The sequence below is a fragment of the Dromiciops gliroides genome, chromosome 2, assembly GCF_019393635.1.
Source record: "Dromiciops gliroides isolate mDroGli1 chromosome 2, mDroGli1.pri, whole genome shotgun sequence".
Classification (NCBI taxonomy): Eukaryota; Metazoa; Chordata; class Mammalia; order Microbiotheria; family Microbiotheriidae; genus Dromiciops; species Dromiciops gliroides.
This window is the reverse complement of record NC_057862.1, coordinates 471607766-471676734: the sequence shown is the minus strand read 5'-3', so window position 1 is coordinate 471676734 and position 68969 is coordinate 471607766. Positions and strand designations below refer to the sequence as shown.

The 68969-nt window shown below is 44.0% G+C and overlaps 4 protein-coding genes across 6 annotated transcripts; 3 read left to right on the top strand and 1 right to left on the bottom strand.

Moving 5' to 3' along the window:
* The first annotated feature begins 10455 nt into the window (after positions 1 to 10455).
* Positions 10456 to 44856, top strand: PPM1G (protein phosphatase, Mg2+/Mn2+ dependent 1G). The gene is made up of 10 exons (XM_043988686.1): positions 10456 to 10845; positions 38072 to 38141; positions 38991 to 39076; positions 40452 to 40584; positions 41382 to 41797; positions 42360 to 42503; positions 42866 to 43100; positions 43466 to 43595; positions 43906 to 44008; positions 44200 to 44856. The coding sequence occupies exons 1-10, from the start codon at positions 10702 to 10704 to the stop codon at positions 44404 to 44406; spliced, it is 1668 nt and encodes a 555-aa protein (XP_043844621.1). The 5' UTR covers positions 10456 to 10701; the 3' UTR covers positions 44407 to 44856.
* Positions 44857 to 45979: 1123 nt separating this feature from the next.
* On the top strand, positions 45980 to 49600 carry ZNF513 (zinc finger protein 513). Of its 2 annotated transcripts, none has more exons than XM_043982633.1 (4): positions 45980 to 46137; positions 46488 to 46676; positions 47817 to 48404; positions 48516 to 49600. In XM_043982633.1, the coding sequence occupies exons 1-4, from the start codon at positions 46098 to 46100 to the stop codon at positions 49337 to 49339; spliced, it is 1641 nt and encodes a 546-aa protein (XP_043838568.1). In that variant the 5' UTR covers positions 45980 to 46097; the 3' UTR covers positions 49340 to 49600. The 2 variants fall into 2 exon arrangements, with proteins under 2 accessions (XP_043838568.1, XP_043838569.1); XM_043982634.1 differs by lacking the exon at positions 45980 to 46137 and adding an exon at positions 47133 to 47200 and having other exon boundaries at positions 46539 to 46676.
* A 135-nt stretch (positions 49601 to 49735) lies between these two features.
* On the bottom strand, positions 49736 to 55643 carry SNX17 (sorting nexin 17). 2 transcript variants are annotated; one of them, XM_043982638.1, is made up of 16 exons: positions 55445 to 55509; positions 54889 to 54963; positions 54621 to 54732; positions 53600 to 53717; positions 52945 to 53009; positions 52546 to 52656; positions 52356 to 52446; positions 52116 to 52203; positions 51829 to 51898; positions 51560 to 51652; positions 51236 to 51439; positions 50952 to 51077; positions 50658 to 50735; positions 50435 to 50509; positions 50310 to 50351; positions 49736 to 50225 (listed from the first exon to the last, which is right to left on the bottom strand). In XM_043982638.1, the coding sequence occupies exons 3-16, from the start codon at positions 54669 to 54671 to the stop codon at positions 50112 to 50114; spliced, it is 1326 nt and encodes a 441-aa protein (XP_043838573.1). In that variant the 5' UTR covers positions 54672 to 54732; positions 54889 to 54963; positions 55445 to 55509; the 3' UTR covers positions 49736 to 50111. The 2 variants fall into 2 exon arrangements, with proteins under 2 accessions (XP_043838573.1, XP_043838572.1); XM_043982637.1 differs by lacking the exon at positions 54621 to 54732 and having other exon boundaries at positions 55445 to 55643.
* A 162-nt stretch (positions 55644 to 55805) lies between these two features.
* EIF2B4 (eukaryotic translation initiation factor 2B subunit delta) lies at positions 55806 to 60926 on the top strand. The gene is made up of 13 exons (XM_043982636.1): positions 55806 to 55985; positions 56348 to 56391; positions 57029 to 57164; positions 57353 to 57559; positions 57785 to 57867; positions 58040 to 58131; positions 58353 to 58467; positions 58668 to 58744; positions 59068 to 59170; positions 59416 to 59543; positions 59745 to 59922; positions 60332 to 60512; positions 60677 to 60926. Exons 1-13 carry the CDS (start codon positions 55961 to 55963, stop codon positions 60874 to 60876), a joined length of 1569 nt encoding a protein of 522 aa, XP_043838571.1. The 5' UTR covers positions 55806 to 55960; the 3' UTR covers positions 60877 to 60926.
* Positions 60927 to 68969: the final 8043 nt, after the last annotated feature.

Sequence of the window (68969 nt, the reverse complement as noted above, 5' to 3'; positions counted from 1 at the left end):
AAGAAAAATTAGGACAAATCTAAATATTTAAAAAATAGAAGAAAATATAAGATCTTTTATCAAAAATAACTGACCTGGAAAATAGGTCAAGGAGAGTCACTGGACTCCATGAAAGCCATGATTTTTTTTAAAAGTCTGACCTCTATATATCAAGAAATCGTAGATTAAAATTGCCTAGATCTATTAGAAGCAGAGGCCAAAATGGATAGAAAGAATTCACCAGTCACATCTTGAAAGACACCCCAAAAGGAAAAGTCACAGGAATATCATAGCCAAAATCAAGAGCTTCCACATTAAATAAAAAATAATGCAAGAAAAAAAAATGATGCAAGCATCCAGAAGGAAAGTACCTTAAGTACCTAGGAACCATAACTTTCTTTTTTTTTTTTTTTTTAGTGAGGCAATCGGGGTTAAGTGACTTGCCCACGGTCACACAGCTAGTAAGTGTTAAGTGTCTGAGGCCGGATTTGAACTCAGGTCCTCCTGAATCCAGGGCCAGTGCTTTATCCACTGTGCCACCTAGCTGCCCCAGAACCATACCTTTCTTAATAGGGAGGAATGAGGATATAGGGGAGAGAATTTAGAATTGAAAAAAAATATATAAAAACAAAGCAAAACAACCAAGAAGTAGCATGGCTTCATTCAGAATAAGCCATGGCAGATTAATCTCATTTAACTTTTTTGACAGGATTACCTACCTAACAGATGAAGAAATGCTGAGGATATGATTTTACTGAGGCTTTTGATAAAGTTGAGGCAGGCATGGTTAAACACCAGTTCACCAGTTTTTCTGAAAACGATCTGGATTGTAAGCTGTCAGTGTCATGCAACGGCCTAAAAATCAAAAGCAATCTTGGGTTGCATTAAGAGGGGCATAGCTTCAGGAAGAGGGAGGTGATAGCCCCATTTTATTCTTTCTTCTCTTCAGATCTCATCTGGAATATTAAATAAGCTCTGAGATTCATAGTTTAAAGATATTGATAAGTTGGAGAATACTTATTATTATTGTTATTATTATAGTTAGCAATGCTTTAAGGTTTGAAAAGCTTTATATATGTTATCTCATTTGATCCTCACAACAGCCCTGGGAAGTAGGCTCTATTATTATCCTCCATCTTACAGATGAGGAAACTAAGGCAGACACAGGTGAAATGACAGGGTCACATATCTAGCAAATGTCTGAGACAAGATTTGAACTCAGATCTTCCTGACACCAAGTTTAGAGGAAGCCAATCAAGGTGATAAAATGCCTCGAGTCCATGACATGAGGATTGGTTAAAGGAACAGAAAATGTTTAGCCTGGACAAGAAAAGACTAAGGGGCAAACATAATAGATATCTTCTATTTGAAGGACTCTCATGTGAAAGAGAGATTAGATCAGAGCAATAAGTGAAACTGCAAAGAGGCAAATTTTGTCTTGATGTCAGGACTAAACATCAGAATTACCCCAGAGGAGAATAGCTGTCTTTGACAGGGTGGGCCAAAAGTCACAAAGGGGGCTGATGTTTTAATAACTTTTTGGAAATTATTTTTCTCTATTTTTCACCATTTATGAGATTTGATTTTTTAAAACTTATTATTTTCGGTGAGGCAATTGGGGTTAAGTGACTTGCCCAGGGTCGAACAGCTAGTAATTGTTAAGTGTCTGAGGTCGGATTTGAACTCGGGTCCTCCTGACTCCAGGGCCGTTGCTCTATCTACTGCACCACCTAGCTGCCCTTGAGATTTGATTTTTCAATGAAAAGTCATTTCCTATGTATACTGTATATGATGCTATGGTATTGTAAATTAAAAACAAAAAATAAAGGAGTTATTAAATATTTGTGACTTTTGGTTCACCTTGTAGAAGTGGTTGGTTCTCTCTCTTCAGAGGTCTTTAAGCAAATTTTATAACTCAGTCAGGGACATTATAGTAGGAATTTCTTTCTGGTTTGGGTTGGACTAAATTGCTGCTGAGGTCCTATTTCTCAAATTTATGGTGCCATAACTCTTTTACTTACATTTGTGGAGACCTAGATTTTAATTATATTCTTAGATTTCACCAAGTAAATTGGAGGTGGGTGGCATTATTATTGTTGAGGTGTTCAGTCATGTCCAACTCTTTGGACCAAAGCATGCCAGACTCCTCTATTCTCCACTCTCTCCCAAAATCTGTCCAAACTCATGTTTGTTGCTTCTATGAAACTATCTATCCATCTTATCTTCTGCTATCTCTTTCTCTTTTTGCTTTCAGTCTTTCCCAGCCATCAGAATCATTTCTGAATCCCTTCTTCTCATTAAGTTGCCAAAGTATTTAAGCTTCAGTTTCAATATTTGTCCTTCCAATGAACAGAGTTAGTTTCTTTAAGTATTGATTGATTTGATTTCCTTGATATACAAGGGACTCTTGAAAGTCTTCTCCAGCACCACAATTTTTAAGCATCAATTCTGTGGCACTCAGCTTTCTTCCAAGTCCAATTCTCACTGCCATATATTACAACTGGAAAAAACATAGCTTTGACTATACAGACCTTTGTCAGCAAGGTGATGTCTCTACTTTAGTATACTGTCCAGATTTGCCATAGTTTCCTTCCAAGGAACAAGCATCTTTTAATTTCATGACAACAGTCACCATCTGCAGTGATCTTTGAGCCCAAGAATATAAAATCTGACAATTTCCACTTCTCTCTCAATTTGCCAGAAAGTAATGGGGCCAGATGCCATGATCTTATGGTTTTTTGTTGTTGTTGTTGTTGTTGTTGTTTTTCAGGTCAATGAGGATTAAGTGACTTGCCCAGGGTCATTCAGCTAGTAAGTTAAGTGTCTGAGGTCGGATTTGAACTCAGGTTCTCCTGAATCCAGAGCTGGTGCTTTATCCACTGCACCACCTAGCTGCCCCCATCTTAGTTTTTTTAATGTTAAGCTTCAAGAAAGCTTTTACATTTTCTTCCTTTACCCTCTCAAGAGACTTCTTAATTCTTCACTTTCTGCCATCAGAGTGGTATCATCTGCATAACTAAGATGGGTGATATTTCTCACCATAACCTTAATTCCAGCTTTTGATTCATCCAGTCTGACATTTTACATGATATACTACTCTGCATATAAATTAAATAAATAAGGTGACAACTTACAGCCTTGTCATACTTTCCCTACTTTGACCAATCAGTTATTCCATGTCTGATTCTGTTGCTTTTTGACCTGAGTACAAGTTCCTCAGGAGAAAAAATCAAATTATTTGGTACTCCCATCTCTTTGAGGACTTGCCACGTTTTATTGTGATCTACACAGTCAAAGGCTTTTAGTATAGTCAATGAAGGAAAAGTTGATTTTTTTTTTTCTGGAATGTCATTGCTTTCTTGATAATCCAGCCAATGTTGGCAATTTGATCTCTAGTTCCTCTACCTTTTCAAAAACCAGTCTCCTCTTCTGGTAATTCTCAGTTCACATTTTGCTGAAGCCTAACTTTCAGAATATTAAGCACAATATTGCTATGAAAGGAGCACAAGTGTTCAGTAATCTGAACATTCTTGGCATTGCCCTTCTTTAGGACTGGGATATAAAATGACCTTTTCCAAACCAGTGGCCACTGTTGAGTTTTCCAAATTTTCTGGCACATTGAGTGCAACACTTAAACACCATCATCTTTTTTTTTTTTTTTGGAGGGGCAATGAGGGTTAAGTGACTTGCCCAGGGTCACACAGCTAGTGAGTGTTAAGTGTCTGAGGCTGGATTTGAACTCAGGTTCTCCTGAATCCAGGGCCAGTGCTCTATCCACTGTGCCACCTAGCTGCCCCAACACCATCATCTTTTAAGATTTTAAATAGCTCAGCTGGAATTCCATGAACCAAAAAAGTTGATATTTTGAAGGTTATCCCTAAGATTGAACCTAGTACTAGTCTATGAATAAGGGAAAACTGGCCATGAATGCTGTGCTGTTGATTCAATTCCCCATGTGGAAGAGGCTAGGATACTTACTTCTTAGAGAATTTTGGTGATATGTAATGGAAGTGACTTGGAGAGACTATAGGATGTATAGATGTTCTGTAACTGGTTCTGGTCTGATAACCATGTCAAAAGAAAATTCTCTTGTTTGGCTGTGACTGCAGAGCCAAAACTAGGATGGGGGAGGGAAAACACCGTCATTCAAAAGGCATTAGTCAGCCTAGTCCTTTCTTGTTCTTTTTTTGACCTCTTCTCTTTGGTTGACTTCTTCTTGTCTATTGGTGTCCCAGTGAGAGAAGAGAAACAAGGCCCTCTCTCTTTGAGGTGCCATTTCATTTTAAGTGAATGTGTGGGATAGGATATAGTGGACTTGAGTCAGTTCAGACTGTGAGGCTGGAGTCTGGAAAGTACCTAGCCCCCAGTCCCTGTTATTGTTAGACCATTCTGTCCATATTCCATCCTGTTGCTAAAACACACCTCTTACCCCCTTGTTCTGTGGTCAAGCAGGAGAGCTGTCTCCTGTTAGCGCAGACCCAACCTGCTACTACCTTTCCCTTCTTACATTCCTAAGCCCTAGTTCTTGGTACCATCTCTCCCTTCTTCCCCCTTACCTCTTCCTTACACAGGTGGAGTGGTTTCCCCCTTTCCCCCTTTCCTTCCCTCCAGCTCTCAAACCTAGTTGAGCATGCCTCCATACCATGATCACACACTGAACACAAATACTAGCTGAGACAGAATTGGATGTTAGATTGTGAACTCACCCTGTGTATGAGGGGACTGCCCCCTCAAACTTCCATAAAAAACCCAACTCATGAGCTCATTCCTTATTCCTTGTATGAGTTCGCCCATTCTCATGAGAATAAAATAAATATGTCTCTGCTGGACTTGATGGTCTTCTCTAATTATTTGGGTAAACCGAGACAATTGTCCCATACAGTGAAGAAGATTAATTCTGAATTTAAATGAAGACCATTAATCAATTAATGTGAACTCAACATTCTGAGTTTCAAAAGGTCAGGAGAGTGAACCACCCAAGATCTAGAAGTTTGGGAGTTGAGTCTATTGTGAGTTTTGCAGCCAGCCTGGAAAGGACTGAGGAATGACATTCAGAATCATAACTCCACACCCTCTTTGCCCCTTGAGTTAGTTGAAATGAAGCCTCATTTTGGCAGTGATGCAACATTTCATGTGACCAATGCTATGTAGAAATTGCTCTAAGTCTGAACCCATTTTCCCCAGAGACCAAACTGGTATAAGAGAGACTATGTGTTCTTCCCTCTCCCTTCATGTTTGGGAAGTAAGGATATTTATACTTCCAAATAAAGATCCCTTTGTAAAAGGAAATTGATGTTAATTGGTTAAATGAAAGTAGAGTGCTAACAACTCAGTGGTGGGGAACCACTTGGAATAGGGATTCAAGCTTCTAGGTAGCTCTACCTATTTCCAAAAACTGGCAGAGAGGTAGGGCTAAGAAGGTGAAGGGAACCTATAAACCCACAGGGGTGCCCCTAGAATATATATATTTTTTAAGTGAGGCAATTGAGGTTAAGTGACTTGCCCAGGGTCACATAGCTAGTAAATGTTAAGTGTCTGAGTCTAGATTTGAACTCAGGTACTCCTGACTCCAGGGCCGGTGCTCTATCCACTGTAACACCTAGCTGCCCCACCCCTAGAATCTTGAGGGGGCGAGGTAGCTGGTCTGGTTCTGGGATAGCAAGCCTCAGAATACTAAGTACACACACATGAGGATCCTTAGTTGTCCCCGTCCTTGGATTCCAACCCTCCAAAATACTGTCATTTCAATACTAAGTCTACTCAAGGTAGACTGAAAGGCCTCAAGGCAAGCAATTACACCCACCAGTAGTCCTCTGAAGCCATTATCTCCCAGAGATATTTAAGATTCTGCTAGACCTAGATAAAACAAGGCATATAACAGGGACCTTCAAGAATGTCTGTACTTTAGCCCAGTTCCAGAAACACTTCATATGGACAACCCTATGACTTCCCAACCTGTGAGTATTGCTACTTAAAACTGCTGTTCCCCTTTCCACGTTCCTTTCTTTCTTTCTTTTTAGTGAGGCAATTGGAGTTAAGTGACTTGCCCAGGGTCACACAGCTAGTAAGTATTAAGTGTCTGAGGCTAGATTTGAACTCAGGACTCCAGGGCCAGTGCTCTATTCACTGCGCCACCTAGCTGCTCCCACATGCCTTTCTCTCCAGCTTCTACTGGTACCCAAATCTAAACCTTGTGGTTTCAGGACTGTTTTATACTCTTAAAAATTATTGAGTACCCCAAAGTACCCAAATGTGGGTTATGTCCACCATGATTTACCAAAATTGAAATGAAAATGGATAAAGTGTTTGTTCGAAAATTCATTAATTCATTTTAAAATAATAAACCCATTACTTTTTTTTTTTTTTTGCAGGGCAGTGGGGGTTAAGTGACTTGCCCAGGGTCACACAGCTAGTATGTGTCAAGTGTCTGAGGCCAGATTTGAACTCAGGTACTCCTGAATCCAGGGCCACCTAGCTGCCCCAACCCATTGCATTTTAATGCACACAATAACTATTTTCCAAAGCAAAAAAAAAAATGAAGAATAGCATTGTTTTACATATTTTTGGACATTTAATGTCTGGCTTAACAGAAGACAACTAGATTCTCATATTTGCTTTTGCATTCAGTGTTTTGTAATATGTTGTTTTGGTTGAAGTATATGAAGGAAAACTAGCCTCACAAAAATATGTAGTTGGAAAAAGGAGGAATATTATTTTTGTTTTTACTCTTAATAGTATTTTATTTTTTTCCACTTACATGTAAAGATAGTTTTCAACATTTGTCTGTTTTTAAAGCATTTTATTATTTTCCAGTTACATATAAGGATAGGTTTCAACATTTGTTTTCACAGGATTTTTAGTTCCAAATTTTTTTCTCCCACCCTCCCTTTCCTCTCTCCTCCCCAAGATGGAAAGCAGTCTGATATAGGTTGTTTATCAACATTTGTTTTTATAAGATTTTGAGTTCCAAAATTTTCTCCCTCCCTCCCTTCCTTCCCTCCCCAAGACAGAAAGCAATCTGATATAGGTTACATATGTACAATCATATTAAACACATTTCCACATTAGTCATGTTGTGAAAGAAGAATCAGAAAAGGGAAAAACCTCAAAAAATAAAAAAATAAAAAAGAAATAAAAATAGTGTGGTTCAATCTGCATTCAGATTCCGCAGTTCTTTTTTCTGGATGGGGAGAGCATTTTCCATCATAAGTCCTTTGGAATTGTCTTGGATCATTGTATTTCTGGGAAGAGCTAAGTCTGGGGGCAGCTAGGTGGTGAAGTGGATAAAGCACCAGCCCTGGATTCGGGTGGACCTGAGTTCAAATACAGCCTCAGACATTTGGCACTTACTAGCTGTGTGACCCTGGGCAAGTCACTTAATCCCCATTGTCCCACAAAAAAGAGAGAGAGAGAGAGAGAGAGAGAGAGAGAGAGAGAAGAGCTAAGTCTATCACAGTTGATCATCACACAATGCTGTTGCTACTGTGTACAATGTTCAGGGAGGAATATTTTAATAGTAGTATTTTGTAAATAGTTTTGACCTTGAAGACCTCCTGGAAGGGAATTAGAGATCCCTATAAGGTCTACATTTTGAGAACTGCTGCCTTAGAATGTTATCAAATTCAAATAGATAAGGATCCCTGAGGGCATCATATTGACTTAGAAAAACACAAATTAACCTCGTCTGTGTTGCATTTTAATTTTTATTATTTTTTTTATTAAACATTTCCCAACTACATTTTGTGAGGGCCAAAATTTGATATATGGAGCATTATTTGGGTGACTTGCCTTAATATTGAGGTCCCGGAAATATGAGGGACTCTTTTGGGTTTAATCTCCCCTTTGAACTTTCCTTTTTATATATTCCTCCCAGGCCAATAAGAAAAGGAGCCTCTGAGCTTTAGTTCATAAAAGATCATATTTTATTTATTTTTTTATTTTATTATATTTTTAGTGAGGCAATTGGGGTTAAGTGACTTGCCCAGGGTCACACAGCTAGTAAGTGTTAAGTGTCTGAGGCCAGATTTGAACTCAGGTACTCCTGAATCCAGGGCCGGTGCTCTATCCACTGCGCCATCTAGCTGCCCCAGGATCATATTTTTTTACTTGGGAATTAATTAAACCACAAAGGTGAAACCAATTAACAAAATAAGTAGAAATACAGATAGATGGTCTTAACTCTAAGCTTAGTCTATGTAATCCCAGAGCATTCCCAATTAAGCTAGTTCAAAGGAATTTAGGGTTTTTCATAATTAAACTCACCAACCCCGGTCAGTCTACAGTTGTCAGAACATCAGTCGCCCGAAACAGAGCAAAACAGGAGCCACTGCCAGATCCAGGATGCCACCAGACTGCTTGCCAGGCCCAAAGAGAGTGAACTTTTGAACACGCCCTGCCTACCAGAAGCTGTCTCCCTTCTGGTAGCATTCAGTTTTTCCTCCCCCAAAAGGGGAGACCCTTCAAAAGCTGCTCAGTAGCATGCGCATGATTCAGCTAAAAACTTGCGATGTTAATCTATACCATAAATAATTTTTACCACAATTTTAATGTGGTTTTGGTAGGACTTGGATGGCCACTTGAGTTTTGACACTTCAATTAAACTATAAGTGTTGCCTAGCACTGAGGAAAGCCTTCAGTTAACGGCAGCTACTTCCTTAGCCAGGGAAAGAGTTCTAGGAACAACCTGCCTTTCTACTATACACCTGAGCTGGGAATAAGGAGCTCACATCCTGCTCCTGGAATTTACTCTCTCCCACCCACTTATCATGGGAAGGACACTTAACCTATCAGCCCAGAGCTTAAAGTTCATAATAATAGATAGGATTTATATTGCAAGTTTTTTATTATCTTCATTTTCAGATGAGGAAACTGAGGTAGGACAGAGGTTAAATTATTTGTCCAGGGTCATTCTTCTCTTCAGTTTTCCATGACCCTATTTGGGGTTTCTTTGGCAAAGATGCTTTTCCTTCTCCAGCTCATTTTACCTGTGAGAAACTGAGGCAAATAGGGTAAGTGACTTCCCAGGATCACACAGCTAGTTAAGTATCTGAGACCAGATTTGAACTCAGGGAGATGAGTCTTTCTGACTTCCAGCCCATCACAGATATTAAATGTCTGAGCTAGAATTTGAACTCAGGTCTTCTCGATTTCAGGTCCAGCCCTAGAACCAGTACACCACCTAGCTGCTTCATAAAACACAGCTGATTCACTATAATAGTGCTCCTGACTTCAAGGATCCTCCAGTGAGTCAAGCATATCACAATTCTTTCCCATCATTATATCTTTCTTTCCATAGTCTCTCCTCATTGTCTCCATTTCCATTATCTGTGTTATCATTTCTAACTTTCCTTCTTTTTTCATTAAATCACTTTCCAGATCTACTTCTCCCTGGTCTGTTTGGTTTCAGCTTTTCCGTACTCCTGTTCCACCCCTCCCTCTGAGCTACTCTAGGGCTGCATCTCCCCCATTCATTGTGTCTGAATTGTTGCATATGTGCAGTGTCCCGGGCTTGAGATTGCATTAATTCGGGGAATTCCAAGAGGAAACTCTCTCCACTAAAGCACATCTGCAATTGTTCTGAAATTTATAATCTTAAAGCAGGAGTGCTTCACTTTTTTTTTTTTTGGTATCGTGGATACCTGTGGCGGTCTGGTGAAGCCTAGGCACCCCTTCTCTGAATGTTTTTCAAGTGCCTAAAATAAAATATAAAGGATTTCAAAAGAAAACAAAGGTTAGTGAAAAAAAAATTGTTCCTCCATGGAAGTTCAAGGAGCTACTGAAATCTATCCATGGATCTCTTTGACTGTGGATCTTAGGTTAAAGACCCCCATCTTAGTGGGTTCCCCGGAGCCTTAAGTTACTTGTCCAGGGTCACAAGGCCAGTGAATGTGAGGACTTGAACTCAGATCTTCTGGACTTCTCCTTTAGGTGAATGCAAGTGGCTTAATATAAGATTTTCGATTACTTGACTTCCTAGGCCTGTTACGTGCTTAGCACTGTGCTAGAGGCAAGACAGGGGGGTAAGGGGGGAAGAGAAAATGACAACCCCTCCCTCCAAAATAAAAAAAGGAAGAAACTGCCTTGAGGGAGCTTCCATTCTATTTGTCTAAACGCAAATCTAGTAGAGTTAAGCGGAAGTTGAGTCTAGCGAACAGACAGGCTATAGTCCCACTGGGAGGGGGGGGGGGGGAAAGGGAAGGAAAAGGAAGGCAGGAGAGAAGCGCCCGGTGCGACCGCGGCGGAAGTAGCCCCAGCCCACGGCTCCGCCCAGCAGGGCCTCGTCAGCCGGACCTTGGGGCCTAACCCCGCCTCGGCCCCGCCTCTTGGGACCCAGCGGCCGTTAGAGGGCGTGGTCGGCAGTCTGAGTCTCGCGGGAAATTCCGTTGGCGGAGCAGTTGTCCCTGGCCGGGGAGAGGGGGACAGTTGCTAAGGAAATGACTCTTAAGCACCGCCCCGTCTGGCCGGGCGGGGTCTCCTCCCGGCGCTATTTCCGGTTCCGCTCCCCCTTAGATCCCTTGGTCCCGTTACCGCGGCCGCCGCCTCCCCCAGTCCCCGGCCGTCGTCCTCACTCGCAGGCTTCGCGCCTCTTGCCGGCACGTCGCCTTGGCCACGCCTTCTTTTCTGTCCGCTCCCTGTGGCGCGTGCCCCCGGAGCTCTTGCGCCGGGAAGGGTCACGGCTTCTCTCGCCCGCTCTGCCCATCTGCCGGGCCTTCAGACGTCGCGATGGGCGCGTATCTCTCCCAGCCCAACACGGTGAAGAGCTCTGGGGATGGGGAGGGCACAGCGGGCCCGGTGGGACACGGAGCCCCGCGCCTGCCGCTGCCCTACGGTTTCTCAGCCATGCAAGGCTGGCGCGTCTCGATGGAGGTAATTGCGGGAGGGAGTCAGACCCCGCCGGCCGGGCAACCGCTGGGAGATGGGAGGCGGAGTGCGGGTGCTGACCTCACGTGGAGTAGAAGAGGCACATCGTAGGGCCCCCGAGTTCGGGGCGGGCAGGCCTTGGGGCTCCATGGAAGCGTACCTCAGCCACCTCCCCCCTCCCCCGGTTTTGCCGGGCCGGCCGACCGCGCTTTGGGCGTCAGTCGAGTGAACTCGGTTTTATCAGCCTTTCTCTCCGACCTGGCCTTCCTCGAGGAGTAAAGGGAAGGGAGGAAAAGGTGACTTTTTACCCCCCCCCCCGACGGTGTTTACAAATATATATATATATATATATATATATATATATATATACACACACACACACACACACACATATTTATTTATTTATTGTGTGTATGTGTGTGTTTAGACGTACATACATACATAATGGGAAAGCCTAATTTGGGTGGGGAGGCCGCCTAAATAGAATGCTGAGCAAGCATTCTGTTTTGGATTTTTCAAACTCCAAGTTGCTGTTGCTTGGCGCTGTACGCTGTGAATTCCAAGGCCCCAACCTTGCCTTCCAGAGTCTGTCATTAAGAGTGAGAGATCATTTCCAGGGGTTTTCTGTCTTTTTACACAGTCAAGTTAACTTGTCTTGATCCCTTTCGTTCCAGCTCAGTGTTAATTCTTTCTTAAACTCCTCAAAAATTAGCTTTGTCGTTGTCAACTAACTTTGAAGTGGTCCACTGCTTATAGTTCATTTACTTGTCATCTGTGCCTTTCTTAACAAACTTTCACTGCTTTCATCAGCTTTCTTTTCTGTGACTTTTACCTTGCCCATTTTTTTCCTCTTGTATTTTTGTAAACCCTTTTTACTCCCTTTAGGGAGATGGACAGCAAAGAAAAGTTGAATTGAAGTTCTTTTTGAAAATATGAAGGAGGGTATTCGATAATGGTACTAAAGAAAGGAAGAAAATAAAGATAGATGTTCTTTAGCACTTGAATGACTTATCTTCTAGGTCAAAGTCAAAAGAGAGAGGTGTGTGTAGTGTGGGTGGATGGGGGAAGAGGGGAGGAGTGTGTCCAGAAGAAAGACTGGAGACAATGGATTAAGGCTATTGGGGTTAAAACTGGTGTTTTTTTCTGTCTAGGCATGGCCAGGTATTACTCTTGGGCATTCCCCTCCCTGCCCCTAACTCTTTCCCCTGATTTGGCTCTAAAATGGCAGCATGGAGTTAAACAGTTTTGTTTTCAGGTTCAAATTCTGTAGTTGAATAGTCTCATTTGGCTCATAACCAACAGTCTTGATAAATTGTGTGACCAGGTGGCTGAAGGGGACTGGAATCTATCTTTGTACTGTTTCTCTCCCCCAATAATATTATAAGTCTCTTAAGGTCAGGGACAGTGTCTCCATTTTTGTGTGATTCCCCCCAATGCACAGAGTGTAGTGGGTATAGCGGGTGCACAAGTTGGAACTTTGGGATGGTTTAAAGGTCAGCTCTGCCCTTAAAGGAGGTGTGGGTTGGGTGATTTGGGGAGGTTCCTTTTATTTCTACAATTTTTCCATTTAGAGTCTTTTTTATGGTCTTATAAGTTGTTTGGGATGTATATGCAATATGGCTAGACTTTTCCTCCAGGGTTCCTCATTCCATACATTTTCTCTCTGTGAAGTGGTCTTTTTCTTCAGCTTTTCTTTCTATTTTAGTTGCTACCATTCTTTGGCAATAATATTTCTAGTTTCTTATTTTAACTTAATTGTCTAGATCTAGATCCACTTCCTCCATTTCTATTTATCCCATTAAGACAACATTGTTTCTACTAGATCTTTTCATTTTGCCCATAAGTTCTAGTATAGCCAGAGGCTGGTCAACAAAGATCTGTGTATCATGCAGTGATTTTTAGCTAAGATGCCCGTGATCTAAATTTTCTCCCTGAAAGATGGACTGTTGAAGGTTTTTTGAATTTTCTAATGTGCTTTAAAAACAAAATAATCTCTCCCTCCCTCCTCCCTCCTCCCTCCTCCCTCCCCCTTCACATGCTTGGATATCCTTAATGAAACTCTTCCTAAATTATATTTTGTATTGGATTTATACTCTGTAAGACCTTTAGTACATTATTTGGGGGTTTTTTTTTACATTTTTTCATACTCTAAGGTTTACCTCCAATTAATAAAAGTCCCCTACTTTGCCTGTTTGGTCCTATTGGTTTAGATTTGGGAAGTTTATTATCCTAATAAACCTTACAGCATTTAGTAAAGCCTTGTTGCATAGGTCCAGCATAACAAGATATGCTATTGTGCTCTTTTCCCCTTGAGTCAGGGGTGGCAGCAGTCACACTCACCTTCACATTTTATTCTCCCTGCCTTTCTCTAGCCTCTTTCACTGTGGTACCAAGGTGCCTTGACTGAGGAGGTGTAATCCAGACACAGCAAACAGGGAGTTCCTCCTCCCTTGTCTCATCATGCTTTGGAGGGACCCTGAGACCAAGCTGGTTGAGGTGTGTGAGAGCAAAGTGTGAATTTGATGGTGGTGGTTGGGGAGAGGGGTGGCCGTTTGGGAGGTAGGGAATGGATGGATGAGTAGCCTAGATTTTGCAACTTCTGATGGACTAAAGATCATTGGATAGGTACTGCTTTCAAAGACATCTTTGAATGTCTTGACCTTTGGTGTTAAAAGTTAGTTTTAATGGTGAGTCTGTTTCTTAGGTTCTTTTACATTCTTATTCTTCTAGTGATTCTTGGCCCAGGAATCCTTATCTTTCTAAAATCTCTGTAGATATCCATGACATTTGTGATACAGTGATTGTAAAACAGATTTGAGGCCTTCTAAAAGAAAAGCTGAAGAAAAGTTTTCCAAAGGACTTGTGGAGAAGGAACTGCAGAGCTTTGGATAGGTATGGGCTGTGTAATTGAACTGGCTTTCCTCCCCAGCCTTTAAGATCTGCAAAACAAAGAGAGGAAACAGCTATGAAGCTCTAAATCTGTTTTTTAATTGATAAGATCTTGAAGGACTTTTTATATTTTGGAGGGAGATGTGATGGAGTTGGAGAAGGCATTTGTTACAAGATGAAGTTTAGAACTGTTGGATAGAATGGATGTCTTGAGGAAAGGTATGTCAGGGCCTACTGGCAGATGAATAGAAAGTGTTAAAAATGGTTGACTTGCCTGAGGCCTTAAAAAGCATGGCCCCCCAGAAAGCATTGGACTTAATTTTGGGGGGGCGATAGTGACATGTTAGAACATTGCCCTGGGAGTTAGGAGGCCTCTGCATTCTAGTGCAGTGTACTTCACTGTCCAGAACCTCAAATTCATCATCTGTAAAATGAAATATTTGAACAAAATGAAGAAAGGGGAGGTACATTTCTAAACTTGGGGAATGATGGTTCTGGTCTTGAGGTTCATATTTCTGCCTTTTCTAAACTCTACCTTAGTTTTTCATCTATAGCATTGTAATCTTTTTGAAGGTAGAAACTTTTTTCATCTTTGTCTCTCTAGTTTACAGCAATGAAGTAAATAAATGTTTGTTGAATTGACTAACTTTAGCCACTGAAAAAGAATAAATTTAAAGGATCCTAGAACACTTCATGGACATGGTTTTTTAGACAAGGCGGTGGTAATAACTGGCTGATAGGAGACAGAGTAGTCTGGGACCTAGTTTGACTTGAGAAGATGTGATATACATTTGACAGATGTGATATTTTCCTTGCAGGTTTCAGGCTCCCTCTAAAACTAAGCTGGTTATTGTTTTGTGAGTTTTTAAAGAAATGGCCTCAGTGTTCAACTTAAAATGAACAAAAGTCATTTAAAGACAGTTTTCAAAATTTTCTCTGAAAACATGAAATTGTCTCTCTTCGTTAGCTCAGCGAGCATGAGAAAAGTGATTCTTTCTCGATTTCCTTCTCTGCAATATAAAGTATCTGTCAACCACTTACCCTATAGGTTTGAGTAAGACTTTGTGATCAGGAGTGGAGGATAATTGGGCTTATGATTACATGCTTAATTTTTTTTCAAAGCATTTTGAGGGCTCTTGTTAGGATTATAGCAGTCTGTTGTAATAAGGTTGGAATATATTACAACTGCTTTAGGATTTTTTTGGCTAACTTTTTTATGATGTGATAAAGTAAAATTGGTATGATCTTGATTAGAGGACACTGTGCCTTCTAGTAAAATCATAGATCTTTGGGATTCCCTAGAAATGATGCGCAAAATGATCTGATTCTGTATCATAAAGGGTTTAACATGATTTCTTTTGTATTGAGAACAATTTGTAATTAGAATGGAAGATTTGGAGTAGTTGAGCCATTAAACTCCATGCAAGAGTTAAATTTCAGATATGCCATGGATTATGCAAGATATGACTCTAGTATTTGCTATAAATGTGTAAGTCATGATATAGAAAGTTTTTAGGTACCTAATAGGCAGCTAGGAGGCTTAGTGGATAGAGTACTGGACCTGAAGCAGAAAGACCTGAGTTCAAATCCAGCTGCAGAAACTTAACCTCTGTTCCACTTAATCCACTGGAGAAGGGAATGGCAAACCAGTACCTTTGCCAAGAAAACCCCAGAGACAGTATTGGCATGTTATGGTCTCCAGGGTCATGGAGAGTTGGACACAACTGAACAAGAAAAACAGCAGTTTCTAATATTGTGACATTTATGTGTGATAGCAAAAGGGATGTTGTAGATAGTTAAAAACCTTTTAGGGCATTAGAAGGAGATGTTTCTAGATTTGGAATCTAATCCCCCGGTAGTTAAGAGCAGTGCTGACTTTTGCTGAACCAAACTGGAAACCACTCTTTACCTATAGTGCATTCAATTTAAATGAGTCAGGAATAATCAACTTTTAAAATATAATAACAGTGCATTTTTGTTTATTATTATAACCCGTAATAAGTATTCCTCATAATTCAGAGAAATGGACATTTTACTTTTAGAATGTTTTAAGAGACTTTTTCTTTTTATGATACCACTTCTTCATTATCTTTCAGACTACTGAAGGCTGGAGGCTGTACTTGGAATCTTATACCTCAGAGTTTTGAGACATTCTGAACAAAGTTATTTCCAGACTCTTAGTCCTTGCCTTGTCTCTTACAGTCCTCTCTATTCCATTATCTTCTCAAGACTTTGTACTTTTAGAAGTCCTGAAGGACTTAGATTTGTATGCATGAACTTGCAGAGACAGAGGCTCCAGGAATATTATTTCCCATTTCCACATGCTACTTTTAACAAGCATTTTGTCTCTAGAGGCACAAATCCATAGAACCAAACTTAAATGTCATTGCTAAGTGCAACCTTCCAACTGAACATTGAACACTGACTCCTATTTTAATAAATGATTGTATTTGCTTTTGCCAGACATATAAAACCTATAATCTTGTAACCTATAAAAGATCCTCTGGGAGGGAGTGGGGGGAAAGGAAAGAAAGAAGGAATGAAATCAGAATTTAGTAAGCAGCTAGGTGCCACTGTGTGCTTTACAAATATTATCTCATTTGTTTCTCACAACAGCCCTGAGAGAAAGGTGCTATTATTATTACCATTTTACGCTTGAAGAAACTGAAGGAGACAACAATTAAGTGACTTGCCCAGGGTCACACCGCTATTAAGTGCCTTGGGATGGATTTGAACTCAGGTCTTCCTGGCTCTAAATCCAGTGCTCTCTCCATTGGCCCATCTAGCTGCTTCTATAAACTGACTTAGAGTAATATCTACAGCCTTCTGTTACCTATTGAATATTTAACACTTTCTGAAAATGTTAAATAGTTACATATGCTATGTCATTAGTAATTGTCATATTTCACTTTAAATATTAACATTTTGAATTGAGTCATAGTGTTGGCATAGTAAAGGTGAAAGGCAAAGGTAGAGACCAGAAGAGAACAGGGGCTAGAACCATAGATAATATGAAGATAATGCAGACAGTGAAACATCCACAGAGACAGCAGTTGTTTGGCATGTTCAGTGATAACCTCAGTTTCTGGGAAACAGGCAGGTGTGAAGAGGACTCTCAAAATATTGGAAGTTTCTCCAAGGATCTTATAATGGTCCCTTTTAAAAATAGTTGGGGGATGGGGGCAGCTAGGTGGTGCAGCGGATAAAGCACCGGCCCTGGATTCAGGAGTACCTGAGTTCGAATCTAGGGCCTCAGACACTTGACACTTACTAGCTGTGTGACCCTGGGCAAGTCACTTAACTCCCATTGCCCCGAAAAACAAAAAACAAAACAAAACAAAAAAAATAGTTGGGGGAGCTGAGGAGGTATCAGGGAAGACAGTGATTGGTTTGTATTGAAGACATGATAGCATCTCATTAGAGGATCTAATTCCTTGCCCAGTGAGAACTATTTACATCAAGTGTTGCCTCTGCAGGGCTTTCACTTGTGGCCTTAACATTTCTGTTTTCACTGTTGGTCCTAAGAAGAGTTTTCAACTATTCATTCATTTATGTTGAAAAAGCAGTAATAAAAATATTTTATTAAATTTAATTTTCAGTTCAATATTATCTCCCTCCACCACTTTCCACACCCTTGAAAATGCAAGAAATGCAATATACACTATACATATGAAGTCACACAAAACCTATTTTTACATGTGAAATCATGCAAAACATTTCACATTAGCCATGTTGCAAAAACAAAAAGGAAAGAAAAGGCTTAAAAAATTATGCTTCAGTACACTCAGACTTCATTAGTTCTCTCCCTTGGTGGTGCATAGCATCTTTCATTTTATCTTCTTTGGAATTTTCTTGGATCAGTTTATTGATTAGAATAGCTAAGTCATTCACTGTTTTTGTGTATGTGCTTTTCATTATTTATTTATTTTTGTGGGGCAGTGGAGGGTTAAGTGACTTGCCCAGGGTCACACAGCTAGTAAGTGTCAAGTGTCTGAGGCCGGATTTGAACTCAGGTTTTCCTGAATCCAGGGCTGGCGCTTTATCCACTGCGCCACCTAGCTGCCCCAGTCATTCACTGTTGATCATCTTTACAATATATGCAAAATGTATTTCTGCATTAGCCATGTTGGGGTAGGGGAGGCAAGAAAAGTGCTTCAGTCTGCATTCTGAGCCCATCTGGAGGTGGTCAGCATTTTATATCATGAGTCTTTTGGAGTTGTGGTGGATCATTGTGTTGATCAAAGTCACTAAGTCTTTCACTTTACAATATCTTTATAATATTGCTATTACTGTGCAGATTGTTCTCCTGGTTTTGTTCACTTCACTTTGCATCAGTTCACATAAGTATTTCCAGATTTTTCTAAAACCATCCCTTTGGTCATTTCTTACAGTATAAAATTGCTTCATCCCATTCAAATACCATAACTTCTCAACATTTTATTTAGAAAGTTACCGTTTCTTTGTAAATCCTTAATATAGTGATTTGCACACAGTAGTTACATAATAAATGAAGAACTTATTAAACACTATGGGCAGAGATATTGGTTAATGAGTGACATTAAGTATTTGTTAAGTGTAAAGCACTGTGTGCTAAGTACTGAGCAAATAAATAGAAAAGCAAGATGGTTCTTCTCAAGGAGCTCACTTTCTAATGGAAACAACATATATAAGAGGTTTCAGCTTGAAAAGGTCTCATGGTTCTTTGGGTACAGTGGCAAAACAAATAGTATTGGGTCTTCTTTAATGTCATATTGATGAAAATCATATTGATGAATCATACCTGTTTCTGATGTTGAACATTTTGACAGTGCCAAGGACTTTGTCAGGAACTTTCTTTTCCAGGTCTTCAGTAGATACAGCCCCTGAGGAGGCTTCAGTGCCCACTGAAGTAGTTGTCATCTCCACAGGGCTTGCTTCTGGGGGTGACATTTGAAAGTGCTGAGCTGGAAGCAGAACCATTGGTTTGGGAGAGGCTGCAACTCCTGGGACTCTTAGATTGACATGTGCATTGGTGGTAGTTAGAGGTTGGTACTGTAGGCTGAGGAAAGTGGACCCCCTAGACTAAGAAGCAGGGCTAACAGTATAGGAGGCACTGCTAGGCTGTCTCAGTTAGAGGTACGGGTGAATGCATGAATTGTGGCCATATCATCACCATTATCCTATGAAATGTACTGGTGGTCCCTTTCTAAAATTTGTTCTTTGCTGTCTTTCTCTCTTTTCCTCCTCTAGGTAATTTTGTTTCTTTAGGAATAGTAAAATTTTTGCATGTAACTTGGTTTGCTTATAAAAATGTGTTTTGAGGGGCAGGGAGGTGGCGCAATGGATAAAGCACCAGCCCTGGATTCAGGAGGACCTGAGTTCAAATCCAGCCTCACACACTTGACACTAGCTGTGTGACCCTAGCAAGTCACTTAACCCTCATTGCCCCGCCCCCCAAAAAGTGTTATGTGTATTAAACTTAAAAGTATAGTTTTTCGAATATTTCTTAGAAAGTTTATAGTAGAATTTACTTTAAACAGTTTTCTTTATAACATTTGTTTTTTCATCACCTTAATTTTGGACTATATCCATTCCGCCTTTCCTCCTTATCACACCATTTTTTATAGCAAAGGGGGGAAAAAGGACTAGGAGGGAGGCAGTTCAGCAAAATTAACAACATATCAACTAAATGTGATATTATATGCAATCTGAAATTAACTTTTAAGTAATTTAAATATTTGTTACAAATGGAGCTTCTTGACTTTACTGATAATACTCAGTGATTCCTCAAATTAATTCTTTTGGAAGATCTAACAGCCCCCCCCCCCCTTTTTTTTTTTTTTTTGCTGCCATGACCACAAGGAAGAAAGGGGTTGCACACTGAAGAATATTTTGTACTTTGCTTATTTCATGGTTTGAAAAACATAGTGGCCAGCCTTCATATATTACCTATGAAGGAGAAATCCAAATAAGGTAGGAAGCAAGATCAGAAACTGTCATACAGAATTCCTGCCACAGTATAGTAGGAATCAGGTACTTGCCAGTATTCGGAACTAGATTTCTGTCTGAAGATTCACTTTAATAATTCAATTAAACAAATATTAGGTGTCAACTATGTGCAAAGTAATCTTTGGATTGGAAAGAAGAGAAGAAATCTAGGGAATTGATCCCCAAAACAAATGAGGAGAAAATAAGAGCACTTGGCTTTGCCTTTGAAGAATTCAAGTTTCCTCATGAGATAACATGCATTTCAGGGTATTGCAAGAACTGATAAATGTTATTGCTGAAACTTTGTGGATAAACTTTGAATGATGCTAGAGAAGAGGAGAGGTCTGGAAAGACAGGAGAAAGTTCACCTTTTCCCTTTTTCTTTTCTTTTTTTTTTTCACCTTTTCCCAATTAAAAAAAAAAACCCAAAGCAAAACAAAACTATGCTGGAGGGGAACAAGATGGAGTCAGAAAAATACAGGCCAATAAACTTGACTGGTCCTTGACAAAATTATAGAATGTATTATTGAAAGGATAATTAGTGAACATCTAGAAAAAAGAAGCAGTTATCACAAAGTTTTATTTTGGCTTTGCCAAGAACAAGTCACATTGGATACTTTATCTTCTTTTGGGGATAGATTTATTAGAAAGGAAGTTCAGGGGAATGCTGGTGGATATAATTTGCCTAGATTTAGCAAAGCATTTGATTAAGTCTTTTATGCTCTTCTTGAGGACAAAAGAGATGTGTACTAGATAATAGTGAAATAGATTGAGGACTTACTGGTCAGACCCCCTTCCCCCCAAATAATAGTTAACTATCAACTTTGAGGGTTTCTATTTAAGTACCCCAGGGTTCTGTCCTTGGTCTTGTGCTGTTTTTAATATTTTGTTTTATCAGTGACTTGAATGAAAACATATAGTGTGCTTATCAGATTTGTAGATGTTAACAGAGCTAGGAGGAATACTTAGAACATTACATGATAGAAGTGGAAAAGAACCCGGTAGACTAGAACACTGGCCAAATCTAATTAGACAAATACATTTGAGTAAAAAACAACATACAAAATGACCTGAATCAACAGTGTGATATGACCACCAAGGAAGGAGAAGGTATCTGACTTGGGTGCATGGTGCTCAGTCAGAGAAGTCCCAAAGTAGTGCAGCCAGGTAAGGAGACAAGAGAGCTGTTCTTCTCTCCTTAAATAGAGATTTGGAGTTCAAACTCCACCACTCTCCACCCCCTTCAGTCAGAGAGGCAGAGGGTAATGATGAGGTAGAGTTCTAAGAATGATGAGATTTTTCATGATGATGAGGTTATCCCAGTAATTAGCTTCCTGGGCTATGATGAAAAAGTCAGGTCCCAAAGGAGCCTAGCCAGGTGAGAAATGAGTTATCTGAGCTGAGCTCTCTTTTTAATTGGACAGAACTAAGAGCTTGTGAATTGTGTATTCAAGATATTTTATGCCCTGGTTTTCATGACTACTCTCTTAGTTATGAAAGCCTGATGGTTTCAAAGAATGTTCAGTGTGGGTAAAGGTCGCAAAGAAGCAGATTTAGGCTTTATGTAAGGAAAAACTTCCTAAGAATTACAACTAGCCTGAAATGGGTTGTCTCAGAAAATAGACCTCCTTACTTGAGGTCTTCATACAATGGCTGTGTGAACAATTCATTGGTATGTTGTAGAGAAGATTCTTCTTGAGGTCTGGACTGGACTTGATGATCTATGAGGACCTTTCCAATTCTGTGATTTTGTTCTCTGTTCTCTTAATATGTTTGAAAAGAACTTTCCATTTAAGTTGCTTGTGTATTCTGCTTCAATAGCAGAACTATCATCATTTACATTTTTACCTTTGAATCTTCAAGTCCAAAGACTTTAGAATGAAGATTTATAGTAATAGAAATTGGCTGACAGCTTCTTACATTTTCTTAAAGAAGTCTTTCATTTTTACCTCTATGCTTGTAACTAGGAATTTTTTAGACTAATTTGATAAAAACTGTTTGACCAGTGTACATGGTCAGATAAAGATGCAGTAAGCATGCATTGTTTTACCAAAAAATCTTTTAGAAATAATTTATAATTTTAAAAGTTTTTTCTAATCCTACATTTTAGGACGTTGTTGTTATTGTGGGTGTGTTTAATGACAACAAAAAGTCCCTAGGAAAATAAAGAAGAATGTTTTTCTTCAGAATTTTTCTGCCCTCTCAGACAGCCTTTTAGCATGTTCCTTTATGGCTAGGGTGAATACTGACTTTACCAAATCTTGATTTCATAAAGAAAACAGCCTTTGAGAATTTTTTTTAAAAAGCGGGACAATGGGGGGCAGCTAGATGGCGAAGTGGATAGAGCACCGGCCCTGGAGTCAGGAGTACCTGAGTTCAAATCCGGCCTCAGACACTTAACACTTACTATCTGTGTGACCCTGGGCAAGTCACTTAACCCCAATTGCCTCACCAAAAAAAAAAAAGGGACAATGAGGGTTAAGTGACTTGCCCAAGGTCACACAGCTAGTAAGTGTCAAGTGTCTGAAGCCCAATTTGAACTCGGGGCCATTGCTTTATCCTGAATCCAGGGCCATTGCTTTATCCACTGCCCCACCTAGCTGCCCCCAGCCTTTGAGATTTAAAAGAGGATAGCTTTAGTGCAAATGTGTAAGGAAATCCTACTTCACACTTCAGGTAGTAAGGTTATAAAATTTTTTTATCAGAAGGGGAAATTCAGAATGCAAAACACAGCTGTGTTAAGAGAAAAAAAGTTTAGACAAATTCAGGAATGCTAAATCTATAATGAATTACTTGATGGGGAAAATGAGATGTTTGGGGAAAATACTCCCAAACTTTGAAGCTTGATTGAGGGAGTATAACTATTTTCTACTACACAGGATATTATAGTCATATAGATCTCATTCAGTATTATATTTCTGAGAAGTCCTGACTGCTGTTTTGTTGTTGTTATTTGGTCTTTTAATTTTTTTAGTTTTTTTGGTCATGTTTATTCCAAGGGCAAATAGTCCTGGAGGTGCTCTAGTCTCTTGAGTCTAGGATTGGAAATAGAGAGGCAGAATGATTTTTTTTTTCTTTTTTAGTGAGGCAATTGGGGTTAAGTGACTTGCCCAGGGTCACACAGCTAGTAAGTGTTAAGTGTCTGAGGCTGGATTTGAACTCAGGTACTCCTGACTCCAAGGCCGGTGCTCTATCCACTGTGCCACCTAGCTGCCCCGTGATTTTTCATTAATTGTCTACCTGCTTTTTTTTTTTTTTGTGGGGCAATGGGGGTTAAGTGACTTGCCCAGGGTCACACAGCTAGTAAGTGTCAGGTGTCTGAGGCCGGATTTGAACTCAGGTACTCCTGAATCCAGGGCCTGTGCTTTATCCACTGCGCCACCTAGCTGCCCCCCCCACCTGCTTCTTACATAGCATTTTTACTTTCTGTTTTTGTTTTTTGTTTTGGGGCAGGGCAATGGGGGTTAAGTGACTTGCCCAGGGTCACACAGCTAGTAAGTGTCAAGTGTGTGAGGCTGGATTTGAACTCAGGTCCTCCTGAATCCAGGGCCGGTGCTTTATCCATTTCACCACCTAGCTGCCCCTGCATTTTTACTTTAAAAAAATAACAATACTGGGGCAGTTAGGTGGTCAGGTGGCTAGAGCACTGCTGGAATCAAGAGGACCTGAGTTCAAATTCAGCCCCAGACACTTACTAGCCTGTGTGACCCTGAGCAAATCACTTAACCCCAATTGCATCCATACACATATAAAAATAAAAATAACAATACAAAACAACCTACAGTATGAACCTAATTACTTATATAGAAAACAAGTGTTAAAGAAGCTTTGAAGAGAGAACTTAGGTGGTCAGACAAAACTATATAGAAAACAAGCACCTTACTCAATGCCTGATATAAAGCATTTTACAAATATTTTCTCATTTGATCCTCACCACAATGCTGGGAGGTAAGTGCTTACTATTATCTCCATATAACAGTTGAAGAGACTGTGAAAGATACGTTAAATGACTTGCCCAGGGTCATACAGCTAGAAGTGGTAAAAACTTGGTTGATCCTTTAAGGCAAGTTATAACAAGTAAGAGAGGAGGGGGAAGAGCATTTCATGTTAAGAACAAAAGAGAGAGGGTAGGAATGCTTGGGTTATGTTAAGGAAATGGTGAGTGAAAAGTTTGAACAGGAAATTAGGATGAGTTGAGGTTAGAAGGTGTTAGATTATGAAGATCTTAAGGTATTTGATATTAATGAGAATAGGGAGCCACGAATAAGGGGGTGGGAAAGTGTTTCAAAATCAGTGTTTTAGGAAGGTTAATCTGTTGATTATATGTAGGATGGATTAGAGAGACTGGATACTGAAAGCCTTGTTAAACTATTGCAATATTAGTGTGAGCTAATTCTAAACAAAGGTGGTGGCATTGGGAATGGAAAGGAGGGAGAAAGTGTGTAAGAGGTTACAAAGGAATTAAAATCAACAAATGTAGGGCAGCTAGGTGGCACAGTGGATAGAGCACGGGCCCTGGAGTCAGGAGGACCTGAGTTCAAATCTGGCCTCAGACATTTAACACTCTCCCCCCCCCCCCCAATCAACAAATGTTTAATAAACAAACATCGATGTATTAGGCACTGGGGATTCAGTGATTAATAAAGTGATCCCTGTTCTCAAGTAGCTTAAAATCTACTGGGGTAGATGGGTGGAAAATGACACATATACAAATAAATATATGATAAAAAGTAGAGCATAATGGGGCAAAGAAGGATTTCAAAGTGTTATAGAAAAATTTGAGGGACAAGATACTTTCAGCTGAAAGGATCAGATAAACCAGCATATTGGAGGTCGTAGCCAATGTGATCCTTGAAGGTGGGAGACTGGTTCAGGCTGAGGAATAGATAGTCTAGTTTGACTGTGAGGTTGAGTATATGAAGGAGTAATGTGAAAGGTAGGCTGAAGCTAGCCTTACATGCCACCTTAAGGAATTAGTGTCTGAGGCAGGATAGAAATCCAAGGCGTCCTGACTTCATTTATCTACCACATTATACTGTTTTTGTCTGAGCCTCAGTTTCTTTACCTGTAAAATGAGTGGACCAACTAATCCCTTGTAGATTTAACATTCTGTGGCCTGGAATTTTGTTCAAGGATAAATAAAAGACAACTTCAGAATGAGACACTTACCTGTTTCCCATGATAGTTTGAGAAAAGATATGATTTTAGATAGATAGTTTCAGCAAAGACATGGGCCTCTGAGGTCCCTTTCAGCCCTGAGATTCTATGATACTGAATTTGTTTTATCCTATAATAGGTAATAAGGAGATTTTTGAACAAGGAAATAACCTACAGGTTGTGTAAAGATTGAACTGGAGAAAGGGGAGTCTGAAGGTAGGTAGATCAAATTAGGAGACTGTTAGTGCTCCAAGTGAGTAGTGATGAGGGCCTGAAGAAATGTGGTGACAATAGGATTGGAAATAATGGGATTGGATCTGTGAGCATATGTGAAGGTAGAATTTAGAGGATTTGACTGGTTTCAGGAATAGAATAGTAAAAGCTGATATTTTTAGTCTGCGTGGCAAGGAAAATGATGTCATTAACAGAAATATGGAAGTTGTAGCAGATGATTCAGTTTTGGACTTGACATGTCAGTATCAACAGGATATTCAGGTGTGGATGTCATGTAGACAGTTGGAACTGAAAGGAGAGATGTGGGCTAGAGAGATAGATTTGGGATAGTTTGCATGTAGGTGATCAATGAAGATATATTTGGAAATGAATAAGGTTCCAAGAGGGGAACAACCCATATTGAAGAGGTGGGAGGAAGATAATGAACTGGTAAAGGAGACCTTAGAAATGGTTTAACATGGAGGAGAACCAAAAGAGAATAAATAGTACCACTGAAACCAAGAGAAGAAAGAGGATCCACATTGATTGAATGTAAGAAGAGAGAAAGAATAAAGGAGGATTCAAAAAATTATTCTGAAGCTTTCAAATCTTGGTGAGTGGAAAAATGGATATCCCTATTTTTGACCATGAAAATGGAATTTTTTCCCAATCTTAATATTTTTTCCCCAGATACATGTAAAGATAGTTTTCAACATTCATCTTTATGATATTTTGAGTTCAAAATTTTTCTTCTTCCCTCCCCAAGACAGCAACAAATCTGATACAGGTTATATATGTATAATCACATTAAATATATTTCAACCTTAGTCATGTTGTGATAGAAGAATCAGAACAGAAGAGGAAAACCTCAAGAAAGGAAAAAAACCCCAAAGTGAAAATAATGTGCTTCTATCTGCATTCATATTCCACAGTTCTTTTTCTGGATGTGTATAACATTTTAATGGAATCTAATTTTGAGAGAAAGTTTAACCCAAGGTCATAATGGGAGCTTCCATGTTGAGTTTTCCCAAAGACTGAAAATACCGTAGGAAGGAAGTTCAAGGATGAAGCTTGTGCTAGAATTGTAGTTTTGGAGGTAATTTGCAGAGAAGTCAGGGGATGAGATCTTTGATGGAAAAAAGGATAGTTTAAAAAGAATAGAGAGCTGAAGACTGAATCTGGAAACATGCCTACATTTAGGAAACAGAAGGAGAAAGAAAAGCCAAAGGAGAAATCTTCAAGTGGATACTATAGTGTCAGGTGTGTCTAAGAATGAAGACTGAGAAAATGCCACTGGATTAGATGTTAAAAGAGATGTAGAGGATTCTCTTCTGGTGCTTAGATTTATTTATTTATTTTTGTGCCAAGGCAATTTCCTGAACTAACCAGTTCCCATCAACCAAAGGCAGGTAGGTGTAGTACAGTGGATAGAGTGCTGGGCCTGGGGTCAGAAGTTCAAATTCAGCCTCAGACACTTCCTTGCTGTGTGACCCTAGGCAAGCCAGTTAGCCTTTGTTTGCCTCCATTTCCTCAAATGTAAAATGGGGGAAATAACAGCACCTACCTCAGCATGGTTGTGAGAATCAAATGAAACAATATTTGTATAGTCCTTAGCACAGAGTAGGCACTATATAAATATTCCTTTCCCTTCCCCAACTAGGAGCCTGGTCTAGGAGATGATTGTTTTTCATCCCAGACTTTTTTTCTTTACTAAATTCTAAACTTTCATCAGTAGTTAACCCCTGGCTCTAGTCTAGATTCCAAGTGTCTTGAATCTTGATGCTTGGGGCTGCTTGGTCCCATCGGTTCAAAGATTTGCTACACCTAGTCTCTAATTTTGTTTTTCCCTTTAACATTCGTTTTTTAAAAAATTTTTAGTTCCAAATTTTCTCCCTCCTGTCCTTTCTTCCTGAGATGGTAAGCAATTTGATATAGGTTATACAAAACATTTCTATATTAGTCATGCTGTGAAAGAAAACAGACCCCCAAAAAGTGAAAAATAGTATGCCTTGATCTGTATTAAGACAACATTAGTCCATCAGTTCGTTCTCTGGAGGTGTATAGCATTTTTCATCATGAGTCCTTTAGAATTGTCCTAGATCATTGTATTTGAAAATAGCTAAATCATTCAGAGTTGATCATAGTACAATATTGCTGTTACTGTATGTAAGATGTTCTCCTTTTTCTGTTCACTTCACTCAGCATCAGTTCATGTTGTCTTTCCAGATTTTTGTAAAATCATACTGTTTGTTTCTTATAGCACAGTAGTGCACCATTACAATCTTATACCACATCCTGTTCATTCCCCAATTGATGGGCCTCCCCTAATTTTCCAATTCTTTGCTGAAGGGTATTTATTTACAAGGGAAAATAGAATTTCAATTGAGAAATAATGTGCCAAGGTAATTAGAAATATGTATTAAAAAAAATTTCTGCCTAGACTAGTCCTTGCTTGCTAGCTGTTCTTCAGGTTAGAAGCCCAAGCCTCAGCATGCTGCTACTCTACTCCCACTCCTACAAGGTCCATGAAAAGAGTTGCAATCCTTACCTCAAAACACCATCTGCCAATTTAGAATTTCCCTCATTTTGGGTGCTCTGCACCAGATTCATTTATTTCCTAATTTTGTGGTCATTCAGCCAATTTGGCAGCTTCTTGATTACTGGTGGACTTTGGATGATTGGGCCACATTCCTGTGCTGTCACAATTTTCTCCAAGAAGAGGAAAGAGGGAAAAAAACCCTTTAAAAATATTACTTTGTTGGGGCAGCTAGATAGCACAGTGGTAAAGCACTGGCCCTGGATTCAGGAGTACCTGAGTTCAAATCCGGCCTCAGACACTTGACACTTACTAGCTGTGTGATCCTGGGCAAGTCACTTAACCCTCATTGCCCTACACAAAACAAAACAAAAATATTACTTTGTTATTCTTAAGGGTGTGGTGGAGGGTGGAATGGAATGGAATGGAATGGAATGGAATGGAGTAGAGTAGAGTAGAGTGGAGCTGCTGCACAGCATTGGTGAATAATTCTACATGACACTTAATTTACCAACTTTAATAAAAGAATATTCCTTTAAACTAGATCATTCCCTCCAAAATTACAAGTGTTCATGATCACTTCTAAAACTTTTTTTGTCTGGCATTTCACATGTGTAGGAAGCCCATGGTATAGAAACTTCTCCTCCTTAGTCCTGCTCCCACTCATGAAGATCAGTCAGTAATTTGGTAACTCATTTGTAACTGAGAGTCATCTGAGAACATTGAGAGGTTAAGTGACTTGACCAGGGCTGATACAACTAGTGTATCAGGCAGGATTTAAACACAAGTCTTCCTGATTCTAAGGCAGATCTTAACTCCTCAGCTATGTTGCTTCTCTCCTAGAACTTGCAGTACATAAAGTCTATCTTTGAGGGCTGTTAGTGTCTCACTTTTTTTCCCCTCCTTTCTCTGCCAAGCGGAACATGTTTAATCCCTTTTCTATGTGGTAGCCCTTCAAAATAGTTGAAGTTATCTACCAAAAACTTCCCCATTTCCTTCGACCGGTCCTCTTAGTGCATGAATTGCAGGCTTTGTTGTCCTAGTGAAGACCTGGCTAGTGAAGGGTTTTCAGTTTATCAACATCATTTCTTTTTTTTTTCTTAGCAACAAACATTTATTTTATTTTCCAGTTACATGTAAAGGTAGTTTTCTACATTCTTTTTCGTAAGATTTAGTTCCAAATTTTTCTTCCTCCCTTTCTTCCCCCCTCCACAAGATCGTAACCAGGTTGTATGTACAATCCACAAGTGTTCTTTTTTATCAGTTCTTTCTATAGGGGTGCATAGTAAGCTTCCTCATTAGTTCCTTGGGATTTTCTTGGATCATTGCACTGCTGAGAGTAGTTAAGTCATTCACAATTGCTCATTGAACAATACTGCTGTCACTATGCACAATGTCCTCCCAGCTCTGCTCACTTTACTATACATCGATGTTCATTAGTGTTTCAAGGTTTTTCGGGGATCATCCTGTTTGTCATTTCCTGTAGCACAAGACCATTCCACTACAATCATATAGCCCAGCCTTTTCCATCATTCCTCAATTGATGGACATTCCCTCGATTCTCAATTCTTAGCCTCCACTAAGAGTTGCTATAAATGTTTTGTACAATTTTTCTCCCTTTTCTCTTTTTCATGATTACTATTGTTAACTGTTTTCCTTCCATCCTATTCCCTTCCCCATGACATTTATTCTATTATCCATCTTCTTTCATCCTATCACTCTTTGAAAAGGATTTGCTTCTGTCTGTCCCCTCCCCCACTCTGCCCTTCCTTCTTTTGCTCCTCTCTCTTTATCCCCTTCCCCTCCTATTTTCCTGCAGGGTTATAGAGATTACTCCACCCAATTGAGTGTGTATAATATTCCCTCCTTGAGCCAATTCTACTGAGATTGAGGTCTTTGAGCCAATTCTGATGAGTGTTAGGCTCATTTACTGCTCAGATTAAACAGATTACTCCAATTGGGTGTGTGTGTGTGTGTGTGTGTGTGTGTGTGTGTGTGTGTGAATCCCTCCTTGAGACAACTCTGATGAATTTAAGGTCTTTGAGCCTTTTCTAATGAGTGTAAAATTAATTTACTGCCCTGCTCCTCTCCCATCTCTTCCCCCACTCCACAAGCCTTTTCCTGTTACTTTCGTGTAGGATTTCACTTCTGCCCTTCCCCCTCCCCCAGTGAATACCCTTCACCCCTCAATTTAACCCTAAAGATGTCATCACCTAGCTAAGTGTCACAGTGGACAAAGCATCCCCCCTGAACCCAGGGGGATCCCAGCCAAAACCCGGCCTCAGACACAAGACAGTCACCCACTGTACGACCCCAGGTATGTCCCCCAGCTCCAATTTTTTTTTTAATGGTTCTCTAGGGTCTTGTATTTGAAAGTCAAATTTGCCATTCAGTTCAGGTCTTTTCATCACAAATATCTGAAAGTCTTCTTTTGCATTAAAGTCCCATTTTTTTCCACTGAAAGATTGTGCTGAGTTTTGCTGGGTAGGTGATTCTTGGTTGTGATCCCATTTCCTTTGCCCTCTGGAATATCATATTCCATGCCCTCTGGTCCTTTAATGTAGAAGCTGCTAGATCTTGTGTTATCCTGACTGGGGCTCCACAGTACTTGAATTCTTTCTTTTTGGCAGCTTGCAATATTTTCTCCTTGACCTGAGAGCTCTGGAATTTGGCTATAATATTCCTAGGAGTTTCCCTTTTGGGGATCTCTTTCTGGAGGTGATCGGTGGATTCTTTCAATTTCTATTTTAGCTGCTTCTTCTAGAATTTCAGGGCAATTTTCCCTGAGAATATCTTGGAAGATGGTGTCTAAGCTCTTTCCTTGATCATGGTTTTCAGGTAGACCAATAATTTTCAGATTATCTCTCCTGGACCTATTTTCCAGGTCAGCAGTTTTTCCCAGATGATATTTCACATTGCCCTCTATTTTTTTATTCATTTGGATTTGCTTTATTGTGTCTTGGTTTCTCATAAAGTCACTGGCTTCCATTTGTTCAATCCTCATTCTTAGGCAATTATTTTCATCAGACAGCTTTTGTACCTCCTTTTCCATTTGACTTTTCAAGCTGTTGACTTTTTTCTCATGTCTTTCCTGCATCACCCTCATTTCTCTTTCCATTTTTTCCTCTACCTCTTTAATTTTATCTTCCAAGTCCTTTTTGAGCACCTCTATGGCCTGAGACCAGTTTGTATTTTTCTTGGAAGCTTTAGATATAGGGGCCCTGATGTTGACATCTTCCTCTGAGGGTGCCCCTTGGTCTTCCTTGTTACTGAAGAAACTTTCTATGGTCCTCACCTTTCTCTGTCGGCTCATCTTGCCTTTCTTTTACTAGACTTTTAGCTCCTTAGAGTGGGGCACTGTTTCCAGGCTGCAGTATCCCAAGCTTAAGAAGTCCCAGGTGGTATGATTTAAGGAGAATCAGGTTCTTCACTCGCCCAGCCTGTTCCCTGGTCCTCAGATGACCCCAGACCAACTTGCTAATCAACCAGCTTTGTGTGTTGTTGTTGTTGTTAGCTCCAATGAGCCTGTGCCCCTCCCCCACCCAGGCCACTGCTACTTGGGCCTACCTCCTGGTTCTCAGCAGGGGTGAAAAATCCAAGTTCTGCCTCAGCATCAGCATAGACCCTTGTAGCCCTGCCCAGGGCTCAGCCCTCTCACCAGACTGTGAGCTTAGTTCCAGACGACACAGGCGCTTCAGCTGATTCAGAGACTCTGGGGTCTGCTTCTCTGGTGAGGACTTCCTGAGACTGGATCTGTGTCAGGGTGACGGGTTGGGCTCAACTCCTGTATCAGCACAGTAGCTCCCTCCTTCTGACCTTCCAAGCTGTTCTTGGTTAGAAGATGATTTTAGCACATTCTTCTGTGAGTTTTGCTGCTCCAGGCATTTTCCTATGGTGTTATTTGGATGTTTTTTGGAGCAATCATGTCATGAGTTCAGGAGCTCACTGCCTTTCCTCCGCCATCTTGGCTCCACCCCGGAAGTCCCATCATTTCTAAAATATGGTGCCACATCAGAAACAACAGCACGGTATTCTAAATGTATGATCATTGTGCAGAGTACAGTGGGATTGTTACCTTTCTAGTCCTAGACACTGTCTTTTAATGTAGCCTAATCCTAAACAATATGTCTTTTAATATAACCTGCATTACCCTTCTTGGACATCATATTACACCTGACCTATTTTTAGCTTGTTGTCTACTAATACTTCCAGATCTTTTTCAAATGAAATCAGTACTGGACATCATTATCAAAAGGACAGTGGTTTGCCTCTTCCCCCATCTCTGCCACAGAATTCACAAGGATCAGAGTTAGAAAGGATATCATAAGTTACCTAGTATAACTTTTAGTTAAATAATAATTCCCTCTATAATATTTAGCCTTAACTTTTCTAATGACCTTTAGTATTGTATCTCTAACTGCCTTTCAGACTTCTTGAACTGGATGTTGTCTACTCAACATCTTAAACTCAACATGTTCAAGACAGAACTTTCCCCCTTCCAAACTTCCCTGTTATTGTTGAGAGCACCACCTTCCTCTGAGTTCCCCTGGCTGGCATCCTAGGAATCATCATTGATTCCTTATTGTCTCTCACCCCCCATATGCAGTATGTTGCAAAGTCTATTGATTTCACCTTAGCAACATCTCTTGGATATGCCCCATCTTTTCTTTTTCTTTTCTTTAACATTGCCACAACTTTGGTGCCAGCCCTCATCACCTCACACCTTGATTATTGCAATAGCCTGCTGGTAGATCTGCCTGCCTTAAGTCTCTCCCCACTGCATTCTACCCTCCATTCAGTAATTTCTTAAAGCACAAGTCCAACCAAATCACCTCATTACTCAGGAAACTCCTGTGGCTCTATCACCTCCCATATCAAATGCAAAGTTCTCTGTTAGGCATTCAGAGTCCTTCATAACATTTCCACCCCCATCCCCACCCTCCCTTCCAGTCTTTTTCCACCTCATACTTTGTCATGTACTCTTCAGTCCAGTGACACTGACATCCTGGCTCTTCTATGAACAAAACACTCCATCTCTGGGCATTTGGCTGTCCTCCATGCCTAGAATGCTTCCCTCCTCATCTTTGCCTCCTGACTTTCCTGGCTTCCTTAAAGTTTCAACTGAAATCTCACCTTTACAGGAAGCCTTTCTTTCCCAATCTTTCTTTTTTTCTTTTTTTTGTGAGGCAGTTGGGGTTAAGTGACTTGCCCAGGGTCACATAGCTACTAAGTGTCAAGTGTCTGAGGCCGTATTTGAACTCAGGTCTTCCTGACTCCAGGGTGGGTGCTCTATTCACTGCGCCACCTAGCTGCCCCCCCTGTCTTTCTTAATTCTAGTGCCTTCACTCAGTTAATTATTTCTGTTTATCCTGTACATAGTAGCTTGTTTGTCTTCTCCATTAGATTCTTCTTCTAGGGCAGGGATTGTTTTTTGCCTTTTTTTTTTTTATTCCCAGCACTTAGCATATAGTAGGCACTTAATATGGACTGACTAATTATCCATTTGGCTACTGTTATTAGTGTTTAAGTCAAACTTCTTTTTCCAAATGTCTGTGCTCCTGCCTTTCATTTTAGAAGGCAGGAGGTTTTTTTAAGCTTCTTTCCCCCTTCTTGATGTTACTTACTTTAGTAAGGTCACGGAAATTAATGAATTGCTGGAAAAGGCCTCAGAGATCATCTAGTTCTACTTTTTTCTCCCTCCTCCACCCCCCCCCCCTTTCATTTTATAGGTAAGAAAACTGAGATTTAAGGAACTTTTGACTTGTCCAAAGTCACATGGCTAATAAGTGTCAGAGGCAGAACTGAACTTGGATCTCCAGATTCCTGGTTATTTCATTGCTCTTTTCCATTAAACCACACTCCCTCCTGACCAGAACAGAGGTTGTTAGAGTAATTCTAGTAGTGTCCCTTTGCATGTTAAGTAAGTTATTTTATTTCATTTTTTTTAAAAGAAAGAATTTCTAGACAGGAATAACTTAATTATATAACTGTAGATACACTGACTTTGTTCTCATGTGGACTCAATAGCCTTCTAATTGTTTTTCCTACCTTGTGTTCCCTCTCCTCCAATCAGTATTTCACATAGGTACTAGTGATTTTCTTAAAGCTCCTATCTAGCCAGGTCTATTCAGCTCCAGTGGCTCCCCATTACTTCTAGGATAAAATATAAACTACTCTCTCTGACATTTAAAGCTCTTTACAACCTGTTCCTAGCTTTCCAGACTTCTTTAACCTTACTTCCCTCATGTACTCTATGGTCCAACTATCCTGACTTAATTGCTATTTTATTATCCAGCACTGTGCCTTTGTGCTGTTGCCTGTGCCTGCTCTAGAATGTTCTCCCTCCTCCCCTCCACCTCTTGGAATTCTTCAGTTTACTTCAGAACTCAACTCAGATACCACATTCTCCAAGAATTCCTTTCTTGTGATGACCTTCTTTCCTAAATTACCTTGTATTGAGGTTGTATATATTCCTTTTTTCATATATCCCCATGTCATCTTCCCCAGTAGAAGGTAAACTCCTTGGGGGCAGGTGCTTAATAAATGCACATTGATTAATCAGTAGAGGCCAGTGTATTCCCAGAGTCCTAGGGGTACAGAAAGTGATCTTCTACTCTTGTATTATGCTGAAGATGTGGCAGCCCCATCTCTCTTTTTGTTCTGTATCTCTAGATTGATTACAAGTCATTTCCTCTTTCTTCATGTACAAAGTCATGAAGGCCTATCAGGGAATTACATGGGCTTCTTGTCTTGGGACCTTTCTTGAGTCCCTTTGGGGGTTTATGTGACATTCTGGCCTCTTTGCTTCTTCCTAAGTACATGGCTGAATCTGGCTCAGCTTCTTCATATTGAACTAACCCTATTCCTAGAAGTGGCCTGTTTGGATCTGGGGCTCTGCTAGGGTTAAAGAAACCCTTTCCCTTAAGTGGGCACTAAGTGTGGGGTACATTATTGTCACTGGGTCACGTCCTTTTGGGGGCTAGTCTTAATGCCATCTCTGGACATAGATGTCATACCCTCACCTGGAAGAAAGCCCCCAATAATAGAACTCTCTTTGTCCCTTCTATTTGGGAGGGACTTAATGGGAAAGGTTCAGACTTCATTTCTTTTTTAGAATGGGCAGGGTTGCCTTCATATTCCTATTCAAATTTGGGGTCATTATCTACTTGTTCCAGGGGTACCCCCTATCTTTTTTCTGTGGTATCAGGATAATGGTAGGATCTTCCCTATTTCAAAATTAGTCTCTTTGACTGAACGATTGAGATTTAGTTGAGAGCTTACTAGAATTTCTTCTTGGCCTTAAAAAGCAGGGTGTGACTGACTCTTGGACCTCCCAGCCCCTCCAAAAATCTCCTTGGACTGCTCTGCAGTGGCATAACACTCAGCTATCAGAGTGAAAATCCTGTAAAAAAAAAAAAACCAAACCAGACTTGTGTCTCTTCTCACCACCATAGCATAAGCTTCTCTATTACTAGCTGAGGTTCTTTTACTCTGGGGACTCAGGCTTTCCTTGCTGCAGTCCAGCTGTCTGGCAGGGGCAGCTTTTCAGCTTGTGCTAGAAAGCAAATCTAAAGAGAAATCAACTCAAGTTCTCCTCTTCCACAACTCAAAGTTTATGTTGTGTTGTGTTTTGTGTTTTTCTTTTTCCTCTGAGTGCCTTTTTTGCACTTACAGCATTCTTCATCTCCTCCTTTGCAACCTGGGCCCCCACCATAGGAGTCCCTGTATTCTAGCTATTGAGCAAGGTTTGCTGTGGCTGTGTGGGGTAAGAGACTTAATGGAAAGAGAGGAGTAAGTTGTAAACCCTCTAGATTGTGCTTTAGTTTGCAAATAGTTGTGGCTTCCATTTTTGTGGCACCCAATCTCGCCCCTTCTGTAGTTGATACTCTGTCCTCAGCCACTCCAATACTGCAGCTTTCAACAGAACATCATCTAATTCACTAGGGATGTTATTTCAGACTGAAGTGCAGGTATAGAATAATGTTGTCCTTAGTGGTCCCTTTGGGAGTCATTTTCCTTGAAAATATCTTTAGTTCGGGGCAGCTAGGTAGCGCAGTGGATAGAGCACTGGCCCTGGAGTCAGGAGTACCTGAGTTCAAATCCGGCCTCAGACACTTACTAGCTGTGTGACCCTGGGCAAGTCACTTAACCCCAATTGCCTCACTAAAAAAAAAAAAAAAAAAGAAAGTATCTTTAGTTCAGGAAACTTGCCCTGATCAAAACCCTTTTTCTGGGATGACTCTAAACAGAGAGAATAATTTTGATCTTAATGGTCCCTAGTCCTAGGTTTTTAGCTCAGCTTCCTCTCTACCTGCAGCTGCCTATGTTGGGTGTGCTCCATCAAGAGACCACCCAAATTCTCTTTCCTATTCTACTTTCCACCTTGGGACTCTTGGCTTCCTTCAAAGGAAATAATACTAGAAAGTCTCTGGGGCAGCTAGGTGGTGCAGTGGATAGAGCACCGGCCCTGGAGTCAGGAGTATCTGAGTTCAAATCCGGCCTCAGACACTTAACACTTACTAGCTGTGTGACCCTGGGCAAGTCACTTAACCCCAATTGCCTCACTTTAAAAAAAAATACTAGAAAGTCTCCTTAAAGCTGTCCTTGAAAAGATTAGCCCTCTGACTTCCCTCTTTGAAGACCCTTCCCATTCTAGATCTTTTCTTCTCACTGTTTTTGGATTTGTTTCTCCATTCCCCCCTCCCCCCCCCTTACTCTTAGATTTGAACTGGACCCAATCTCTTTCTAGTAATTTTCTCATTCTCCTCTTCTCCCCCCCCCTTTCCCCCCCAGGGCATTGGGGGTTAAGTGACTTGCCCAGGGTCACACAGCTACTAAGTGTCAAGTGTCTGAAGCCGGATTTGAACTCAGGTACTCCTGAATTCAGGGCCGGTGCTTTATCCACTGCGCCACCTAACTGCCCCCAATTTTCTCATTCTTGATACAAACATTCTTGAGTAGAGACTGTTTGACCTAATAATCCTCTCTATATTCCCTGAAGTACAGTTATGGAGCTCCTAACTCCAATCAACTATCAGTGTAAGGACTCTGCTGTCCTTTCTCTGCCACAATCTAGATTGTCCAAGAGGAATTAGGCTCATCTGTGCAGTTCCAGGATGAGTCTTCTATTTTCATTGGAGTTGTCCAAATATCATAGGAATGCCAGTTTCAGTAGCTGTATTGTTGAGGGCCTCAACATCTGTTTCTCATCCCATCATTTAAGCTGCCACATATAAAAGTCCAAGAGTTCCTTGACCTAGTTCCTAGGAAGGAGTTGGTATTGGGGGAAGCTGACTAGATCAGCAGCCTAGATAAAGGAAAGAATCTTTTATAAGAGACCACTTGGTAACCTTGGAGAGATATTTCCACTAGAGTGTTGGGACAGGGAGCTGAATTAGAAGGTTTTAAGGAATGAAATGAATGGGAAAACTTAATAGTGTAGGAACTTCTTTGAATAAGTTTGCCATTGAATAGAAAGAGAAGACTGCAGCTTGAGGAGGGGAGGGGGAAGCAGGGTTCAGTTACCAGCGTGCATGTTTTGATTTTCTTGTAGGCAGTGGGGGGATGGAGAGATTGATAGAACAGGATGGCATTGATAGGTATTATGTGGATCCTATTCATAACAAAGTCTTGTCTCTTGCTTAAACAAGAGGTCCAGGAGGACAAGAGAGACAATGGGAATATGACAAGAAGGGAGCCTTATAGGAAATCAGACTGTTAGGGACATGGCAGAAAGTAAACCTAAAAAGTACAATAGAGCCCTGAACTCAGTCAGGAGACCTCAGTTGTAACCCATTTTCCCTTGGTAGATATTTTTAAAATCTTTTAACTTTCCCGATCCTTAGTTCCCTTATTTCAAGTGAAGTGTTAGATTGAATAGTTTCTAAAGTTCCCTTTTTGGCTTGGGAAAGCTATCCTGAGGCTCAAGGAATTTCATGGGATTACTCATTTCTTGATAGTACTTTTTTTCCTTTGAATCCCAATCCAGAAGGTATAGTTTTGAAGCGCAGCAACAAGAAGTGGTTCTAATTCTGTTCAAGCCTGGGATATCCAAGGGTGAAGTAACTAGGTTAAGGGTGCCAACATAGTGTGGTAGCCACCTAATTCCTCTTCTTTCTTTCCACCGTTAAAAAACAAAACAAAAGCCTTATCATACCTAGTCTTTCTATATTAGCCAGGGAAGGGTTCATGAGGTTGTGTTCTGAGAAAAATCTTCAGTACCTAGGGTGTGATATAGGAAAGTTCAAGGGAAGTAACTTTTGCTCTTAGAACATTATCTTGGGGGCAGCTAGGTGGCGCAGTAGAAAGAGCACCGGCCCTGGATTCAAGAGTAGCTGAGTTCAAATCCGGCCTCAGACACTTAACACTTACTAGCTGTGTGACCCTGGGCAAGTCACTTAACCCCAATTGCCTCACCAAAAAACAAACAGACAAAAAAAAAACATCAGTGTGACTTTGTTCTTCTCCCAGGATGCTCACAACTGTATTCCTGAATTGGACAGTGAGACAGCCATGTTTTCAGTCTACGATGGACATGGAGGTAAGTACAGCTTGGCAGATTGTCATATTTAAGGTTCTGGGACATCTTTTCTATGTTAAGAACAGGCCCATGTGACTCTAGGATTCTGAGTCCTCAAACTAACTAGATCTGTGTGCTCTAGAGCCCTAAGCTTTTTGGTAAAAGCTGTTCATCCTCTTGAGCATCTAGTGACCAGACCTATAACTTGCTTAATTTACATTGGCAGTAGGTGATATATAAGGACAGAACTGCCTCTGGTGGAGTGCCTACATTTCGTGGTCTCTTCACCTGTCTTCAGACTTTTTCTCTGTGCACAGCTTAGGCTGTTGCTTGTTGCCTTCTTCCTAACAATGCTTTACTAATTCATTATTCTATAAATTGACTGGGCCTTGCTTTTATTCAAGGGGCCTCCCCCAGTTACTTCCTTCTCTGGGCTGAGGCTTGGGCATACAAAAAGAAATACTGGGGGCAGTTACGTGGTGCAGCGGATAGAGCACCGACCCTGTAGTCAGGAGTACCTGAGTTCAAATCTGGCCTCAGACACTTAACACTTGCTAGCTGTGTGACCCTGGGCAAGTCACTTAACCCCAGTTGCCTCACAACAAACAAACCAAAAAGGAAAAATACTGACAGTTCTTGTTTTATGTAAATTGAAATTATGCACATTAGGCTTTAGAGAATTCTGAAAGAAATCCACATCCCCAGCCCCCACCTTTGTTAACTTGATTGTACGCCCCCCGTTACATAAAAGTCTCTTCACATAGACGGAGGTCTGCAGAGCGGTTCACTTATTATATCAAGTGGAAGCTGCCCGTCTGTGGGTATGCCTATAGGGGACAGGCCGGATCATTCCATTTCCTCTTCTTCTAGGGGAGGAAGTTGCCCTCTACTGTGCCAAATACCTCCCTGAGATCATCAAAGACCAGAAAGCGTACAAAGAAGGGAAACTACAGAAGGTAAGAGCCTCGCGTGCATCTAAGTGGCACAGGAGAGAGTCAGGAAGACCAGACTCTAGATTCTAGGCTTAGGCATTTCCTAGTTATATGACCCTGGGTACTTAACCTTTGCCTCAGTTTCCTCACCTACAAAATGGGAACAATAATAGCACCTACCTCCCAAGGTTCTTGTGAGGATCAAATAAGATATTCGTAAAGTGCCTGGTTCATAACAGACACTACATAAATGCTTACTATTATTATTAATACCATTATTATTGCCTTTGTATCTAGCACCATTCATCTAGGTGGTTAATTGGGGTTTGGACACTGGATGAATCTTAACCTTTGTGTCTACCTCAGTTTATTCGTGGGTAAAATGGGGATAATAATAGTACTTACCTTCCCAGATTGTTTCAAGGATCAGATGAGATAGTTGTAAAGGCACAGTGTCTGGCACATAAGAAGTCCCCTTTCCCTCTCTATTCCCTGCTTGTGGATTAGTTCTTGTAGCTATTTCATTTTCTCCTTTGGACCTTTAGAATCCAGACTTTTTAGTCCTGCTCTATTCAGGATGTTTGCAAAGTTCTGAATTGAATCCTAGCCTGGGGACCTTAATCTAGATATGAGAACATATGTCATACTATTATGTGTACTGCAGTGTTGTAGATAGGCATTTTCTTTAGGCCAGCAGTTTTCAAAGTGTGGTTCCAGTACCCTCAGGGATCCCTTATTCCCTTTCAGGGGGTCTACAAGGTCAAAACGATTTTCATAATAATACTAAGATGCTGTTTGCTTACTGAAATATTTCCTCCCTTTTCCAACTCCATATCTGTGTGAGGCCAGATTTTCTTCATATACTTCAACCAAAACAACATATTGCAACAGATTGAAAACAGAAGTAGATATGAGAATCCAACTGTATTTTACTAAGCCAGACATTAAGGAAATCTGCAGAAATATGTAAAACAATGACATTTTTCTCATCAGTTTTTTATAAGTTTTTATTTGAAATGTTATCTTAGGGGCAGTTAGGTAGCACAGTGGATAGAGCACCAGTCCTGGATTCAGGAGTACCTGAGTTCAAATCCAGCCCCAGACACTTAACACTTACTAGCTGTGTGACCCTGGGCAAGTCACTTAACCCCAATTGCCTCACCAAAAAAAAAAAAAAAGATATTTTAACATGTAACAGTTTTATTATTTTAGACTATCAATTTAAATTTCTAATATGTTAATATTGATAGATATTATAACCCACATAAACAAATGCTTTTTGGCTTCTTCAGTTTTTAGGAGTGTAAAGGCATCCAGAGACCAAAAAGTTTGAGAACCTCTGCTTTAGGCTCTGCATTTTTTTTCATCCCCCTGTGTTCTTCACATTGCTTACATTCAGGCTTTGGAAGATGCCTTCTTGGCTATTGATGCTAAACTGACCACAGAAGAGGTCATTAAAGAGCTGGCACAGATTGCAGGCAGGCCCCCTGAGGATGAGGATGAAAAGGAAAAGGTGGCTGATGAGGATGATGGTGAGTAGAATTTGATGGTGTTACTTATTTTAAAAGGCAACATCAAAAACTATTCATCAGTGCTGATTGAGTGAATAGTAAGTACACTAGTAAGAGAAGGGAAGCTGTTTTCCTGAGGATCTAGGGGGTCTTCCCACTATGGTGTGCCATCCCTAGGTTATGCTTGTGATGGGTTAGGGTAGTACTCCTTTGTGGTCCTTGGACTCTTCTGGGCTCATGGTAGGCAGTTCTTATATTCTAGATCTCTTTACCTTTTTCAAGACTGTAACAGTTTCAAATCAAAGCAGCCTAGCATGTTAAAAGAATGTTTCCTGGGGGCAGCTAGGTGGTGCAGTGGATAGAGCACCGGCCCTGGATTCAGGAGGACCTGAGTTCAAGTCTGGCCTCAGACACTTAATACTTACTAGCTGTGTGACCCTAGGCAAGTCACTTAACCCCAATCGCCTCACCAAAAAGAAAAAAAAAGAATGTTTCCTAAGCATAGAGCACCGTCTTAGTTTTCTGGGTGATGGGGGTCATTCTCCATGGTTTTTCTGTCAGATTAGGTTTTGTCATAAAATTGAAAGGGAGATTGAGGGTGCCACAGATTGATGGGGAGGGTGTGAAAGGCCAGTCTTTAGTGTCTTTCCCAAGTAGTATATAGGAAAAGGGCATCCCTTTGAGACCAAATACTGAGAGGAGCCTTAGGCCCACTGCTGAGACAGGAAAGTTAGATTTAAGCTACAGGACTATTGTAGGTGGGGGGGGGCATCAGGAAAGTGGCATAAAGGGGCTCTGATTTAGCCTCTTCCCTGCAGTGGACAATGAGGAGGCAGCCCTGCTTCATGAAGAGGCCACCATGACCATTGAGGAACTTCTAACACGCTACGGGCAGAACTGTCACAAGGGCCCTCCCCACATCAAGGCTGGGGCTGGGTTGGGTGAGGAACCAGGGTCCCAGGGCCTCAATGGGGAGGCAGGGCCTGAGGAACCATCAGGGGAATCCCCTGTGGAGGAGAATGGCCCTATAGCTGAGGCCCACACAGACCTTTCCTCCAACTTGGAACGTGGGACTGAGGCAGTCCAGGGCGATGAGCCTGTCACCCCCACTGGAGAGGCTGGCCCCTCCTGCTCTTCCACCCCCGCCAAGCCACCTCGTGCTGCTAAGTCCAAGTTCTTTGAGGACAGTGAGGATGAGTCAGATGAGGCAGAGGAGGAAGAGGAAGACAGTGAGGTAAGGGCCTGTGAGGGCCAACAGGTGCTATAGTTGCACAGAGGGACTGTCTTGTCCCCACCCCACTTTTTCAAACTTTCCCTCCCATCCTCCCCACTCCCCTAAAGGTTTAGCCTCCTTGAGCCTAATATCGCCACCATCACAGTTAACATCAACTCTCTTCCTGGGTGGAGGCAATAAGAGGTAGACCCAGTCTTGGCCCTCAGAAGCCCAACCATCTCCCAAAGAGGAAACAAGAAGGTAGACGATAATTGGGGTATTAGGGCATTTCCTTCTCTTTGGGGAGGTTGTTTTTTTACTGTGTTTTGGGGAGGTGACTGTAGGACCTTTGCCTGACATCTTTGGCCTTCCCTGGGGTTTCCCCACTCATGACAGCTAAACCCAGTTCAGGTACTGATGCCCTTCCCACTCTGAAATTTTCCCACCCCAATCCCATAAGCAGCTTTTAGGGGTTGGAGAAAGTGTAACTAGGTAGGACTTTGATGGTGGTAGATGATGGGTGGGCTTCAGGGTAGGGAAGATTCAGACTCATGTCACCAGCATGGCATCCTTCCTGTGGTAGGAGTGCAGTGAAGATGAGGATGGCTACAGCAGTGAGGAAGCTAACGAGGAGGATGAAGATGACACAGAGGAGGCAGAAGAAGAGGATGAGGAAGAAGAGGAGGAGGAGGAGATGATGCTGCCTGGAATGGAGGGCAAAGAGGAGGTGTGTGTGGTAGAGGCAGGGAGTGGGCCTGGAGTAGCCAATTTTTGTGCAGAGGCATGTGGTAAGCAGGGGATCATATCTGTGTCTTAGCATGGAAGCCCTGGCCAAAGGGTCTCTATGTTAGCACAAATGGTCTATAGAATCTTTACCTTTAGAGACGGAAGGTGTAGGTTGTTCCTTGGGAAGATTCTTTCATCTAGCCCACATTTGTTAAAGCTGTGGATACACTTCCTATTCTAGGAGCTTCCAGTATCCACCTTGGCTGGGGATAAGAGGATAAAGCCTTTTTGAATGAACATCAGCGAGCAGGACCATGACAGTGGTGACCCTCATGACTCTTTCCTTTTTTCTCCTCCCATAAGCCTGGTTCAGACAGTGGTACAACAGCAGTGGTGGCTCTGATTCGGGGGAAGCAGCTGATTGTGGCAAATGCGGGGGACTCTCGATGTGTGGTGTCTGAAGCTGGCAAAGCCCTAGATATGTCCTATGACCATAAGCCTGAAGATGAACTGGAGCTCGCACGCATCAAAAATGCTGGTGGCAAGGTTACCATGGATGGTCGAGTCAATGGTGGCCTCAACCTCTCTAGAGCCATTGGTAAGAGGCTTGGAGGTGGAGAGGGGGTGGGAATACTGGAGTTTCTGCCCTTCCAAGATAGCCTATGACCACATCTGTATGATGCTTTTAATATTTGAGAACATTTTGTCTATAAAAATAGATAATTTTCTCTTTATACTTGAAAAGATAAGTTATCATCCTCATTTTATAGATGACTAAATGGAATGAAAGGTCAAATTACAGTTCAATGGCAGCACAAACTAGGCCTTGGTCTCCTGGTTCCTTACTCAAAGCTCTTTCCACTGTACCACATGAATTCCTAAAGCCTGACAGTAGTAGCAAGTACCTCTAATGAGATTCCATGTCCAGATGGTAACACTTCTAGTAATCCATTCTCCTATTAGGTGACCATTTCTATAAGAGAAATAAGAACCTGCCACCAGAGGAGCAGATGATCTCAGCGCTGCCTGATATCAAGGTGCTAACCCTCAACGAGGACCACGACTTCATGGTCATTGCTTGTGATGGCATCTGGTGAGCAAGGGGGTGGGAGGCCCTAAAGAAAGGTCTTGCCACAGACCTCCCTCTGACTTCCTGCTCTAGGCCCGATGCTTCTGTAGTGTTGTCATGTAATGCCTGCATTAAGCAGTTTTCCATTCCCTGAGTTGTTTTAGGAGTGAAAGCCAGACCTTCATGAGTCAAAACCTCAAAGTATGAGGCTGAGCTGGGAGTTTTTCTTATTTACACTGGCTTGGGGTAACATGACTGGACCTCCTCCATACTCCCCCCTTTACTCTGTTTGGAGGGGCCTGGGCAGTGCTCTGACCGGTGTGTTTGGCCACAGGAACGTGATGAGCAGCCAGGAAGTGGTGGACTTCATCCAGGCCAAGATCAGCCAGAGGGATGAAAATGGGGAGCTTCGGCTGCTCTCCTCCATTGTAGAAGAGGTGAGCTGAGCACCCAGGAGAAAAGTGGGAGGGTCCTCTAAATGTCATGGAAATTGAGCCTAAATCATGGAGTAATGCAAAGCTAAACCATGCCCATGGAAGTTTGCCTTTCCTGCCTGTAGTTCTTGGTGAACTATCAGGTTTGGCCTCTTGTCCCCACCCGTGACTGAAGTAACCTGTTCCTCCTGCAGCTTCTGGATCAGTGCCTGGCACCTGACACTTCTGGGGATGGCACTGGGTGTGACAACATGACCTGCATAATCATCTGCTTCAAACCCCGAAGCACAGCAACACCCCTGCCTGAGAGTGGCAAGAGAAGACTAGAGGAAGTTGTGACCCCTGAAGCCACTGGGGAGAATGGCAGCAGTGACAACAGCAAGAAAGCCAAACAGGAATAGCAACTATCTCCTCCCCTGCCCACCCAGACTGTTTTCTGAGCCCACCGGACTTAAGACTGAGTTTTGTCTTTTTCCTTTAGCCTTAGCAGTGGAAATGAGGTGTGCAGGGGGATCCGGGGTGGCTTTGCTTAGCCCATTCCAAAGAGGGCTCTCCCTCCACACAGCACACTGCGGGAGCCCCTTCTTTCTCCCCCAACTGGCCCTCTCACCGGGCAATGGGAGAGGTGGAGCACGGCACCAGCTGGAGGCCTTGACCCTGTGCAAGTCACCATTAATGTGCCTGTGCTGTTGTGTTGGAGGGAAGGACTGGTGGTTCTGGTTTTTACTCTGTGAACACTTTATTTAAGAACTTTCTTTTTTATTGGCGGCTCCCTGGTCCCTTAGCCGCCCCCACCCACTCTGTTGTACACTTTCAATCAACACTTTTTCAGACTAAAGGCCAAAACCCAACTGTGCCCTGTGGTGTCCTTTTTTACTGCAATCCCCATCCAAGTCCGCTCCTCTCCGGCCTACTCTCTTATGCAAGGTGCTGGCGAGGGGTGGGGGGGGAGAGCCCCCAGCCCCCGGGGCCCTGCCTGGTGAGGAGCTGGAGAGAGGGGTCACCTGAGGGTAGCAGGAATGAAGAGGGGCCGGGGCTACCGGGGCCGGACCTGGAAGAGGATTTTAGGACTGGGGTGGGGTGGGGGTGTGCAGGCAAGGATTAAGGGTGTCCAGATGCGTGCGGGCACAAAGGAAAAGGACACTTGTCGAGGAAATTTTAGTGAAAAGTACGAAGGACAGTAAAGTTATAAAGGGTCAAAACCCCAAACAAAAAGCCTGTCTGCCGCTAGTCGGGCTGGGCCGGCGGGATCCCGGGCGCGCGTCCCCCGTGCGTGGGTGAGGGCGAGCGGAGGACTGGAGGGCTCTAACTTACTCGGCCGGGGAAGTCCGCTGGGGTGGGGGTGGGGGGCGGGAGCGGGGGTAGTGAGCAGGAAGGAAGCCCGCGGGGAGCTCGAAACGAGGAGGGGAGAGCGCAGCGCTAGACCCTCAAGACTCGAGATACGCGAAAAGCGGGTTCCGTTTGGGCCGGGCGGAGATCAGGGCACGAGAGTACCAGGCTCTGCAGCGGACCGGACGGGAAGGTGGGAGTCTCGGGGAAGAAGGGAGAGAAAAGCCACGCCCACGCTCTGGAGGCTCGGGACTGCGGGAGCGGGGGGAGGGCAGTACCGGAGTTTCGCTACCCACCTTACCAGGACAGTTAAGCTCGCGGTAAGGGCGCCAGACACTTAAAGAAAGTGGGGGGGGGGGCGGAGAAGCACCGGAAGCCCGACTCCTGATTGGGTTTCGTGCCACCTCGTCACAATTACTTCCTGGTCGAGCAACTGAGCCACGGAAGTGGCTGCTTTTTCTGTTTCCTATGGACTACGAGTTCCGTGGGACTTTGCGGCAGCGGAAGCGGAAGCGAATACGGAGGTACCAGCTGGTCTCCGAAAGGAGGGGGGTTGGGGGGCTCCATGAATGGAAGCGGCGGCGGCGGCGGCGGGAGCGGCCTGAGCTGGGCGCCGGGGCCAGGGCCGGGGGCTGCCCGGGGCCCGCGCCGCTGCATGGGGGCGGCCCGCGGGCCCTGAGTGGGAGTGAGGGCGGGCCAAGGCGGGCAGGCAGGGGCGGGGCGGCCTCGGGGCCGGAGGCGCGTCGGGCTGGAGCCGGTCACGATGCCCCGAAGGAAGCAAAGCCACCCACAGCCCGTGAAATGTGAGGGGGTCAGGGGTCAGGGGGGAAGGAGCGCAGGGGCGGGGGGAGGGGAGTTGGGGCGGGGCGGGGGAGGGGTCAGTCGTGGGGTGGGGGAGGGGGGGACCTGGGGGGGACCCAGAGACTGGGGGGGAGGAGCGCAAGGCGAACCCCCGGATCCCGGTGTGTAGTGGGCAGTTCCAGGGTCCGGCAGAGCTCAGGCCTCCGCCCTCCCCAAGGAGCGGTCAGGGCACAGTGGCAGGCAGGGGCAGGTGCCCTTGCCTTGGGGGAAGGTGGGCATGCTCCCCTCTCTGCGCCCCCTTTCTCCCCCTCCCCCCGAAGGCAGAGCCGGCAAGCTTTGTGTCTCTCCGTAGTGGACACGGAAGACCCCTTGGAGGAGGGGCCGGGGGCCCTGGTGTTGGAGAGTGACTTGCTGCTAGGCCAGGATCTGGAGTTTGAGGAGGAGGAAGAGGAAGAGGAAGAGGAAGAGGAGGAGGAGGAGGAGGAGGAGGAAGGTGACGGCAGCAGTGATCAGCTCATGGGCTTCGAGAGGGACTCGGAAGGTGGGTTTAAGGGTTGCTCGGCTGTCTGCTCAGGGCATAGGGTTTAAGGGTCAGACCTCGGCTGACCCGAAATGGACACGTTTAGACAGGTTTAATCTCAGGGAAGTAGAAAAGGAAATCTTGTCCTGGTCGGCAACTGAATTAGGCCAGAATTTTTTTTTCCCAGTTGATCCACTACTTTGCAAGACCCTGACCATACTGTTAAGTCTGTCCATCTGTCTCTCCATCTATATAGTCTTGTAGCTTGCACCCCTGGTATCCAGCTCCGTGCTTGGGATGCTGGTGGCCTGAAAGCCTTATCCTAGTGATTGGCACTTTAAGTACCACTTTTCATCTGGTCACTTCTGACCACCAGACCTTTCTCATTTCAGATCTTCCATCTAGTTACTACACCTTCCTACCCTCTAACCATTATTTAATTTCTGCTTTTCTATTTTATAACTTTGCTTTTTATAGCTCTGCTTATTTCTCAGAGGTATTATGAAAATGAATGAGGGACTCTTCTAGTTCTGTGCACTTGGAAGGTGATATATTTCTCTTTTTCATTGCTGTTGTTATCGTCCTGAAACTTGCTTTAAGTTGTATACTAAGACTTGAAGGGCGGTAGAACTCAGATACAAACTCTGAACCTCGCTCATTATATTAATGATTCATCCTTCAGGTTGTGGTCCTTTATGACTCCTCCTAGATGCTTATCTTGAGCATATATATGTAGGCATCTAATCACATTGTGGATTTGTTTTCTCTATACATTTCCTCTTTTCTCTCTGGCATGGTTTAACTCACATTTGTGTCATAGTGTGGGAAGGATCAAACAGTGCTGTCATTTTAATCAACCCAGCTGTTGCTCAGAGCTCACAAGGCTGGTTTCTGCACCAAAAAGGGGGCTTCTCATTTACCCGCCAAATATTCACTGACACTGAACTTAATTTTCTAGAGAAAATTCAAAAGGTTACCATAGGATAGGAAGTAAAGGGATATCTTCCCTGTCCCCAGTAAGAACTAGATGAAATGAGTTATGTCAAGGGAAGAAAATGAAGGTGAGTTCTCCTGGATGATGAAATGGGAAAGTGAAAACTAGGAGGGGACAGGCCTGCCACGACCCACTTTTGACATCCCCTCCTGTGTCTGTCTTGCCAGGAGACTCTCTAGGGGCCCGGCCAGGGCTGCCCTATGGACTGAGTGACGACGAATCTGGGGGCGGCCGGGCGCTGAGCGCAGAGAGTGAGGTTGAGGAACCAGCCAGGGGCCAAGGGGAGGCTGGGGGTGAGAGGCCAGGCCCAGCTTGCCAGCTGTGTGGGGGGCCTGCTTGTGAAGGACCATGCTGTGGGGCAGGAGGACCAGGTGGGGGACCGCCACTCCCCCCACGGCTGCTGTACTCGTGCCGGCTTTGCGCCTTCGTGTCCCACTACTCTAGCCACTTGAAGCGGCACATGCAGACCCACAGTGGGGAAAAGCCATTCCGCTGTGGGCGATGCCCCTATGCCTCTGCCCAGCTTGTCAATCTGACACGCCACACCCGCACCCACACTGGTGAGAAGCCGTACCGCTGTCCCCATTGCCCCTTTGCCTGCAGCAGCCTGGGCAACCTGAGGCGCCATCAGCGCACCCACACAGGCCCCCCTGGCCCTCCCTGCCCGACCTGCGGCTTCCGGTGTTGTGCCCCAAGACCCCCCAGGCCTCCCAGCCCCACGGAGCAGGAGGGGGCGGTGCCCCATCGACCAGAAGGTAATGGGCCAGTAGGGAGGGTGGCTCAGGGACCAAGAAAGCTGGGACAGAAGGGTGAGCAGTCCTTCGATACCTGGAGTCACAGCCCACGTTCTGACCTTCTCCCCACAGATGCTGTGCTCCTTCCAGATTTGAGCCTCCATGTGCCGCCAGGTGGTGCCAGTTTCCTGCCAGACTGCGGGCAGCTGCGGGGAGAGGGGGAGGGGCTGAGAGGTACTGGACCAGAGCCACTGCCTGAGCTGCTGTTCCCTTGGGCCTGTCGAGGCTGTGGGCAAGAGTTGGAGGAAGGGGAAGGTGAGGGAGGCCGCCTGGGTGCCACCATGTGTGGGCGCTGCATGCGGGGAGAAGCTGGAGGGGGAGGCAGCGGGGGCCCCCGTGGTCCTGGAGATAAGGGCTTTGCCTGCAGTCTCTGCCCCTTCGCTACTCACTACCCCAACCACCTAGCCCGACACATGAAGACACACAGTGGTGAGAAGCCGTTCCGCTGTGCCCGCTGCCCCTATGCCTCGGCCCACCTGGACAACCTGAAGCGGCACCAGCGAGTGCACACGGGGGAGAAGCCCTACAAGTGCCCCCTCTGCCCTTATGCCTGTGGCAATCTGGCCAACCTCAAACGCCACGGTCGAATCCACTCGGGTGACAAGCCCTTCCGCTGCAGTCTCTGCAACTACAGCTGTAATCAGAGCATGAACCTGAAGCGCCACATGCTCAGGCACACAGGAGAGAAACCCTTCCGATGTGGGACCTGCGCTTATACCACGGGCCACTGGGACAACTACAAGCGCCATCAGAAGGTGCATGGCCATGGAGGTGCTGGAGGGCCTGCCTCAGAAGGGTGGGCACCACCGCACAGCACATCCTCTGCCCTCAGTCCCCATGGGCCTACGTCTCTGGGCACTCCCAGTGGGAGGGGACTCCACACGGATTCACCCTGAAACAGGGCCCCTTCCTGACACCGGACTCCAAATGGACCAGCTCCATACAGACTGAGGCTGAGGCCTGCCCCCTCCCCTCCCCCGCTGGCCAGGGGCTCCATAGACTGATCCAGACCCTTACATGGACCAGCCCAGAATCCCATGGAGGGGGCACCCTCAATGGACCAGGAGGCCTTGTCTTCAACACTCCTTGAGTGCAGTGGAGAGGGCCCTCTCCTCATCTCCTCTGTCAGCCTAGGGGCTGTTGAGGGAATGGCTGGGGGCCTGCTCAGCTCCCACCTCTTTATTTAACTTATTTCAGTGCTTTATAATAAAGGAAACACTAACGGAGCCATGTCTGCTGTGGTAGCAGAGCTGGGCACAGAGAGCTCCTCTGGGGGAGAAAGCAGGGCCAAGTGAGAGGGGAACGCCAGAGGCAGGCAGCGATCAGGCCGAGTTTAATGATGGGGCAGCAGGGCCAAACTATACACAGAGGCTCTTCCCAACCCCTGCCTCCCCCCCTCCCCTCCCAACAGGGATTAAAAGCAGCTCAGGGGCATGAGAGTCTCCATCCTCCAGACAGGTGTCCATTGTGCAAAAATACTAAATGCTAATTTGGCATTAGGAGCAGGGGCAGGGGTGGTTAGGAGGCCACTGGCCTGGGTAAGAAAGCCAGGGAGCTAGAGAAGAGGGTAGATGGGCCCCCAACCTGGGGGGCCCAGGCACAGGCACAGGGCAAGTTCCTGTACACTCCTCCACAGGAGCTGGAGGAGTCATCCAAGCAGCAGGGAGGTTACAGGTCCTCGTCCCCAATGCCTTCAAAGGCGTAATTGCCGTGGACGTCACTAGTGCTGGTGTCAGGGCTAGGGCTGCTGATCCCTCGAAGGCTCACGGCACTCAGCTTGCTCTGTAATAAGGATGAGGGGGAGATCAGAGGGCTGAAGATCCTCCAAAAAGAACAACTTCACCCACCCTGGAACTGGGGACTCACTGAGAGCTTGACCATTGACTCCCGGGTGGCATCAGGAGAATCCTGGGGGAAAAGGGAATAGAAATATTACTAAACAAGGGCAGCATTGGTTTAAGGCCCATAGCCAATGGGTTGGCAATACTCACCAGCAGTGGTGGGGACTTGACTGCTTGCTGACTGTCTGAGCGCCTCAGGGTCCCACCTGCTCGTCTGCGTAGCATCTGTGCACGAATAATAAATGTTTCAATTACTGAGACAGATGCATTGAGTGGATAGCAGGATGAAACCATACCAAACCCTTCCCATGAATCCCATGAAACACCTCACAAGGTAAGGAGGCATGAGAAGTCACAAATGTTCACCTCTCACCTTCCTGATGCTCCCCCCTGATTTTTTCACCATCAGTTCATCCACCATGGATTGCAAGCAGATGCTCATCATGATGGCCTAGGGACATGAACAGAACTTTAACTATGACAAAGGGATCACAAAATACCCAGGCCACCCTAAAAAAACCTGTGAAAGGTGAAACATGTTTAGGGATATAGACTTCCCAGACCCAGATGCACAAAAAAGATAATAAAAGGCCATGACATGAGAGAGCTGTGGCTAAGTAGGGGGAGGGGTGTGTGTGTACACCAAGACTGAAGACCAAGTCCACACCTGTGGGCTAGTGATGGTGACCCACTGCAGCCGATCCTTGCTCATGAGATATTCAAATGCTAGTTCCAGCCGAACCTCTCCCCGTCCTCGGCCTGGGCTGCTTGTGCTCCCACTTGGCAATGGCACCTGGTGGTGTGGAGGACAGAGCTAAGCTCACCTGGACCGTTTCCCTTCCCTCTCTTTTTTACCCATCTTATTTATTTTTCTATCAGACTCTCCAGTGAGATTATATATACATGAGTTAACCTTTAAGAAGTCCCTCATGTGTTTCAACCCCAACTCACAGAGGAAGTAACCCGCCAGCATCGCATTCGGGTGACCCGGAAGGAGCCCTCGCGAAGCTGCTGACCCGGCAGCCGGAGCTGAAGGCTGAGCTCACTGTTGCCTGCGCTCACTACCACAGGGCAACCCTTCTCTGGGAAGTCGGCCACACAAGGCTCAAACCGAAGATAGCCATAGTGCCTCAGGGTCTGGGCTAACCTGAGAAACTGAAAGGGAGCATGAGTACAATATACAGGGTCAGGCAAGGACTTCAAAGTAACTAAACTAGAGGGAGACACAGTGAAGAGAGGGGAGCATGCAGAGATAAGGGTGAGGGGCATCCGTACCTCCTTCTTGGAGACCTTCTCCTGCAGAGACTTGAGTTGTCGGTGCTGTTCCTTAGTGACCAGGATCCAGCCATGCTCAATGTCAGAAACTGTCTATAGATGGGACAAGAGTACAGATCGAGGAGAGAAGTATTATATGAGCCAGAGCCTTGGACCTAAACTGCCCTCTTCACAGGGGTCTCAGCTTATACCTCATTTCAAAGGGATCAGCATGGGAAAAACACAAAAGTGGAGCGTGAAGGCAATCTTCTTGGGCAATTTCAGTTTACCTGAGCATAAAGTAGATTCAGTCCAACCCGGTTCTCCATAACATCATCATCATAGGCAGAATCCCAATAACTGTGAAGCCAAGGGGGGAAAATGACAATGGGGCTAAAATGGCTATGATATAGCAAAAGAAATTCCAATAAGCTGCTGGAATGGGTTAGGTGACATAGGTAAAGGAAAAAGCTTGCCTATCACCCAGCTCTAAACCCCTTTCCTAGGTTGTTCTGTCCCTTACATGCCCTAACAACCCACACCTGAGGCCTCCCCAATGTACTAGGCCATCCCTGACCTCTTCCTAAGCACAATCTTATACTCTTGACTCCGTAGGCTGGTAACGGACACATAAGGCAGCTCAAACTCCTGCAACTTCCGCACAACTGTGGGAGAGATAAAAGGAAAACATGAGACTCATGAAGGGAGATCAGAAGAGAGGGAAAAGCTGAAACTATGCGACATTGTGGTCCTGTGAATCAGAGGGAAGTATTCAGGACTGGTCAGCATAAGGGATTGGCAGTGACTAGTGACTCACAGGAGAAGGCCCCATCCTCTTGCTCTCGAACGAGAAAGAGGCTGAAATAACCAATCAAGTCATCTGGAAGGTCCAACTTTGCAGCTACTGCCTGGGGAGAGAGACAAGTATAACAGCTGGTCACACACTCTCTAGTTCCCCATTATCCTCAAGGCAAGGCCAATGGTGAAGGAGCAGGCAGGTGTCTCACCTCTAGGACATCTTCAGTCTGGTCAGAAGTCAGAATAGTGACTAGCACCTTCTGCCCATTGCTCAGTAGCACCTCTAGGGATACCTCCTCTGTAGGGACCTGCTGCGTTTCCTAGACATAAATACATGACTACACAGCTTGGCAATGCTCAGACCCCCTGGGGGGGGGGTTGAGCCTTCACAAACTGTCACTGTACCTAGCTCCTCTAATTCCTTTCATTCTTTAGCCCCACAGAAAGATACAGGCTGCTTTAATCTCATCTGCATAGCACAGACCATTACCCAGAAACATGGGATCAGAATCCGTATTTAGTCTTGACTGCCCTCTGCTACCCTCCTAAAAACTTGTCTTCTAGCTCACACTCTTTCCCACGTATCTCAGTCCCAATCAATTCCTCACCTGTTGTGCCCGCCGAAGGAAACTGTTAAAAGTCTCACTGCTTCCAAGCAATGGATCTTGTCGCACTGTAACGGGGGTAGAGAAAGTTATAACTACGTATCAGTTGTTTAGATTCCCACAACCCTTGGCTACCCCAGTTCAGTTCCTGATTGGCCCCACCCCTGGTTCCATATCCTGGACTGATGTTAATTAACCTAACTTCTCCAGCTGGCCTCACCTCACTCACTCACTCCTTGCATAAATTCTTCACCTGCCCCACCCTTGGCTGGTCCTGCCATCTAGTTAGGTCCAATCTACAGAGCTAAGGAAATAATAGTAGAGTTAATCTAAAGCAGGTAAGAAACAAATTCAAGCTCTCCCCTCCCTGGCTCCCAGTTTATATCAATCACCACTTAATGTTATTTAAGTATTTCTTTAAAATGTTAATGAGAAAATGATTTCTGTCTACATAGCACTTTTGTACAGCTAAGGCATTAGTCACTTCAGCTCAAGAATTTTTCTCTTTGGTTCTGCATACCACAGCAAACAAGTGACTTTAGGGACTTAGAAATGAATTAGAAACCTTCCAAACAACCAGCCCCATGCGGCCATCCTGCTCTAGCTGTTTCTCATCTTTCTCCAACCAGTCAGTCTAACATTTCTTCTCACAACTCACCAGCCTGCATGTATTTCTCTAGCTGCTCCCTTCGCTGTTCCACCTCAGCTGGGGTCAGAGTAAAAAGCTTCTTTGGGGGAAATGTGGGGAGAACATTAGCCCCATACTCCTTCCGAAGCTGTTGGGAGAAAAAAGGGCAAGTCCACAAAGAAGTGAAGGGATGCAATTAAAGAGAGTCTCCGCTGGGCTTGTTAATCAATCAGATTCAATTCTCCATGCTTCAATTCTCTAGTCCCTTGTTCCCCACATAAAAAAAAAAAAGCCTGACTACTTGGAGAAGAAACCTTTCTCTCTGCAGAAGAGCACATCTCAAGAGCATCAGGTCTGCCTCATAATAGACAAGTCAGCCCTTCAAAATGAAACTGGATGGGGCCACCAGGGGGCGCAGTGGATAGAGCACCGGCCCTGGAGTCAAGAGGACCTGACTTCAAATCGGGCCTCAGACACTTGACACTTACTAGCTGTGTGACCCTGGGCAAGTCACTTAACCCGAACTGCCCAGCCCCCACCCCCAAGTGCCCAATTTTGAGCCCAAGGAATTTGGTTTCAATCCTTGCAGTGGATAGCTGTGCATCACTGGGCAAGTCTCTTAACCGCTGTTTGCCTCAGTTTCCTCATCTGTAAAATAGGAATAATAATAGCACCTACCTCCCAGAGCTGTTGTGAAGATCAAATGAGAGAATAACTGTAAAGCTTAGCACAGTGCCTGGCACATAGTAGGCGTTTCAGAAATGTTAGCTATCCTTATTTTTATTGTTATTACTATCTATGTGCCGTAAGTCACATATGTAAGTCACAACCTCCCTGGGTTATAGTCTTTTCTATAAAAGGAAGTTGTTAGAGTGAATGACCAGTATGGTAGCTTTATCTCTAAACTCTATAATCCAGTTATTTTCAGTTTTGAGGCACAGTTGATCAGACAGCACACTAAATCATCTCATGAATGGTAATGAATATTTTTTTGAAGTTGGAAAAAGTGTGGATGATTAATGGAAGTGAGCTTTAAGCTGCAATTTGTAACCTGGGAAGAATGAAGCCTGGTTGTCAGGAGGTGAACATTTTTTCTACACATGGGCTGAGGCAGGAGAATGAAGATCGAGTATGACGGGGGAAGAGGAACCAGGAAAGCTCAACTAGGAAAGAAAGGAAGGTGTGGGCTGGAGGTTAGAATCGAACGGCCTGGCCAGTGCCCGCAGCCGCGAAGCATGCCCATTAAAAAGCAGAGGGGTGGGTAACGTAGAGATACTGCCACAGCAGCGGGCCAGGGAAGTACAAGTGTGAAGTCCCACCTGCTCGTGCAGACCCAGGAGCTGGCTGTAGCGCACCCGGCAGTGCAGGACTCCATTCACGTGGATGTTGTAGGCCTGCAGAGACAGAGGCAGGTGCCCGCCCTGAGAGACCAACGCCGACCCGGCTTCCCCGGCACCACGCCCTGGCAGACCCTTCCCCCTGGGGGGCCGGGTCACCCGCGGGCGAAAAGCCGAAATGCACTCCGACCCCCAGCCCCACAGGTCCCGAGACAGGACGGGAGACTGCGTGCGCCGTGGGAGTAAAGATCGCGCAGGAGGAGGCGGCGACCCCACCGGGAGGAAGAAGGCCGTGTCAGCTGATGGACTGCCTGACCACAGTCCACTCGGGCGAGGCTGCCTGAACCCGCGGGGCGCCCGACGGAAGCCGCGATGGGACGCGCCAACCCCCTCCCCCCACCCCCCCGGCTAAGGACGGCGGCCGAGAGGACAGGGGGCCTCCCGCCCCGCGGAGGAAGGGGGGCTCTGGGTACCACAGTGACCGAAGGGCTGGGCCCGTTACTCCTCGCCAACCCTGCCCCGCCCCTCCTCTCCTCACCACGTAGTTGGAGCCGCCGCTGTCCCCGCTGCGGGACTCGGTCTCGGGGATGGAGAAGTGCATCTTCCCGGCTGTGAAGCCCAGCCGGGCTCCAGACTCCTACTACCGTTGCTTCTCCGCTCGTCTCCGGCGCTCAGCGCGCCCCCGCCGCCACACTCGCCATTTTGGGGGCTGAGGGGGACGCGGGGAGGGGGAATGGAGTAAGGCGGCGCCAGATGCATGCCGGGAATCGTAGTCTGCGAATGCTCGTGATGCACGATGGGACCGAGGCTCAGAAGGCAAGTATTTCGATGCCTGACGGGAATTGTAGTCAGTGATTGGTCGCGGTGCCTGCTGGACTCGGATATCCGTCGGTAAGGGCTTCAGTGTGTGTTGGGAGTTGTAGTTGCCCTGAGCCGTGTGCTGTTCCTAACTCTGGCTGGGCGGGCGCTGTGACCTCAGGGCCGAGTGGGGTCTAGGGAATTAGGGTCGGTAAGCTCCTGGCCGCCTGGGGCCGGGGCGGAATCCGGACTGCGGATGGCCGCGGTGGCGGTTCTGGAGGGTGAGCTTGACGGGGAAGTGTGTGTGTGGTGGGGGAAGGGGAGCGTTCACTGTCTGGCCCGGCCGGGTGGCCTGGGCTGGGGGCATCGGAGCCCAGCCCTGGCCTTTGATCCGCCTGCGCATCCCTTCGCGTCGCGTCCCCACGCCGGCGAACCGCGTTCGTCCCTCCCTCTCTGCCTGCATCCAACCTGCTCACCGCCCCCCCCCCCCACACACACACACACTCTCCCACCGCAGACCGGCTCCAGGTCCCGGGTAACCCCATGCGGCCCCTGCCGCCTGCAGCCCCCGACCCTGGGCAGCGTCCCTCGCTGGCCCGGCTTGGCCCCCTACCCTCACTGTGCGCTCTTTTTTCGGATTCAGGAGCAGTGTCCACGATGACAGCCCAGCCGCCCGGCAAGCCCGGGGTAAGTCCACTGGGAGGTTCGGGGCGCGTCCTGGGCCCGGGAGTCAGAAGACTTGGATTCGAATTCCTCCTCTGGGTGACTCGGCCCAGGTCACCTAAGCTCTTCTGATCTCTAGGTTCACGAATGCTGGGCTTTTGGGGGGTCGTGGCAGACTGGTGGACACTTCCTCAGAACGGTTTTAAGTAATTGAAAGAAATTCTAAGTTTCAGTTAGAGGTTAATGTAAATAAATCCATTTTCCCATCCAAGTTTGCTGGATCCCCGGAAATCTATCGATTGGTCCTAGGTTAAGAATCCCTGGACTAGATGGTATCACGGGTCTTTTTCAGCTCTCAGCCTGTGGTCTTATGATGTCTCTTCTTTCTGAACCTGTTTCCCCATCTGTCAAATGAGTTTAGACTAAATCTGTAAGGTTCCTTCCAGCTTTAAAATGCTGGGATCCTTTCTTGACCCTAGTAGAGAGGTCACCGTGGGACTCTGATTTATGGTGGGTAAGGGGATGGGAATCAGAGGGTTGGATTATTACAATCCAACCATATCTACCTCCTGGGAACCTCATGGGTAGGTAGGAATGATTATCAAAGGGATGGGAAAGGCTGGGTGTAAAGGGAGAGGGAGCATTTAATTCTGTGTCTCAGGCTGGCGGTAGGGAAATGTCCCAAGAAGAGAAACTGCAGCTTCGGAAGGAGAAAAAGCAGCAGAAGAAGAAGCGGAAGGAAGAAAAAGGATCAGAACCAGACTCTGGTCTCACTGTATCCCCTGGCCAATGTCAAGGTAGGCACAGTCTGAGACTAGTGGGAAAGTACATTTCGAGCTAGAAAGAGGAATGAGAATGGGGAGGAGGCCTAGGGAGAAAGTTGCACCAAGACACCAAGCGAGAAGAGAATCTGGAATGAAGGAAGACTGGGGAGGGATTATTTCAGTTGCCCTGTTCTTGAGTGTTTTCTCTTTTCTGGTTCCAGCGGGCCCACCAAAAGAGGTTTCAGGCCCTGGTGGTCAGTTAGGATCCTCAGGGGAGAAAATTCCAGGTGGCCGGAGTAAAGCAGAGCTTCGAGCTGAGCGTAGAGCAAAGCAAGAAGCTGAGCGGGCCCTGAAGCAGGGACGAAAGGGGGAGCCCCCAGGATCATCTGCTCAGTCCCGCCCTAATACAACTGGAGAAACCCCCTTAGGTATTTTTCATTATCTTGAGTGTTTCTGCTTCTCCCTTTCCTCTTGCTGCCCACCGACATCCTAGACTTCCTAGGAATAGAATAGCCCTTTACCATTTTTCCCCATAGCACCCTTTGTGTTGGTGTGTTCCTTTTCTTGATAATTTTTGTGTACTAGGCGCAAGCCCCCTAATGCTAAACACTTGTGTATCCTAAAAACAAACAAAAACCTTGCTTCTCCTGCAGGAGCAAAACATCTTCCAGAACATGTTCAGGTGGATGAGAGCATGGCTTTGAGGAGACTTGTTAAGAAACCAGAGCGGCAGCAGGTAAGGATTATAATTTGAGAAGCCAGGGATGTTGTCCTAGATAGCAGGGGCTGGGTCAGAGGATGATCAGGTGCAGGGAGATCTTCATTTCACACCTTTTCCCCAACAGGATTTCCTCCATTGCTCTGAATGATTTGTGAATCTCCTTTTGGGGCATTATTATTTTTTCCAGGTACCTTCTCGAAAGGATTATGGCTCCAAAGTCAGCCTCTTTTCCCACCTGCACCAGTACAGCCGCCGTATTCCTCTAACCCAGCATATGAGGTAGGTGTTCTGAGAAACCATCAGAACTCTAAACAAAAGGAGTCAGAGCAGCTTAATTTTAAGTGGCTAAAAATTCTGGGTGGAAGTGAAAGGATCTGGGGTTTGGGGGAGGGAGACTTATGGGGAGAAGCACAGAGAAAAAGAAGTCAGTCCTATAAGGCAGAAATTGGAGGGTTTTCTAAGACTCCCCTGCAAAGTGTATGACACCCCCATCCTCTCAGCATCCCATCCTCTGTGATCCACCCAGCTGTGGTGCGACTTGGCCTGCAGTACTCCCAGGGCTTAATCAGTGGCTCCAATGCCAGATGCATCGCCCTACTTCGTGCCTTCCAGCAGGTATGCCCCATTTGTCTTCATCCTTAGACATCTCCCCTTCTCACAATGGCTCATATTCATCTCTTACCATCTCAGGGTGGGAGGGGGAATGACCCCACCATAGCTACCATAACACTTACTCAGAGAGACTCAAGTATCTCTCTAGGGCTCCCCATTTCTCAAGTCCCTTCACTTCCTCTATGGCCTTATGTTCTCTCCAGGTGATTCAGGACTACACTACACCTCCTAATGAAGAACTCTCCAGAGATCTGGTTAATAAGCTCAAACCCTATATCAGGTGAAGACCCACAGCATCAGTTCACTGCTATTCCTGCCCTACTTCCTGCCATTTTTTACTCTACTTTCCTTTTCCCTCTTTATCTTTCTTCTTGGCTCCAACTTGTTCCTCCTCCTCTGGGTTCTAGTCCCTTTCTCAGCCAGAATGTCCATGGTCTTTCTCCCTGCTCTCACCACCCCCTAGCCCAGCACTCATTTCAGCCATCTTTTGTCTACTTGCCTTTTTGATGGCTCTCATTCTTTTTGCCTTTCTCTCTCTATCCTTCTGCCTCCCTGATCTGGGCCTTCCCCTCCCACTGATCTGTGACCTCTGTGTTCCTCTAGCTTCTTGACTCAGTGTCGTCCACTCTCAGCCAGCATGTATAACGCCATCAAGTTCCTTACAAAAGAGATCACAGCTGTGAGCAGCAGCCAGCGAGAGGAGGAGGTGACAACTAGGTTATGGGGTTTAGGGGGTGGGGGTGGGGGCTGATGAGGGCTGGCATCTTACAACTAAGGATTTCCAGAGAGAATCATCAGAGGTCACTTTGTTCCTAACCAAGGGATTAGGCTTATGTTCCTGAAACCCTCTGTGCTTCCTTTGAGTCCATTCTTACCTCCAAGAACAACGTAACATTCCAAAGATGACAGTGTGTGCGTTCTTACCTCCTCAACCTTTTGCCCTCTGATTAGGCAAAGTCAGAACTCCGAGCAGCCATGGACCGGTATGTACAAGAGAAGATTGTGTTGGCAGCTCGGGCAATCTCCCGATCAGCCTATGAGAAGATCAGTAATGGCGATGTGATTATGGTGTATGGATGGTAAGGGCCAAATCAGGTGATAAGGAGGGGGAACCATGTAGCCGGATAATTTGTAAGGTGCTGATATGCACTGGGGAAAGGCTGATCTTTTGCCCATTGTGGTTGTTCATTAAAAAAAAAATGTTAACTCTAACTGGGATTTTATAAGAGCTGACCCTAGCATAATAACATTTGTAGATGAATTCTTTCCCCCTACTCCAGTTCATCCCTAGTCTCCTTTATTCTTCGGGAAGCTTGGGCTAGCGGCCGCCAGTTTCGGGTGGTAGTGGTGGACAGCCGACCACGGCTTGAGGGACGGCGTACTCTGCATTGTCTGGTCCGTGCTGGGGTCCCTGCCTCCTACTTGATGATTCCTGCAGCTTCCTATGTGCTCCCCGAGGTGAGGGCAGGGCTGGGTGGTAGAATAGATTCTTGGTCACTACCTACCAATCCATGTAACCTCCCCAGGTGACCATTCAAGATGGTGGATAGGAGCTATACAGGAAATGACTTTAGTAGGGCTTCTGTGGTCCTAGTAAGGCAATTGGTAACAAAAATGAATAAGTACATGCCACAATGTAGTCAGCTATTGGAATAGCATCACATGAAAGCAGTAGCAACTAAGAAGGAGCATCCCCCAATGAAAATAGCAGAATTTATTATTGCTTTCTGGTGTTAGTGGGTCAAGGATGGCACAATTTTCACATTGGAAGACTTATCATTGAGACTTGTTTATTATTGCCTTAGCATTGCTGTCCTGGGGAATAGTTGGGAACCTCATTCTTCACTGACGATTTTTCCTACTTCAGGTGTCTAAGGTGCTGTTAGGGGCTCATGCACTCTTGGCCAATGGATCTGTGATGTCACGGGTTGGAACAGCACAGCTAGCCCTGGTGGCTCGTGCTTATAATGTACCTGTTTTGGTCTGCTGTGAGACCTACAAGTTCTGCGAGCGTGTACAAACTGATGCCTTTGTCTCAAATGAGCTTGGTAAGAGGGAAGAGCCCAAAAGATTCCATGGGGGGGGGGGGGGGCACAGACTGGTTGATAAAGCGGAAAAAGCATGAAGGGAGGATTAAGATTGACAACTTGTTTTCCAGAGGGGTCCAGTTGGAAATGTTCTGTAAGGTCTGATAACACTCCCTCTCACACAGATGATCCTGATGATCTGCTTTGTGAACGAGGAGACTCTGTGGCATTGGATAACTGGCAGAAACACCGGTCTCTGCGTCTGCTGAATCTGGTGTATGATGTAACGCCTCCGGAATTGGTGGACCTAGTGATCACTGAGCTGGGAATGATTCCTTGCAGTTCTGTGCCTGTCGTCTTACGAGTCAAGAGTGGTGACCAGTGAGGTGTGGAATGGCCAGGGCTAATAAATGAGATCCTTTTCCCCACTAGCAACTCTGCCTCCTCTCTATTTCCTCTGTGACCTTCACAGCCATTTGTATTGGGCTTTTTTTTGGACCATTTTAAGTGCCTCTTAGGTACCAGTCACAAGTCTGTCCTTGAAGGTGAAGGGGAAAGTCTGTTTTTGTATCAGAAACCATTAAAATCAAGCTGGGTCATGGTCACAGCTTGTCAGATCAGCTTTTTGGGCAATGATGTAGGAGGTGAATCTTGAGCTCCTCCTTCCTGCTTAACCTTCAGTCTATGTTTGCTTAACCCACATTCTGACCCCTCAGCTACTCCAGCTTTGGTCAGCCTTAAAGTTACTTCCAATGGACACATTAAGTAATCACAGCCTTGAGAGCATTGCATGGGGTGTATTGGGAGATGTGCTTGTCTGAGAGTCAAGGGAACTGGTTTTCACTCCTGCCTCTGTCCCTTACTCTCTGGGTGGACCCTAGGTGAATCACAGCCTCCCTGATTCCTTTTCCCTAAAAGTAAAATTGAGGCCAATAATATTGGTCATACTTAATTCATAGGCTTATTAAGACCATATAACATAGAATGTATCTGGAGAGCTCTGTAACCATCTGGAAAATAACTTGCTCTTCTTATTATTATCCCCACCCCTTATGGGGATAACGTGCTTTTAGTTTTATGTTGGGCTTCTCTGCTCAGTGGCTTAATATTTTTATTACGTGGAAATACTTAGGGGTCACATGGACCTCAGGCACACTCTTCCAGTTAAGGGCAGTGCATATCAGTAACTGGGCTAAAAGCCAACAAAAACATGGGATGCTAGTAGTCCCAATATCACTGGAGTTATCCTAGAAACAATTCAGAAAAGTCTTGAATTTCAAGTACCACAGGCTGTTTTCCTAAAGGGAATTGAAAATAGTAGGGAACCACCTCCCCTAAATCCAGCTCTAACACCAATTTTCTTTCAGGGAAAAAAAGTATTTGTAAGGAGTTATTAAAAGGGATGATCGGGGTGGCTAGGTGGCGTAGTGGATAAAGCACCGGCCCTGGAGTCAAGAGTACCTGAGTTCAAATCCGGCCTCAGACACTTAACACTAGCTGTGTGGCCCTGGGCAAGTCACTTAACCCCAATTGCCTCACTAAAAAAAAAAAAAAGTCTAAAAAGGGATGATCCTTTGTCAACCAACATGCATTTATTTAATACCCACTTTATACCTGGTACTGTGTTGTGTTGGGGATACAGGGACAAAAAAGAAACAGTCTCTGCCCTGATAGAGCTCATATTCTTTGGGGAGAGAACATATGCATATAAAAACATACAAAATAAATACAAGGTTATTTTTCAGATGCTGGCCCTAGTAGCTGCTGGGGATTGGGAATAGCTTCATGTCAGAGATGAGCTTTGACAGAAATTAGGGATTCAGAGGCAGAGGTGAAGAGAGGGGCTATGTTTGATGTAAGGGACAGCCTGTATAATGGGATTGAGGAGGGAGGGGGAGTGGCATGAGGGAAAGCAGTAAATCTCATTTTACCAAGTTTGTGTTGCCTCTGTGAGGCTGGGTCGTGTGTAAGGCTGAAAGGAGCCATGGTTCGGAAGGTCTCAAATGCCAGGTGGAGGAATTGGGATTTTGTCCTATAGGAAGCAGAGTCAATGAAGGCTTCTGAACAGGGAAACTCGACTGAGGTTAGGGGCCTGTTATGATTGTCTATGTACAGGGAGAAAGGGCTTGAATGATAATGACCAGGATTCGGCAAATGACTGGGTTGAGAGGAATTGGCTAAGAGTCAGGAATCTGGGGGACTGGATGGATGGGTTGCTCTCAGCAGAGAGCACCAAGGAAGTTTGGAGGCAGGGCAGGTTTAGGGGGAAGAGGAGTTTGGGAGAATTTGAGTTGGGAGGTCGTGACTTAGGAGAGGCTGTTGGAGTTCAGAAGGGAAAGAGGAGGGCTGCTTATCTGGGTTCTAGAGAAACATGCATAGAAATGAAGACTCAGCTCATGAGATAGAAGCACAGAGGGAACTTTCTATTTATTTATGACCTGCCTCGGGCATATTTATAGCACCACTTTTTTTTTTTTTTTTAGTGAGGCAATTGGGGTTAAGTGACTTGCCCAGGGTCACACAGCTAGTAAGTGTTAAGTGTCTGAGGCCAGATTTGAACTCAGGTACTCCTGACTCCAGGGCCAGTGCTCTCCACTGCACCACCTAGCTGCCCCAATATAGCACCACTTTTGAAATGGTATTGAAGAATTGGAAATAAAGTAGACATCAACTGGGGAATGGGTAGACACATTGTGGTACATGAATGTAATGGAATGTTACTGTGCTATGAGGAACAACAAATAGGATGAATACAGAGAATAGTGGAAAGACATGAGCTGCTATTGAGTGAGAGCCAAAGAAACAACATAACCAATGACTGCAACAATGTAAATGAAAGAACCACTAGAGAATAATCAAAAGTGAATGTTGCAAGAGCGCCAAGAACAAGCATGGTCCCAAAGAAGAGTTTTGTTAGATGACTCCTAGACCTTAATCCTTAGCAGAGGTGGGAGGTTCATGGGTGTGAATCATTGCAAATATTTTCAGACCTTTTTTTTGACGGATTGATCAATTTTGGTGATTGTTTTTCCTCTTTTTCTTTAAAAAATGTTCTTTCTGGAGCAGTTAGGTGGTGCAGTGGATAATCCGGCCCTGGATTCAGGAGGACCTGAATTCAAATGTGACCTCAGACACATGACATTTACTAGCTGTGTGACCTGGGCAAGTCATTTAACCCTCATTGCCCTGCAAAAAAAAAATGTTCTTTCCTATATGGGATGGCTCTCAGTGAGAGGAGATGGGGAGGAATACAGGGTAAAATGTATACTATGTAAAAGAAAAGTTATAAATAAAAATTTATTTTAAAGAAATCACCCAGGGTGAGAATGTAGAGATGGCTCAGGACAGTTGGAGAACCAAGAACCTTGTCACCTCTGTTTAGAGACAGAATCCAAGCCAGTAAAGGGCATTTAGAGTAGTCTGATGGCTAAAGACAGACACCTAACAGGGCTGTGTCACCAATGCCACAGTCGCCAGGGAGGAGATTGCATTTTGGAGGAAGGTGTGGTCGGTATTAAAAGCTGCAGAAAATCCAGCCAAGGCAGATGCCCCTATTCATTTCACAAGCCCTTGCTTATTGACACCCTATTCAAATTTTGTCTTTACTTTTAGTTGCACTTCTGAGTTTTCTTGTGCCTTCTTAGAATCTCTCAGTAGATCTCAACAGATCAGAGACTGAAAGCCCTTGAATTAGCAAAAAGTATCTGTGCTCATTTGGCTCAGGCATCAGTCCTTATTGCCATGGCAAAAGCTTGGAAAAGAGAAGCTGGAGGAATGGGCACAACTCAAAGAAAGCCAGAAAGGTGTTGGTTTTCCTATGTGCCTTATCTCATGTCAGAGGTATAGTCATAGCAAAGCAGCTTCCTAGTAGTAAGACTTGAGATAAGTCTGAGTGAAGGCCTCAGTCAAAAGAAAACTGGGTAAATCCAGAAGTGAAACGAGATAACTACAAAAGTCAGATTACAGGAGAGTGAAAAGGTCAGGAGTCTAGTTATAGGCAGAAGAGATTCTGTCATAGATATCAGAAGCAATGGTTTCATAAATTTACCTTTAGCTCTGCTGCAATTTCTTTCTGTAGAGCCAAGGTCCCTCCCTTTTTCTCTCTAACTAAATGCTACAGGTAGGATCATTCTGAGCTGCCTCTGACATCATTGACTCTAGTGGTCAACAGCTGGAGCAGACAGGCTTTGAGATACATAAAGAGGTAATTACAATGCCGTGGTAGCTTGTTCCTTTCATTCTTTCCCTTTCTGGTGGCAAATTCTCTCTAACTTCTAATATCTTATTTCATTAATTCTCAAACTATTTGGTCTCAGGACCTCTTTGCACTCAAAAATTATTAAGGCCAGTTGGAGAATGGATAAATAAATTATAGTACATGAATGTAATGGAACACCACTGTGGCATAAGAAATTGTATATATGATGAATACAGAGAAGCCTGGAAAGATTTACATGAACTGATGCAGAGTGAAGCAGGGCCAAGAAAACAATATACACAGTAACTACATTGTAAATGGAAAGAACAACCATACTCCAAAAAATCAAAAGTGAATGTAAAGGCCAGCTAGGTGGCACAGTGGATAAAACGCTGGCCCTGGATTTAGGAGGACCTGAGTTCAAATCTGACCCCAGACACTTGACACTTACTAGCTGTGTGACCCTGGGCAAGTCACTTAACCCTCATTGCCCTGCCAAAAAAATAAAAAAGTGAATGTAACAATAATAAAGATCAAGCAGGACTTAGATATAAAAACACCCCAAACCCACTCCTTCATGGAGGTGGGAGGTCCACAGGTATTACATATTGTATATGATTTTGAGCTTTTTCAATCTATTAGTCAATTATGCTAATTTTTTCTCTCTAAAAATTCTATTTGTTAAATGGGATGGCTCTCTGGGAAGGGGAGGGAGAGGGATACTGGGGGAAACCATGTTGACTAAAGAAAGAGAAAATATCAATAACTTATTTTTTAAAATAGGAGACCAAAGAGCTTTTGTTTATGAGTTATAGCTACTGATATTCATTAGAAATTAAATTAATAATTTTTAAATATGTGGGTAATATTGGTTCATGCTATTAGAAATTAAAGCTGATAAGATTTTGAAATATTAAAATGTCAATAGATCCATTACATAACATTTTAAAGAATAATACCTACAATTTCTGAAACAATTCACTGAGAAAAGTGACAGTTTTACATATTTTTGCAAATTTATTGTCTAACTTGATAGAAGACAGTTCAATTTCATATCTGCTTCTGCTTTCATTTTGTTGAGCTATATTGTTTTGGTTTGAAATATAGGAAGAAAATCTAGACTTGGAAACATGTAGTTGGAAAAGGGGAGAGTATTTTAATAGGCAATGTCTTAGTATTATTATGAAAATAGTTTTGACCCCATCCTATAAGGGTTTGGGGGACCCCTGGGTGTCCACAGACCACACTTTGAGAACCACTGACTTATTTTTCTGTGGGTTGAGAGAATAATAAAGGAAGCTAGAATTACATGGAACTGAAACCAGGTGGACACCAGAGGACCACATGCTGGAGTCCCTGGGCTACTAATACAATCCCATTCCAAGAATTTTGTAAACTTTTTCTTAATCCAGATCAGCCTCAATTGTAAAAGTGAGAGACTTTCCTAAAATTACCTTTCTCTTTTCAGATCTGTATTCCCTTGGCTAACCTTCCTATCTTATTCTCCACCTTAAAATATCTCTTAATTTCTACCTTCCTATATTATTCTCTGACAGTTCAGCATTTGTCCTACTTACACTATACTTCCAGAGAGGTACTGGATCCTCTCTTCTTTCCAGTTTTTCCTTAGCCTTTTCTACTTTCCTCTCTTCCCTTTCTTCTTCCTCCCCTTCTACCCTTCCCTCCTTTCATTCCTCTCATTCCCTCCCAAACCTACTTCCCCCTCCATTCTTCCCCTGTTATCTCCCCTCCCCCATTCTTCTGGTTCCCTGTTTTCCTTTTCCTCTACCCTCCCATCTTCCTACTCCTTCAGAGACTGTGCACCTAGCAACAGTGCCTAGCACATAGCAAGCATTCAGTTAAAGCTGGATCAATCAAATTCTTCCTTCATTTACTCCCCACCCTCATAGAGTATGATGAAAAGGGCCCTGGATTTGTTTTCATAGGGCCTAGGTTCAAATCTCAAATCTGCCACTTATTACCTGTATGACTTTGGGCAAGTCACTAAACTCCTTAGAGCCTCTATTTCATCATCTATAAATGAAGAAGGTTGGACTAGGTGGTGTCCAAGATCCTTCTCAGCTCTAGCAATATTTAATCTTTTTTTCTCCATAAAAGTATTTTATTATTTTCCAGTTACATGTAGAAATAGTTTTAACATTTGTTTTTATAAGATTTCAAGTTTCATATTTTTCTCCCTCTCTCCCCTCCCTCCCCCCCCCAAGACAGCAATCTGATATAGATTATATATGTACAATAACATTAAACATATTTCTTCATTAGTCATGCTGTGAAAGAAGAATCAGAGGGGCAGCTAGGTGGTGCAGTGGATAGAGCACCCTCCCTGGATTTAGGAAGACCTGAGTTCAAATCCGGCCTCAGACACTTGAAACTTACTAGCTGTGTGACCCTGGGCAAGTCACTTAACCCTAATTGCCTCACCAAAAAGAGAGAGAGAGAGAGAGAGAGCAAAAAGGAAAAACCTAAAAAAAAAAAAAAAAAAGAAATAGTATGGTTCAATCTGCATCTAGATTCCATAGTTCTTTTTTTCTGGATTTGGAAAGCATTTTCCATCATGAGTCCTTTGGAACTATCTTGGACCATTGTATTGTTGAGAAGAGTCAAATCTATCACAGTTGATCAACACACAATGTTGTAGATACTGTGTACAATGTTCCCCAGGCTCTGCTCATCAGTTCATGTAAGTCCTTCCAGGTTTCTCTGAAATCTGCCTGCTCATCATTTCTTAAAGCACAATAGTATTCCATTATATTCATATACCACAACTTGTTCAGCCATTCCCCAATTGATGGGCATCCTCTTAGTTTCCAATATCTTGCTACCACAAAAAGAGCAGCTATAAATATTTTTGTACATGTGGGTCCTTTTCCCTTTTTTATGATCTCTTTGGGGAAAAGACCTAATAGTGGTATTACTGGGTCAAAGAGTATGCACAGCTTTATAGCTCTTTGGGCATACTTCCAACTTGCTCTCTAGAATGGTTGGATCATTCACAGCTCCACCCACAATGCATTAGTGTTCCAATTTTCCCACAGCTTCTCCAACATTTATTATTTTCCTTTTTTGTCATATTAGCCAATCTGATAGGTGTGAGGTGGTACTTCAGAGTTGTTTTAATTTGCATTTCTCTAATCAATAGTGATTTAGAGCATTTTTTCATATGGCAATAGATAACTTTGATTTCTTCATCTAAAAACTGCCTGTTCATATCCTCTGACCATTTCTCAATTGGGGAATGACTTGGATTCTTATAAATTTGATTTAGCTCCTGTAGCAATCTTTAATCTTATGATCCCCTCTCCTCTTCTTCTTCCTCACCCCTAATCAATCAACATTTCTTAAGAACCTATCATAATGCCAACCACTGGGAATACAAATGCAAAAGTGAGCCAGTCTCTTCCCTCAAGGAGCTGGGGGGGGGGCAGTATGTATTTACAGACAGGATAAATACAGACACATGTACATACATATATGAAGTACCTGTGACCATGAAGAGTGAGGTTAGCCACTGGTAGAAACTGCTGCTTCTTGTTCTTTTGCTTCAGTCATGCCTTTGTGACCCTGTTTGGGGTTTTCTTGGCAGAGATAGATACTAGAGTGGTTTACCATTTTCTTCTCCACTCATTTTACAGAAGAAGAAACTGAGGCAAACATGGTTAAGCAGCTTGTGCAGGGTCACACAGCTAATAAGTGTTTGAGTTTGGATTTGAACTCAGGAAGATGAGTCTTCCTTACACCGGGTCTGGCCTGTGACTCTTCACCTCAATGTATAAATAGGTCAACTGTAGGTGCTCAATGGAGTCCTCTAGCTCTGCTACCATATTTATCCTGTTTCCCAGTCTCACCACCCCCAGGGCAGGGCTTGAGTTTTAAATAATCAATCAATAAACAAGTAATCATCTACCAAGTGCCAGGCAGGGGGGATACAAGTATAAGGAATAAAACAATTCCTACCCAAAAGCACACTGGGAAGCCAGCTTTCCCCCCCCCCCCTCCACTCACCAAAGCTTCTAGAATGAGGGTCTCCTTGAGGATAGTAAGGTATGTTTCTAGCCTTCTTCATACCTTCCAATGCTAGCATTTCCTTGAGTAAGCTTGCTTTTAAATTATTTACTTTGGTCTGGTTCCTAGTTGGTTATTACTGTGCATACCTGGTGACATGAGCGGTCACTACTAAGAGAACACTTTTGTTTTTGCTATTTCCTTCCAGAGAGAGCAGGTCTATGCAAATACATTCCAAATATTTTTGAGTGCTTATA

What these genes read in the sequence shown, in the direction of transcription:
- PPM1G (XM_043988686.1), top strand. Translation starts at nt 10,702, where the DNA reads ATGGGCGCGTATCTCTCCCAGCCCAACACGGTGAAGAGCTCTGGGGAT. An exon ending in CAACCTCTCTAGAGCCATTG is followed by an intron (nt 43,101 to 43,465) that starts GTAAGAGGCTTG and finishes TTCTCCTATTAG; the next exon opens with GTGACCATTTCTATAAGAGA. An exon ending in TCTCCTCCATTGTAGAAGAG is followed by an intron (nt 44,009 to 44,199) that starts GTGAGCTGAGCA and finishes TTCCTCCTGCAG; the next exon opens with CTTCTGGATCAGTGCCTGGC.
- ZNF513 (XM_043982633.1), top strand. Translation starts at nt 46,098, where the DNA reads ATGCCCCGAAGGAAGCAAAGCCACCCACAGCCCGTGAAAT. An exon ending in CTTCGAGAGGGACTCGGAAG is followed by an intron (nt 46,677 to 47,816) that starts GTGGGTTTAAGG and finishes CTGTCTTGCCAG; the next exon opens with GAGACTCTCTAGGGGCCCGG. An exon ending in GGTGCCCCATCGACCAGAAG is followed by an intron (nt 48,405 to 48,515) that starts GTAATGGGCCAG and finishes TTCTCCCCACAG; the next exon opens with ATGCTGTGCTCCTTCCAGAT.
- SNX17 (XM_043982637.1), bottom strand. Translation starts at nt 55,507, where the DNA reads ATGCACTTCTCCATCCCCGAGACCGAGTCCCGCAGCGGGGACAGCGGC. An exon ending in AGAAGGTCTCCAAGAAGGAG is followed by an intron (nt 51,440 to 51,559) that starts GTACGGATGCCC and finishes GCTCCCTTTCAG; the next exon opens with TTTCTCAGGTTAGCCCAGAC. An exon ending in CAGGGGGGAGCATCAGGAAG is followed by an intron (nt 50,510 to 50,657) that starts GTGAGAGGTGAA and finishes ATTCGTGCACAG; the next exon opens with ATGCTACGCAGACGAGCAGG.
- EIF2B4 (XM_043982636.1), top strand. Translation starts at nt 55,961, where the DNA reads ATGGCCGCGGTGGCGGTTCTGGAGG. An exon ending in AACTGGAGAAACCCCCTTAG is followed by an intron (nt 57,560 to 57,784) that starts GTATTTTTCATT and finishes CTTCTCCTGCAG; the next exon opens with GAGCAAAACATCTTCCAGAA. An exon ending in GCAGCCAGCGAGAGGAGGAG is followed by an intron (nt 59,171 to 59,415) that starts GTGACAACTAGG and finishes CCCTCTGATTAG; the next exon opens with GCAAAGTCAGAACTCCGAGC.